The 72,089-nt window shown below is 32.1% G+C and overlaps 4 protein-coding genes across 4 annotated transcripts in view; 1 reads left to right on the top strand and 3 right to left on the bottom strand.

Moving 5' to 3' along the window:
- MS3_00003978 (uncharacterized protein) overlaps window positions 1–9,325 on the top strand; it is a gene marked incomplete at its 3' end in the record, with an annotated part of 14,749 nt that extends 5,424 nt beyond the window's left edge. The window contains exons 4-7 of the mRNA XM_051211859.1: window positions 8,118–8,329; window positions 8,770–8,827; window positions 8,872–8,995; window positions 9,032–9,325. Of these exons, the coding sequence (XP_051073291.1) occupies window positions 8,268–8,329; window positions 8,770–8,827; window positions 8,872–8,995; window positions 9,032–9,108 (321 nt within the window). The 5' untranslated portion in view covers window positions 8,118–8,267. The remainder of the gene's footprint in view (window positions 1–8,117; window positions 8,330–8,769; window positions 8,828–8,871; window positions 8,996–9,031) is intronic.
- MS3_00003989 (uncharacterized protein) lies at window positions 7,004–7,844 on the bottom strand (the record flags this gene model as incomplete). Its single annotated transcript, XM_035733219.2, has 4 exons — window positions 7,004–7,080; window positions 7,117–7,240; window positions 7,285–7,342; window positions 7,783–7,844. The coding sequence occupies 4 exons, from the start codon at window positions 7,842–7,844 to the stop codon at window positions 7,004–7,006; spliced, it is 321 nt and encodes a 106-aa protein (XP_035588396.1).
- A 16,317-nt stretch (window positions 9,326–25,642) lies between the features above and the next one.
- MS3_00003967 (uncharacterized protein) lies at window positions 25,643–27,615 on the bottom strand. The gene is made up of 4 exons (XM_051211844.1): window positions 27,388–27,615; window positions 26,334–26,424; window positions 26,162–26,285; window positions 25,643–26,127 (listed from the first exon to the last, which is right to left on the bottom strand). The coding sequence occupies exons 1-4, from the start codon at window positions 27,447–27,449 to the stop codon at window positions 26,051–26,053; spliced, it is 354 nt and encodes a 117-aa protein (XP_051073290.1). The 5' UTR covers window positions 27,450–27,615; the 3' UTR covers window positions 25,643–26,050.
- A 22,452-nt stretch (window positions 27,616–50,067) lies between these two features.
- On the bottom strand, window positions 50,068–59,989 carry MS3_00010067 (uncharacterized protein; the record flags this gene model as incomplete). Its single annotated transcript, XM_051218400.1, has 5 exons — window positions 50,068–50,283; window positions 51,378–51,516; window positions 51,589–51,625; window positions 53,938–54,070; window positions 59,854–59,989. 5 exons carry the CDS (start codon window positions 59,987–59,989, stop codon window positions 50,237–50,239), a joined length of 492 nt encoding a protein of 163 aa, XP_051073289.1. The 3' UTR covers window positions 50,068–50,236.
- Window positions 59,990–72,089: the final 12,100 nt, after the last annotated feature.

Genomic DNA, 72,089 nt, shown 5'->3' with positions numbered 1-72,089 from the left:
TCCAAGATTTATATCAGATTTCCATTTGCTTATCTAAATTCCCGTTTGGTAGTTTTTGTTTCAAATAAAGAATACTTTTCACGGTTATTTGTAAATCCAAACGATGTTACGATCCAATAGTATTTATATTTTGCTGACATTTGATTCCGTATCAACTTCGAATCATACTTATAAGACTTTGGTTGGGTGTTTTATTCGACTTCTTTAATCTTTTCATTTCTCTGAGGATTCGTGCAAAATAAAGAATTTGATTTTTTTAAAAAATCTTTTTTAACCTTTTCCTTGTTTCACATAAAATGTTACCTCGACAAGTAAGTAAAGTGTATTACTTATCAAATTCACCTGAAACTTGTATGGTTTAAGATGGGTTATTTCCTTACTTATTTTCACTTGAAAAGGTTCAGGCTCATTTCTCTTTAGACAATAACAAAAAGTGACTTGTTCAAAGATAGTTTTCTAAGCGACCATTTTAAAAATTAAAAAAAAATATACCCGAAGTTTTCTCATTCATATAAAAGTCTTTCTCACTAGTTTATGGTTTCTGAATTCATATGAGACTTAAGTTTATGATATTGATTCCCTGATTAAACATAATTACAGTAAATCATTAGATGTAGATTACTGTCTGGAATCGTCAAAGTAGAAATGACTAGTAATTTAGCATATTAATTATCCAATGTTATCAGTTAATATTCGTTTTCAGATAAGTTGACCTTGTTAGCTAAGATTGAATATTTAAATTAAGTCATTTGTGAGGAATCCATGATGAATCAACAAGTAACGAATATTCTGGGCATTCTGATTGCATGTGCAGCCAGAAGAGAGATATCTTCCTGAAATTCAATGAGAATGTCTACAGATGACTAGAATTTGTCGATAATCAGTATATGTTATTTAAAAGACACCGATATTCTGAAGTTCAAACTCTTGATTTTTAATTAATCTGTTCAAAGAGACTACAGTAATACGCACGTATCACATACACAGATGATTGAAACCGTGGACTGCAGGTTTATTGACAAACACCAGCCGGTCTAACTAATTAGCCTGAATTCGATAGTTCACATTCTCAACTTCAGTCATTTATTTCTGGCGAGTTTCATTCAACACTATCAGTGAGTTACCGTTTCCCCCTCAACTTGATTTGCTTCATTGATGACACGTTAACGATAGAAATTCGAGGGATCTGTTTTCAAGTTACGCAATAATAACTACGCCAACTTGTTACCAAAATGTACCAACAGAATATATTTTCGTGTATTGAACAGCCGTGACCAATTTTAATAAAAATGAGCTTGAAGTATTCAAATTATGTAATTATAAAATACTATATATTTGAATCTTTTATTAAATTTACAATCCTAGCCTAGGCAAAGTTATTATTTTGGAGCAGAATCAGCTAATCGAATTGATTCGGAAATTTAAGTTAGCATTGATTCGCTTTAACCATAGAGAACGTTTTGTTGATGAAAAGACTCAAGATAATCTATAACAATCATAGAAGGACTTAACAAATACGAATACCGCATTTTGATTAGGTGCACAGTGAAATCATTTTGTTTAGTAAGCATCAGGCCATTTATCTTTGCTTACAACATATTGTTAAAGATCTCAGATAGGTTAACTTGACTATAGCTAGGGTTTGAGTAAACTGATCTGAGTAAATGATCAATCTATCGAATAAAAATTTCTCAATCCTAATCCCCATTTTCAAGTATATGACGTGGGATTTCGGGGGACGTCATTTTTATTTTCATACTACTCTTGCAGCATTATGTGTAAAGAAACGGTGATCAACGTAGAATCATCCCCAGATAAAAGCAATCTTACTAGTCTGATGTCTCATACTAAGTGAATTTCACTTCATAGATAATGAAGAGTATTTGTAAATTAGTATTCACTCTGTCCAGTAAAAGCTACAATTTCACATTAAATAGTTTATTTACTTTAACTTTAAACAGAATGAGAGAATTACTTATCAAATGTATTTGTATTAGGTGATTAAATCTTAATTCAATCGACTAGTTCTCCTCACAGCTTTCGAATTCTAGCGGCTGTGTAGATATTTCAAAAATATACATAAAAACAGCCATAAGTGATATAATTAGAAATTGTTTTAGGGAAAAAGGAGGATTTATAATAAAACTTGAGGAAATGCAGCGTGAAATCAAATTTAGCACGTTATTTCAGAAAGTTAAGGAACCTAACTATTTTAATTTCCCAATATTGAACAAACAAGCCATTTGACTGGAATTTCCTTAAAAATTTAGCCATCAGATGATAGGTCTCAAACTTGAATTCTCATAACATTTGATTATTTTAAAGACTGCATCAGTTTAATTTTGATATTAAAGTCATTGATCACTATCTTCAGGTGAAACTAGCAAAAGTCTTTGATTAAAATATCCTGAATAAGTGTTTTAAATATGCAAAGATGACTAAATTTTATAATCAGAAACATTTTACTCGTAAATTGTTTGTTTGTTGGGGTCAACTTATATTTATGGCCAAGAGTTTTCATGTGTGTACTTCATTTCTAGTCCAAACTGAGATGTCAACTAACAGATGATAAACTAGATTCAGTGTTACATATTTGAACATACAAAACCGTATAAGGGAAACACTGCGCTGTTGCAATCATCTCATTGATTATCTGACATTGCTAACTGTTTATTACGTTAAATATGGTAGTTTTATTATTAAATAATTCATATCTGATGTAGTATCTGAACTCATGTAGTCCTTTGATAAAAAGGTTTCTCATCTGTCGAACAGATGATAAAATATAGTCACCATTCAAATTATTTTTATTTCAATCTTACTACATGTGATCATTTGATTACCTGATTCATTCTTCTAAGACGATCTGTTAAATGTTTCATTCCTCTGACTTCAAAGCGAACAGACACAAATGTTTTTAGTTAAAATATTCCATCAATCAAAAACATAAATTTCGTTATTACTGATAATTTCAACTTTAACGTTGATGAAAGTATGTTTTACGCTTAAACGACTGTTCTGAAAATTTAATCAGTTTCCCTGTCCAAATACTTTTCACTGTAAAGAATAATTACATAGCAGATAGAACAGAAGTCATAGCAATAGCTACCATTATAAAACAGTCTAATATCCCTACTCACACTCGGGTTTGTCAGGTAACTGACTACGAATTTTAATGATTATCATGGGGTGTGAAGAAATTTCGATGTAGTTGGTTGGCAAACTTGGACTCGGACTAACAACCTAGTTAAGATTTTGATATCGTCTATCATTGTGATACTGTTCACAAACAAGTGACTAAAACAAAAGAACACAACTGGGATCATTACTTTAAATTAAATATTTGTAGTTTCTTCGTCGAATCTATCAACAGGATGTCTATCCTTATTGGAATCTCAGATCCGTTACTAAGATAAACAATCGGAACCACCGACATAATCGTATGACGGATTGATAGCTTTCCTATCCTCAATTCAGGTATTAGGAATTTTTCCTGGTAATTCTGCTCTCCTGATTGGCTTGGAGAGAGATGGTCTCTGGTTGAAGCCTAGTTTGGTCAAATACAGTTCGGTAGTAATGTTCAGATTTTTTTCGACACAATTACTTCATTGTTCAGCTACAAAAAGCATCTGGATCGAATAGTACCATTACTATAGTTTTCATGGACAAAATATACACACATTCATACCAACTTTACACATTACTTAGATGATATGGTTTGCTTGATCGTTATAGAATGTTCATTGGAATCAATTCTTTTTTCGCTATTACACGAAAAGTCATCTGTTTCAAAAATGGACAGATGGATAGATAGAGAAAGACAAATTACCATCAATAAGAATTCATGATTATAGTAAAGGTTCGACTAAAGTATCTATAATGATACAATGCTCTTAATGTAGAATTTGAATTAAATGGTATGTCACACTTTCAAATTGGTATCATTACGATGAACCTATAGGATTTTTATTCTATTCAATAAATTTGTCAGAAACTTTAAAATATTAAATTCACCTATTGTCATCAGTAAGATGACATTCCTCACATAATACTTCTCTGAACTGTTTTCTAATCACAATAATGCAAACAAGGTTTAAACTTTGATAACAATCTTTGTCGAGTGTTATTTTATGGTATGCGGTAAAATAGGTAACTATTTATAAGTTCTACATTTTATGTCTAATTACTTTAAAACGAAACGTTTAAAACAAGCTGAAGATTTATTTTTGAAAACGATGATGGATTGACTTTTTCAACTTCAGTTCAAAAGCTACAACATCACTCTAATACAGGGTTATATGAGTAGACTTGTTATAAGATTAAAAGAGATAATAAAAAATGGTCTCAAGAAAACGTCTACACAAAACTGTTTATTAAGACTTCAAGCTTAATATTTATGTATATGCTGGGTACTAATCTAGCATAAACATCCACATAATCCTATATAAGAAAAGATGTCCATTATTCAATTCTAAAATATGTCATTAACATTTAGAAACTGTTTTCGTTACAGTCTATCACATAGAGAACTAACGAAATTCACAGAGAATTGAACAGATGTCTCATGCTAGTCGGGAATTTGTTAACGGTATATGGATGTTCAGTTCCAAAATGAGGTGTAATCAAGGATACTTGGAACAAATGCAATTATTTAAGTTCCTATGTTCAGGATGAATTTCAGTAAATAAACAGTACAATTGTGGATACAGGCTAACGTCTTGTAATCTCTAATCATAAGGTAAAAATTATGTGGTTTAGAATATCAGAGAAATACGTTAGACAATAGAATTTATGTCAGTGGGTTAGAAGACCTAATAATGAATCTGTGAATGTCATATGGTCTTAAATATCATATCGTTATATGACATAATCATCAGTTTGAAGAGAGAGTGCTAAAAAACAGTTGAAATATCATATTGCAGTATAAAAATTCGGACTCCCTTCCGCTTATACCCTAGAACATTTCATAATTCAATAAGCTGGATTATTTAGTAAAATGACACAACCGTTAGTCTTAACTTGTTACCTTCTTCTCATTACTAGGTTAAAACTCTATTTGCAAAGTTTATTCCTTTGCTGGGGTACTATCTCGAAATAAACCCATTTTGTTAATATTCTTTATATTAATATTGTATCATTTATGGCTGTTAAACTAGTTCTCTCCTTAAAGTGTCATCTATGTTACACACATTTATTATTGACAATGAAACAATGCTTGTATGCGCTGTTACTTTTTGATATCAAGTCGAACAGCCCAGTTTACTTACTTCATTAAGTTGAAAACCAAATTAGCCTAATATTTGAGAAGAAAGAACCATGAAAAACGTTTGAATTCGTAAATCACCTGGTATAGCCTATAAAACAATCGTAACCGATGTCTTTACATCACCAACCTGCATCAAAATTCTCTTAAGGTTCTTTGTGTCTCCGTAGTTTCCGAACATATACAATCTCCATATAAAGGACTGTATCTACTTACTAAGGATATGGAATATCCATGACCGTCAATCAGAATAGGAAGATGGGGAAAACTTTATTTTAGTTTATTTATTGAGATTTTTTCAACACTCAGCATGATAATGAAGCCTTATATCTAATCTCTAACCAACTATTTCTATAGTTAAATTGCACCACGCAACCTAACAGTTCGCATCGTCTCACCGTATATAAAAGTTGATTTTCATTAATTGAGCATCATATTTAACTGGTAATAAGAACGAGCATTCCGTGTTGTACTACATTTATTGTCACATATTCATTTTTACGGTAATTAGTTATAACAGACTAAAATGCATATAAAATGTTCTAAACGGTAGTGTAATATCATTTGATGTTAACTAAATCACTAAAAAATAATGTATGTTAGCGCTTCCACAGACTATTCTAAAGAACATTTGCGTGAAAGTCATTAAAATTCTGACCTGTAGATAATGTTTATAATTGTTTTCCTATGTATAATCTAAGTTATTTTAAAAGCAGTTACGACTGATGGTATTACACTTTGTTGACATGAACAGTAACGTATCTTGTACAAAATGTATTTCAACAGTAAACCATGATTTCAACTATTGAAATTACTAAAATCTCCACAAAAACCCCTTCTGATAATAATCATCTGCTCACTAGTGACTGACTTCAAGATGCATTTCCTGGAGTTCTAGTGAGAAGCAGTGACCACTGGAGTTCAACCAGGTCTGTTGTGAGATATTAGTTCACTGAAGACAATGGTGACGGTGGCGCAATTTCGTGGATTGGTTGAAGTTAGACATTAACACCATTGGATGCCGGCTCAGTGGTCTAATGGTTAAGCGCTCGCGCGCGAGACTGATAGGTCCTGTGTTCGAATGTCTCGGGAGGCGTGATCGTGGATGGGCACTGCTGATGAGTCCCATACTGGGACGAAACGGCCATCCAGTGCTTACAGGTTTCCCAAAGTGGTCTAGCTTTAATTGACTCATGATCTTAACTATTGGAATTACTAAAATCTCCACAAAACCCCTTTTGATAGTAAATCAATTCATTGATCTCATTACCACAAACACTTACCAATTTAGTAACAAATAAAGTACCATTCCACAAAATAATATATATGTTGAGAACTATTCGAAAATTAAGAGCATTATGCCTACATAACTGACTATCATAGACGTTATAAACACTTGAACTGTACAAAACTCGCACCAAGGTATAAAGTAGTCGTTACAATTTAGATATATAACGATTAATAACTTGTGATAATATCACCCTCGATTTAACAACATGTCATAATTTTATAACATTCAGAAAGATAATAAAACATTATCGTAAAAAGAAACAAACTCGGACGAAAACGACAACAAACATAAGACCACTTGATCCATAAGCATTCAATATAATAGTTGTTCATTAAAAAAACTAAGAATTCATAATATATTCACTTGGAAATTAAATCAGTAAATCACTAATGTACACAATAAAAATATGGGAAAGGTGACGCTTGAAGCATTAGAATAAATTAACATAGTTAACAGGTTGAATACATAAGTAAATATTCCAATTTCATTGCTAAATAATCAAATCGTTTCTCCATACGTCGACCAACTATGAAAATGCAATTAATAAATTATTACAACTTACTGATTTTGGCAACTTCAAGAAGTTTCTTATCTAAATCATCCTTTCTTGAGTAAGTATCATACGTTTTCAAAATTTTACCCATCCCATTCATCATTGCTTGTCGTAATGTACAGAGAACTGGTTTCTAAAACGACAGTGAATTATGAACATGGAAATCAAAGAGATTACCATCCCACGCTCCAATTCGTATTCATTTACCTTCTCTTCATGAGGTACCGCTGTATCACTGGAAATAAAGTGTTGAAAGTAAGCTTCTCGATTAAATTATTTCACCTATTAACATTCAGATACTAATACAATACATATGAAATACAATTGACGACACATAGGTTCAAATAAAATCTCATTACAAACCGACTATTTCTATTAAGAAATACCACAGAACACATCACAGAAGTACTTTGATTAAACTCATTACCTCCATGCTTAATGCTGAATGGTGGCCAGCTGTCTTCCTAAGTAGCAAATAGTCGTAACCAGCTCGTATTGTTGTGTGAGATTGAATCAACAACACGATGTGTTTAAATGAACAGGGAAATTGACAAATATATCTTTAGGGAAACTGGAAGCCAAACCGCACCATATGATAACTGCATCACTATGGATGGGTAAGACTCAATACAGAAGAGCGAATGAAACGGAAAGAACTAATAGTGGTCAACTCACTTAATGTTTGCTGCGGAGATAAAGATACAGTATACCCAGATCAACAAAATGGCCAATTTCATTTTGCTTTACGAGAACGCGAATGTGATACAATTGGAAACGAATCGAAGTCCGCATTAAATAGGGATTTCATGGTGACCTTCCGTGTCCTCAGATATGGTATGTATGCACTTTTCATCATAAGTAGTTTTATATTGGCGTTTGCTCACAATCTGTTTAATAATAAACAATGTGATGACCTCACACAACTAAACGTTAAACTAACGTAGTAAATCGTATTTTATATTCTGACTTTCGTAACGTCAGTAGTATTCATATGAATTACCCTTTTTCAGATTATGGACAAATGCCAATATAAAACTACTTATGATGAAAAGTGCATACATACCATATCTGAGGACACGGAAGGTCACCATGAAATCCCTATTTAATGCGGACTTCGATTCGTTTCCAATTGTATCACATTCGCGTTCTCGTAAAGCAAAATGAAATTGGCCATTTTGTTGATCTGGGTATACTGTATCTTTATCTCCGCAGCAAACATTAAGTGAGTTGACCACTATTAGTTCTTTCCGTTTCATTCGCTCTTCTGTATTGAGTCTTACCCATCCATAGTGATGCAGTTATCATATGGTGCGGTTTGGCTTCCAGTTTCCCTAAAGATATATTTGTCAATTTCCCTGTTCATTTAAACACATCGTGTTGTTGATTCAATCTCACACAACAATACGAGCTGGTTACGACTATTTGCTACTTAGGAAGACAGCTGGCCACCATTCAGCATTAAGCATGGAGGTAATGAGTTTAATCAAAGTACTTCTGTGATGTGTTCTGTGGTATTTCTTAATAGAAATAGTCGGTTTGTAATGAGATTTTATTTGAACCTATGTGTCGTCAATTGTATTTCATATGTATTGTATTAGTATCTGAATGTTAATAGGTGAAATAATTTAATCGAGAAGCTTACTTTCAACACTTTATTTCCAGTGATACAGCGGTACCTCATGAAGAGAAGGTAAATGAATACGAATTGGAGCGTGGGATGGTAATCTCTTTGATTTCCATGTTCATAATTCACTGTCGTTTTAGAAACCAGTTCTCTGTACATTACGACAAGCAATGATGAATGGGATGGGTAAAATTTTGAAAACGTATGATACTTACTCAAGAAAGGATGATTTAGATAAGAAACTTCTTGAAGTTGCCAAAATCAGTAAGTTGTAATAATTTATTAATTGCATTTTCATAGTTGGTCGACGTATGGAGAAACGATTTGATTATTTAGCAATGAAATTGAAAGAAATGTTGATATATGAGACTTCATAATCGTGTGATACTTTGTTCGTCTACTATTAGATTTTACATTTACCTTTTTTCATATGTAATGTGTGATTGTTTTCCACATTTCTTATATTCATCCTTTTTCATTTGTTAGTGAACTGTGTAATATTAGCATTGGATTTTATAGCGCTTTCTGTTGAATTTTCAATAAATCTTATTGAGATGGCTCATGATAAAAAAATACAAAAACATTATATTCAAGTCTCTTATTTTGTTACTGTTTTACTGAAACTGTTAAACGGTAATTGTTTCAGTGTATACAGAAGTGTCAATGAGAATTCAAATCGAAAAATTCTATACATATAAACTTAATGCTAATTATATATTGTTGTATGGTTTGGCGTGAATACTTTGGAAATGCTTGGATCTTCGCAAAGATTATTGCATTTCATTGATAAAGTAATTATTTCGAGTATCTGTCAATTACAGAATGCCAATATCTTTTTGTTTTGTACAGAAATAGCAACTATAATTGATGAATCATAAAAAATATCATATTTTGTAGATTTCTGTCTATATTTCGGACGGTTATCTTTGGACTCTTATTATTTTGGGGCAGATCAGTGATTGGGACTTATTGCTGACTAAGATTAGGTATATTACAGTTAAAGCATTAGTAACAATGATATACCACTAATAGCCAGATATAATAAAATATAAATACTTAACTCATCTATTAGAAAGTGAATATGATCCACAGTATTACAGAATTTATTTCATATTTCATACCGAAGTTAACTATTTGACATTTATAGTGATTGAGCTGATGATGAATAAGGGAACAGTATTGATTCATTATTATGAGTGTAATAATGAAAAGTGTTAACATGAGTTAGCTGATATCTAAAGATTAGTAATCTGAACTAAAAGTAGTTTCAGTTAGATATCAGTTTGCTTACACTCTGTAGACTAGTGTAAAATGAGATCACTTTGAAGGTCATAAGAATCATCGGATTAATATAGGTAGAAACATCTTGAACATGAAAAAATAAACGTATCCATGAAGAAGTGACATAATATGTATTAACGATGTTGATTTTTGTAGGAAGTTGAGTGTGTCATTTACATAATATTATAAGTCATAACATTCTACTTGTTAAGACATATAATAAATATATTCCACGTGTTACTATGTTCTCTTAGCTAGAATGAACATTAATAAACACTCGAAGTGAAGGAAGTAATGTAAATTTCTAATTATAACTAACGTATTTCGAACAATTACATGATAAAAATAATATATTTGCAATATCCCAATGAGTAGAAAATCCAATTTTCTACTCATTGGGATATTACAAATATGTTATTTTTATTTATAACAATCAACCCAATGCTCAATTTATTCGAAATTATCAAATCAAACCTTGGTAATGATACCTACAATTACAAGATGATTTATCTTTTAAATCTGTTGACGTTTACATTCGTTGAACATTGAATTTATAAAATTACTGCTTATGTGAATGGTTTAGAGCACAGGGAATCAAGTGGATATGTGAAATACTAGACTAGTTGTTGTTCTTGTTTTAAAAATCCTTTCCTTTACGTTACAAATCACTTTATAATTTATTCTTTATCAATTACAGTTGAATGACTTCACTGACCATATTATTTACTATTTGAAATTCTGTATAGATACTTAATATCTTAATGAAAATTGGTAACCAACATGTAGATTGTCTATAATTCACATAGTAAAATGAAAAATCGACTATATTGACAATATCATAAGTAATGCTGATCTATAGAAGTTCTGTTGATTAGTTTATTGAGAATTAGAAATCCTAGCCTGTTTTGAAAACATTTATTCTCCTTTTATGTGTTCAGTATACGAAAACTAGCAAAATTCATAAGGTTTAACCAGATTTTATTAATCACTTTCTCTAGAATGCGTAATATAATATTCACTTGATTGATGAATATGTCTACCAAAATGAGAAATATGCAGTTAGTTAGCTTAATTCTATAAAATGTTATTTAATGTAAAATTAATCTACAGTTAATGCATAATGAATATAGATAATCTTAGCCGCTTATGACTGAATCATCATTTAGGTATTGCTAATAAAATGTTTCATAAAACAATAAACGATATGTATTGCAGGTTCAACTAGGTTAAAACTCTGTTGATATGAAAGAAACTTTTATCTTTGCATCTATAAGATTCTTAGAAATAACTTCATGGAATTAAATGGGCGAGACTCTAATTTATGGACGACCTTTGAACGAATCTTAAGCGACCTTCAGAAATATTAACCAGTAAGCAAACAGTCAGTACAGAGTAAAAATATGTTATACAAAACCATGGAAATAAAGTAGATAAACTTCTTATACGTAGTTCAAAAACTTGTCAACTCTAGAAAAATGTTCAGAGGTTCTAAAATCGTAATGCATGCGGTAGAAGAAATCATCAATACGGCTACAGAATAGTCGGCCTCTGGAGTCATGGTAAAGTCTCAAAAACTCTTTCAGCCTCGACTACATAGCTTCAATATTGTTTGTCTACACTCCGGTTGTTGAGTGCACAAAATGCTACTTGTGGATAACGACACGATGCACATAACCAAGCCCGTGTAGGAGTCTGTACGCTCTCCAATAATCCGTATATATTGTAGTACCTGGCTGCAGCCAGTGTTACTGGTGCTTTTGTTATCCAGTTCGCAATAATTGTCATAATCTGCCTCAGTTAGGAATTATACATAGGGTTTTCATCACGAACTGAAGTCAGCTATAATGCCAGAAATTTACTTAGCCAAATGGATGAAAGGCTTTCGCGTTAAAATCTGAGATCTGTTATCATATACCTCATTGATTCGTCCACAAATTATAGTCCCTCTGTTTTATTTGTTATAGCCGCTCAATTATCACGTTTTGTACAAAATTTCCTGTGAACCGATTGTACGTTAGCATTAAGCACTGAAGTTGACGCCATGACCTTGAAATCCCTAAAACGCCTCTGATTGTCTCGTCCATAAATTAGAGTCTCGCCATTAAGTGAATAGCACTATAAATCTGATATATAGAACATATACAAACGTCTGTTTATTCTGCAGCGGTGACGTATCATTCTTTTATAATTCATAAGTATTAAAATCTTTAAATGGTTTTCTTTTTGAGTTTTTAATTTAAAATAAATCGCTAAAACTTGTTAAAATTGGCTTATCTAACTGTTCATTGTGTTTTCAGTTCTTTGTTGACTGGAATAACAACAGATGTATTAGTTCTCATTTCCATTCCGAAAAATGGTATATCGTCTCGAAGGATGAGTTAGAGATAAGTTTTAGTATTGGTATTAATAGTAGTATCAGTATTTGGTAAAATATGAAAACTATACATTAAATAATTGATTTGCAAACCATTCATCAATTATCTCAAACTTGATCAGTCATTCATTGCTATTACAATTACTCTCTGTTCCCGTTCTCTTCAATTCAACCTTCTCAACCTTCTGCTGCCAGACATTTCACTTCTGATTGATGTTATGTACTACTTGTATCCGTCGACATAAGCAGCATACACCACAGTAGTAGTGCTTTTGAATACTTATGAGCCTAATCCACACATGTTACCGTCAATATCAATATAAACAGCACTCGAGTTCACCTCAAACTATTTTTAGTAAAAAATCAATTAATTTGAGGTTGTAAAAGTTTAATCTTTATTATTTTGTTTTTGTTACTTATGAAAGAGAAAGATTCATTTTGAAAGCGATTTATTTAAGCATCAGTATTTATACTTCTCAATGTTTGTTTTCTAAACAATTAGTTTATTTGTGATTTGTTAAGTTTGTTAGTCAGATGCTTTCGTATGATTTATAAACTGTTGTCATCTCTTTTCCCATTCTCAAATTACTAAAAATGTATCATAAGCCTAATATTCTGACTTGTATCCTAAATGCGCTAACTTGGCATATATTGTAATTTCTTATTTATCAGACGTTGTAGTCCTGTGATTCACGAATCTAATCATATGAATTTTTGGATCAATTATACAGAAGTTAGATCAACCGTTTCATTCTTGTCTTATGATTGCGGTTTTGGACAAGAAATCTGTCAGATCATTTATTTGAGGGATTAGGATTATTGATTCAAGTATGGCAAACCACAAGGTCATATCAAATTATTAGTATCTTTTTATTGAATTAATAATATTTTTCACTATTAACTTGATAATTAAAAAGGACTTCCGCTTTTGAGTAAGTTCATAACTCCAAGAAGAGGAATTCAGTTAGCGATGGACACTTTTTGTGAAAAGACTCATTGCATTTATATTTAGATATATTTACAATTGACTATTCATTATGTAGTGACCAATGTCATGTTTGTCATTTTAATCTTAGTATCGATCGAATTCTATTGATCATGCAGCAGTCAGACCACTAGTTTTAGTGACTCGACATTATAATTGATCCAGCTTCACAATCAGAAACACGGAATCCCATCTACCAGGGAGAATCCGTTACACCTAGATTGCAGAAACATCTTACTGACGAGTGCCGAAAAGCGCGAAACTGAGATCCAGGTTTTCCTGTCGACTACTTTTAACCATCAGCTTACAAGTTTAGTTATATTACAAAATGAAGCAAGATATAATTGCGAAGCTAAAATATAGTTTCATCATTAAACCTAGATGATATTTTTACAACTTTCACTTACTGATTTGGAATACAATTAATGCCTACTTATTCTAACTACTTGGTGCTCAATTTCTTTATGATACCACTCACATAAATCATGGTGATTGTTTGTAAAAAAAAGACAACCCATAACTATTTTAATATTTTATTATCCAAACTTAAGTTATTTGATCTCGGTTAATTACTTAAGATGAATAAGTGACATTGCATTCATAAAACGATAATTAGTAAATTAGTTAAAAATTCATGATACTGATTTAGTTTCCATAATTCATTTATGCAATCATTAATGCATTCCGTCAATTAGCTGAGTCAATGTAATTGACTTAATATTTGATTAACATGTCATTTTTAAATTTAGTAACTAATAAGAATTTATAAACTTAAGTTTAACAATTGACTTGGACTATAACAGTAATCAACGTTTACTATGGTCATTACGAAGGTTCAACTTGATAATTCCACATAAATTAAGTATTGGATAGATTGCTTACAATAAATATTATGATGTATTCATAATATCCTAAAGGTTAGAAAATAAAATATCTGATATGTCATGATTTAGTGTAAGCCACTTTTTATGATCAATGTAAATAACAATTTAGTATCTAATTGAAATCATGAACCGATTGACGTTAGACCACCATTATAACTCTGGAAGCACTGGACGGCTGTTTCGTCCTATTGTGGGACTCCTCAGCAATGTGCATCTATGATTCTGCTCGCGGGATTCAAACCTAGGGTCTTCGGCCTTGCACGTGAACGCTTAACCTCTAGGCCATTGACTAGATTCGTGAGGGAATTCTCGGAGTTCTAGTGAGAAGCCGTGACCAGTGGAGCTAATCCGTGTCATGTAGAGATAGGTATCTACCTCAGTACAATGGAAGATGGTCACGCAATTTCGTGGATTGGTTGAGGTTAGACATTAACACCAATGGATTCCGGCTCAGTGGTCCAATAGGTTAATTGTTCGCGCACGAGACTGAAGGCCCTGGGTTCGAGTTCCGCGAGCAGAATCATGGATGCACATTGTTGAGGAGTTCCAAAATGGGACGAAGTGGCCGTCCAGTGCTTCCAGGTTTGTAATGGTGGTGTAACATCAATCGGTTCATGATCGCAATCAAAAGCGTAAAAATTTCCACTATCTCATACTGATAATAATTTAGTACTTTATAGAATTTAGTTTGCAGTGCCATTCTACAAGCAATAAGAAACAATTTATTTTTAAATAGACTGAAATGATAAAAATGGACTTATTTAACTAAAATTATCCATTTTATCATTACTTCGTAAAGATTCGGCATCATTAGTTTCAAATATATTAAAATAACGTGTTTAGTTAATTTCATTTCAAATTTCAGAGGAGTGGACTAATCGGTAACCATTCTGCAATCTTCCTGATTTAAAGGTAATTATCAGTAGTCTTTCTTTACTTACATACGATCTTCTGTACTACATCATTTGTGCTGTGATGTTCAGAGCTATGTCATAACGACAGCACGATCATTTATGAAAATCCATTTTGTTCCACTCACTCATCGATTTTCCGTTTCTCATAAAACCAGCACAAGTATAATCACAATATTTTCTTACTGGACTGAGTTTTGGTCAGGCCTTGTTGACATATTTACAGCGACTAATGTTGACAACGGGTTGATTCATATCTCTACTACTAGTGATATAAACATTAGAAATGCCGAAAAAGTTAGTGGTAATTCAGATGAAAACCTGTTGAAAGTTTTAAACGTAAGTTAATGAGTTATAGTCTTGATATGAATATTACACTTGAACGAAGGCTCATCCACAAAACACGTCCCAAATTGGACGAAGCATCCATCCTGGATTTCATTTCTATTCATAGTCTATTTGTTCTAAATAACTAGTGACATATTTGTATTTTCACGGTGATCCTCACTGGAAACATACATCCCAACCACGATTGGTCGAAATTCAGTCCCCAATACTAGCAAGAGGATAAATCAGACCCTTCTAATAAAAATCACTGTTCTTGGACAATTAAACTAAAATAAACTAGAGTATGTGAATTTTGATGTTATTTTTATACGTTTTCTTCAACATATTCAGAAAAAAAGTTTTGAAAATATACAAACTGGTGTTATGCACATAGTTTCTATAATCAAAGAGCTTTTTTGTTTTGAGCCTATTTCACTTAAGCAATAAATGTTTATTTTCCTTATGAATTTGAATCATTTTAATTCGAATGAAGAAATTTACGTTTACACTGAGACAGTTGTAATGTTCACAAGTTTCAGTTTTTTAAAATGACTAATTGAGATCTGGATGCTAATCAAACCGAAACAGAAATACACTATTTCCCTATTGATTTTCAGAATGGATTTTTAACATTTGCTAAAATGAAATACCTTGGAAAAACCTGGACCACACTGCTGTACGAAACGTTGGATTTAGTTAACGTTCAGTCGTTGAGATTAAAAAAAATGAAATTATCCGCTTTCATGTTTTACAATAAGTTGGTGCCCAACTACTATGATACGATAAATTGGTTAGCTATGTGATAATGAGACAAGGAATGTGTAACATTGCATTAACAGTGTTACTACTAACTTCAAAAACTGTCTGATGATATTTTAAAAACAGGAATGGATTATAGCTGGTGGTGGAATCCAGGATGAGCATCTCTTTGTATTAGGGAGTCCAAAATGCAGGTACATCCAGATGATGCGTCCCAAACAACACGAAGTGTGCGTCTTGGATTCCACTAAAAGCTACCATCCGTCTCTGCCTTAAATGCTTGTAATCTGCTAGCAATATCAAGACAATCCTCACACGTGCACATATCACAAAACAGATTGATCAATTGCAGTCCTAAACATCAATGGGAAGATACAAACAACCAATATATTTGAATTAATATCTGATAATACTTCGAATGTATGAATGTGTAACTTTCACAATTTAGGAGACAATATATACATTTAATTGATTACTGCTACTAACGTTCGCATCGTGCAGTAAACAAAGCAACAATTTTGAGTATGTAGATTCATCAGTAAAAGGTAGTTTTAATTGGTTCACTGAACCATCAATTCTATTCAGAATATAAACTTTCACTGAACTTAGTTTCTGCTAACTCATCATATTCATGTCTGTTTTAGGTGAAATCTACTCTCTCTCTCTCGCTCGCTCGCTCGCTCTCTCTTCGTCTCATTTAAGATAGTTCGGAGAGGCTAACTGATAAATCAATGTGAATTTGAGAGATATGATCAAAGGAACCAGTAGTATTCTACTGAATTCTTCAGAATCCAAACATAGAACATTGAGGATGTTTGGTGATAATGAATACGAGAATTTAGAATACTCGTTTCGGTTTTTGTATCATTAGTTGACTAAATGTACTGCCATCGGTGCTACATCCCTTCACATTTTGAAATACTCGACATTGTGAATGTATTAGCGTTATAATTGTCTGATATTAATTGATAGTGACAAGTTAACACTGGAGTTGATGACGTTGAGAAATTTGAAGTTGGCGGTTGATGAATTTCTATCCCATTTATAACATCACTATGGATATAAATCTGTGTATTTGATAAGTTACATATAAGATAACTTTTATACCTTACCATATTTTTCCCAGAATATCCGAAATTACATGCATAAATGTTTATATTCTTTTTTGTGTCCTTTTGTACATAAAAGCGTACATTTTTTAAAATACACTCACTAATGAAGTTAATGCATTAGTTTAAACAAAAATAAATAATAATAGTGATGAAATGTGAACAGTCAAACAGTTCGGATGTGATAAGGTCATATCTTCAAATAATAATTTGAAATTCCACAACTCTACCGTAGTTACAGATAAATGTACCAGAACTATGATTATTTGTGGACAAGTATTAGTAAATTAATTCGAAAAAAAATGAATGAAATAAAGGACAACATTATTTTGTAGCCACTATATAATACAACATTTTAATGATATTTAAGCCATATTACAATTTCATTCTCTCTAGTTAAGATGAAGTTTATTATGTTACTATGCGTAATTTTTGTGTTATTGACTTATTCAACATTCATAAGGTGAGTTAATAATTATCGATTTTGCGTCAATAATGTAATGAATATAGTAATAATAACGGACATATCGGTTATTCATTTACTCTGATGAAGTAGCCTAAATTAAGTCACAAAACGTTAGAGCTACAATTTTTCTACTGACTGGAATATAAAAAAAGTATATTTATTATTAACTCTTTACTCAATGCTCAATTTATTTAAAACTATAAAGTCTAACCTTGATATTGATACGTATTAAAAATAATTTAATTGTTGTTATGGTAGGTATTCAATATAATGCTTAAACTTCGTATACAGTTCGTCCTGATAATGGTCACTAGATAACACCCCAACGGTGTATTAATCAGAAGGCGAATACGAAGCGTTGATCACGTTTATTATTACCCCACGAACAGATCATCAAAATTACTGATGCTCTAAGCAAGAATGAAAGTGTAGTACCGAAAAGCAATCGGACAAGCGAGTGAGCGAGTGAGTCGAATTAGCGAGAGTGAACAAGATTAAAATGTACATATATATACATGGTGGGATAAATGAATCATCGAATCAATTAAGCGACTAATAGTAAGGCTGTCAGAATGAATATATGCGTAGGTACTAAGTAATGGTCAAGCATACATATTCATACAAGTTCAACAATAAGAAATGTACAATGGTATAGATAAGTTGTTATTGTACGAATAACTCTGTCCGATAAATAAATTGACAAAAGGGTTAAGCCAAATTAAATGTGAACAAACTCAATTGTACATAAGCTACTATATTATCACTGATAATATTATTTATGTGTGACTTCTTTCATACACTGATGACGATTTCAGTAAAATATTTTATAACAAAGCTGAATTCAAAAACATTCTTCATTATATTGAAAATCGGTAATTATACACAATACTTTTATGAACTGTCAGTAAATAGATTAACGAAAGCAATATTTACATAACTGGTATTACCAAACTTACGAAACAGTTCTAGTGAGAAGTAGTGTCCAGTGGAGTTCAACCAGGTCTGTTGTGAGATAGTAACTCACTGAAGACAATGATGGATTTGTCGCTCAATTTCGTGGATTAGTTGAAGTTAGATATTAACACCACTGGATGTCGGCTCAGTGGTCTAGTGGTCAAGAGCTCGCTCGCGAAACCAGTAGGTTCTGGGTTCGAATCTCGCAGGGGGCGGGGTCGTGGATGCTCACTGCTGAGGAGTCCCACGGTGGGACGAAACGGCCGTCCACTGCTTCCAGGTTTTCCATGGTTATCTAGCTTCAACTGACTCATGATCTTAACCATTAAAACAGTAACTATCAATTAAAAAATGTACTTACTGTAATGTTTGTTCCATTATTATGTTCTTTTACTTATATTCAATACCATTCATTTTTATCTTTTCACTTTCTTATAAAATTTTGTATCCATAACAATGACTAGCTCAAAATCATTGTCATAGTGTGTGTTTAATTGAAAAGAAAGTAAACATACAACAAACAATTGGTACACTATCGTGTTTAACAACAATAAATGGATAGAATTTTTCAAAGAACTTACTATTAAAATCATGTAAATTATAAATTAACAATTTCATTATCAGAAGAGATCTTGTAGATATTATAATAATTTTAATAGTTAAGGTGATGAGTCAATTAAAGCTAGACCACCATGGAAAATCTGGAAGCATTGAGAAGTCCCACAATATAATGAAACAGCCGTTCAATGCTTTCAGGTTTTCCATAGTGGTCTAGCTTCAATTGAATCATCATCTCAAATATTTAATTTAATAATTCTATATATATACATATAATTGAAACTTTATTTTACATGTAGTTATCGAATACTCGTGTTTATCTAATTACCTGCTTGTATGTAACAAATATGAATGTATTCTGAATGAAGATGAAATTATGTACAGAATTTTCATTGACTCTTTTAAGATTGAAAACAATATATGTGTGTATTATGACCTATTCACAATCAAAAAGATTTCATTGTATTTTTTAGTAAAGCACACCATACTGAAGAAGAGGACGATGAAGACATGGATCACTCAAAAAACAAGGAAGAAGATAAAGATGAAAACGAAAATGAGCATGAAGATGAAACTGAAGAGAAGAACGGGAAGCATGATAAAACCAAAGAAAAGAATGAAGAAAAACATGAAAATGTAGGGGAAAAGCACAAAGTCAAGGAGGAAAAGAAAAACAAGGATAACAATAAAATGGAAAGTGATAGTGAAGATGAGAATAAGAATGATGAAAATGTCGACTCAAAACATGGAATGGTAGGGGAAAAGTACAAAGTCAAAGGAAAAAAGGAGGATAAGGACAAAAATAAAATAAAAAATGAGAATGCAGGTGAGAATGTGAATGATGAAAATGTCGACTCAAAACATGGAATGGTAACTACTTTCTTCTACATAAATATAATTAATAATTCAATGTTACATTTAAGAAAGCAATATATAAAGTTCTAAAGAAATCCTTTAAAAATGGACATATGAAAATGTACAAAACATTCGATACTTATTTGAGAAAAGATGATTTAGACAAGAAAATGCTTGAAGTCGCTAAAATCCGTAAGTTATGGTTCATATATAAAATAAATATGATCAATTCATGTATTTTTTTTAGTTAGCGGACGTATTGAAAAACGAGCGGATTATCTAGCACAGAAATTGAAAGAAATGTTAGCATATGAAACATCATAGCAACATAAAGTTTCATTGTCTTATTAAGGGAGTACATATATATCTATATCTTTGCATTCAACAATCTGAAAGCATTACAGGATACATAAATGTTTTATTGATCTTACAAATATATCATCATTACTACTATTACTACTACTACAACTAATAATAACAATTGTAATTTATAAACTGATTGATAGATATTCTTATTTAACAGATGGATTGAGAATCATTCTAATTCATGATTGTTATTGATGTAATGTTATTAAAGATTATTTTCATTATATATTATTTTATCTAAAAGATAGTTCTTGATTACTCAATTAACTATATCCACATAAGATAAATGATTGAAATAAGCCTATACATGACAAATTAAATATAACTGTAATGCAATATTAGATATGATTCTTTATGTAAATGAATAAAGAAGTTTAAAAATATAGTTTAGTATAATTTCTGTAAAGATGAAAGTGAAATACTATCGATATTGTAATTTTATCTCATATGTGAATTGGGATTTATAACTGTAAAAATGTGCAGTTATATTAATCGTTTGAGGGCAATTAGGTGTTTACACCTCTTTATACATAATTTTCAATTCTCTACCACAAAGCTTACAAAGTAACCTGTTTGTTATCCAAGATTTGTAAAACTTTTCACTGCAAATTTGTTATACAGGGGACAACATGGAACGTAATCAAATTGAAATGTATTGAACATACCTAGCACGTTTTGTTAAACTAAACCCCGTATCATTATTTAAGACAAATACAACTTCAAAAGTACTTCTTGCATGTTTGAAAGCATACTGATTTAAATCAATATTGTCATGTAATACAAGCTAAATTAGTGGTTTAACTATCGTTTTAAGGCAAGATTGTTATGGGTTGAAATTGTACTTAATATCACTAGACACATTTTTCGGTATTCAAATTAGTTTATTTTTATCGCAAACTCCTGATATAAAATTCATGTTGAAGGATTCATTAAAGGTATTCGTTAATATACACGATAAAATATCGGTACACTTTTTGAAATGATTAAAGATTGGATGACATTAGATACGAAAAATTGAGAGGAATTCAATGATTTGAAATATTTTAAAACGTGATTTTCACTTTAAATAAAGCTTATCGTTGAACAGAATGAAACGGAAATATTAATATCGGAAACTCAATAACTAGTTTAGGGAACATGTGTTTGGATGGATTCGGTTTGGGCACCCGGGCAGTATCCCAACACTCACACAAATCGAATGATTTATGTGGGGCATATCTGTTTAGTGCCTCCCTGTACCAATGTTTATGTGTTTAAATAAATACAATAAACATCGCTAGTATTATTCTTTCCATTATTTTTTGCAATTAATTTCTATATATTTTTAAGAATAGTCGTAAAATAAAAGTATTCACACATATTCTACATACACATGTCGCGAAAAGCGGACTACTACTCAGAGAAAATAACAAAACATTTAGTGAACATACTAGTTAAAACGAATTATACAAATGATGTAAAATCAAGAGTTTTGTAAACTTATGTAAACATATATGAAGTTAGGTTCAACTTTCCACATAATATCATACTACTTAACATGTGAACCATATACTAGAAAGTTGGTTTTGTTAGTATGAAAGCACTAGCATGTTTGTAACATTTTCACCGCTTATATATTATATGTGGTACATTTTATCGGCTTTTACATTTACACACCTATCCTTGATTCTCCTAGTGATATACCAATCAGTTTTATCATTAATCAATAAAGAACTTCGGAACATCATGTACGCTGTTGACTCAAAATAAGAAGAGAAACTATTCATTTAAATAACATGTCCAATCGAACTGATAAATAACAACCTCGAATAATATCACCGTTTGGTATTAATTCAGGAAAATGGGATTTTCTCACTTATTTGTTTTTCGAAGAAATATTCAAGCACATTAATCAAATTTTAAATAATATTTTCAGTTATTTGGTGTTGTTATATATTTGTTTAATGTTCTCTAGAACCTCTTCAATTGTAAAACTATATTCACGTATTTTATTGTTGACTTTACAAATCAAATACTCATGTTTAATGATTAATTTAGGGAAATAATTACTGAAAGAACAATCTGTAGGATCAGTCTCTTAACTATGACCATAGTTTGTGGTTTTATTTAGTTTATTTATTTGTTTCCTCTTTTTATCATTTCCTCCACCCTAACTGTGTTTATAAAACTATCCTAAATTACTGTGATTTCCTATTCCTATTATTATTCTTACAACAAAGATTAATTCTAGTCACGTTTTCTTGATTACCATTATCACTTTTTCATTCCCATTTAACTACATAACTTTTGTTAGGGACGTTAGATCCCCAGAATGCATTTGGGAAAGGACCTCATTTTGTAATTTTATTTAGAAAATTTGAAGTTCTTCGTTTTCGCACCAAAGGCGCTCTTGTCACCTTCATGTCGTATTTCCCACTGGGGAATATCTTAAATGTTATTGGTCCGTTGCGTCTTTTCAGTATGCTATTTGATAACTCTCCCCAACGACGGTTTTGTACTGTATATATACGTTTTGAATTGTGTTTGTTGTTATCGCTCGTTTCTGACTGTTTTGCACAATACACTTCCCCATTCCAAGTTTGGACTTTTCCCTCTAGTTAGCGAGGCTGGGACGCATCAATAGCTGGCTTACTGGTCTTTGGTCACCGAGTCTTGTTTCTCGTTCGCAGACTAAGTGAACTCGTGATAGCTTCAACCCTAGCAACTTTTCACCTATTTGTTGTACATTTTCCATGTTTCGTAAACTTACTACTTCAATTACTATTTGTTTATTTTAAATGGTGTGGTGAAATTTCATGTAACAACTCATAGAATTCTAATGGACAATTTCGTGGATTGTTTGAAGTTAGACATTAACACCGCTGGATGGTGGCTCAGTGGTACGAAGGTTAAGCGCTCGTGCGTGAGACCGGTAGGTCCTGGGTTCGAACCCCGCGTGGTGGGGTCGTGGGTATGCGCCACTGGGGAGTTCCATAATAGGACGGAATAGTCGTCCAGTGTTCCCCATGTTTTCTATGAAAATTGACTCATGAATTCAACTATTAAATCTATTTACAAGCATTATAAGCAAAGATGGATAGTGGCTAGCAGTGGAATCCAGGACGCGCGTTTCGTCCTGTTTGGGACTCGTCAGCTGGATGTACCTGGGACTCGAACTCAGTGCCGTCCGCTTCAACCGCCATCGCGTAATCCACTTAGCTACTGAGTCCTGATAGCCACTTGCTAGTGCAATGGCGTGAAGTTTATAATGCTTGTAAATTAAAGCAATATCGAGGCATACGCACAGTATGCACATATGCCAATAAGAGACTGATCAATTTCAGTCCTAAAACATCAATGGGAAGATTCAAGTAAAACAATATCAAGTGTATTAAATCTATTTGTTTATTGAATCATAATTTATTTCGCATATAAGTGATTGTGCAACTTTGAAAATGAACTTGGTAAAAAATTGTTTTATGACTACGTTGATGTTCACTCAGGGACTCGAACTCAGTACCGTCCGCTTCAAACGCCATCGCGTTATTGACTTCGCTAATGTGTCCTGATAGCCCCAAATGGGACGAAACGCGCGTCCCAGCTTCCACTACTAGCCACCAGCCATCTAACCTAGTGTCTAGTTTGATGGACAATGCATTGAAAAGTCATTTAATTCATTTTTCAAGTCAGGAATGAAATGAATGAATGCATCAACTTACAGATATTGTCAACTTCCAACATTTTCACTTTTAAATCTCCTTTTCTGACATATTTATCAAGAAATTTATACTAGTTCTTTTATTGGTCGGATAAATTGGAAAATTCATTTTTTACGAAATCTGAGATAATATTTGTTTCGAGTTTCATATTTTCAGGAGTTGATGAGCAATACTCTGTATGGAAACAGAGACTATAAAAATACTAGACAAAATGTTACCTATTAATAGTCAGAACTATCTAGACAAACCAGAGAATATATAATAATAGGGGATTTAAACTTAAAAGGTAATTATTATTGAAAGTTAGAGAATGTTTAGGACTTCTTCGTATGCACAAAGCGTAATCAATGATCACTAAACTAGTGGCTCGAAAATGATACAAACGGAACGTTTAAGACTGATATATCGGAACTGTGAGGGTCATAGTGAAGACGCTGTCACCATCAGGGTCAAGTGGCACGATTTTCATCATGAACTTAACAGTTATCTCTGAAAATTTCACAAGTAGTTTTAAATTTTCATCCTAGATTCTCCCGAAACATTTTTATCCGATGTTGTGCTCAATAAACCTGAGTAAACTTCTAGTTTTTCCCGTCTCTGTACTATGAGAAAGATTTTTCGATTCTCTAAACATGGTGATTCAAACAGTCTAAATGGTTGATTAAGTAGAAGTTTATAAATTTCCCTATTGACAGTAGTTTCCTATCCACTGACATTTGGGTGGAATTTATCAAACACTTCATTTGCAACGTCAGCATATTTTTTTCCAATATTTTCATGCAGCTCTATACTTTGATTCATTTAATCCTAATTAAATACTATTGAATTCGATCAGGTTTTTGCTTAGAACAGAATATTCTTTTCTTCTAAATTATCATTCTACATATCAAAAATAGGCTATTCGCTAACTTAAACTTATTGCGACTAAGTATATAAATGTTTTGATTAAATTGTCAAACTTACTGCTTCTTTCCTTGAAAAATTTGTATCTGGGGGAAAATTCCTAGTTTGCTATCTATACATCACGAGGCGTAACAGGCGGAGATAAGTAGGTACGCATTGAGCAACGGTCCTTACATTCGATCAAGACCATTCTTACCATTTAAACAACAAAAGCTTCTTATTGGATCCGATATGTGTATATGACTATGGATAAATATACTAAATATGTCCAACTTGGTTATAAACTATTCTCTTTGCTGAGACGCAACAACATAAACCACTTTGATTAAATCTACGAAGCCACGATATCGATAATCTAGACGTTTAAAATGTTTCTCTGTTCCCCAAAACGTTTTAGACAGTTGCAGTCTGGTCTGGTAGATCTGGTATAACTCAAAGTTCTTAGTTTTATTAACTTAATGTCACTTTCCTATTATTTTCAGGTCTCTACGTGTTTATAAACTCTTTTTCTTTTCCCTAATTGATACGGAGACACACTTGTAATACACGGACCATACAAGAAGCATGTAAATTAAAGTTGTAAAACAATCTACATTTTTCTACGTATTTGATACCTCTGTAAACCTCGTTCCTCATGAAAGTATCCGACTGGGAACAATGAAAGTTTGTGGGGCTAATAATCTGATGTACTGCATTTCCTATTTTGTATTCAATGTTATCTTTATCAATAGTCTCTGTGTTTTACCGCAAGTGCACATAACACAAAATAAAGCGTTTTCATTAATCTTTATTATTTGCTCAAATTCGTTAAGAAAGTGGTAAACAAAAAGCAGAGAAAAACAATGTCTGAAATCCACAACATTACTAACCATCGTGTTATGAAATATGCCTAAGATGATTCATAGTCCATCATCTCATCCAGTTTCATCGATATGTATTTCATACGTTTTTCAATGCGTTTTCCAACTAAGGAAGATAATGAATATGTACGTGAACTTACGGATTTTGGCAACTTCTAACATTTTTAAGCCTAAATCATCCTTCCTTATATATTTATCAATAACTTTATATATGTGGTGTCGCCCTTTTTGGAAGGATTTTTTTAGTTCGTTGCATATTGATCTCTTTAGTGATATAATAGATATCAAACATTATGAAATCAGAATAAGTACCAGTCCACCTTCTTTTTGATATTCTTCATCAATATACACTAATTCCATGTCTTTTTCACTCGGGTGAGGTACATGCTCTAACGTTGTAGCTCTAAAAGAGATTAGAAAACAGTTGATTATGAAGAAGGAGGCAATCCATACTTATTTCTTATTAGGTTATTTTAAGAAACATTGAAAGTAAATTACGTTGAAAAGCGATCTCTAGTCAAAAAACAACCTTCTGGTGGGACTGCTGATGGACATGTTTGTCAATCATCCCAAATATTCTGGATGATTAACTTCTCTAACAAAACTGACCAATCTAATGGATTTTTTTTACAGATATTATGTGCAATTTTTGCATTTATACCCGGACGTCCTTTAACTACGTATCAGTTAATTACAACGTCTTGAACGAATATGTCAGTATCAAGTTAACCATTTCTCTGAAGATTCAGAACCTAAGGAGATTTAAATCAAAACTTTTCATTCAATCACTTCAATATAAGAAATCTCACCAGCTTAATTTATTTAAAATAGAGACAACTTCTGTAAAAACCTGCATAAGAACCAATTCAAATTATAACTACGTTTTGCAAAGTTTCAGCTATTCATATAAAACAGTCTTTTGACCGTATCTGAACAATTAAAAATCAAGAGATTTTAAGAGTAAAACATTTGGAAAATATATATTATCCTGCTTACTCTAGGAGATAAGACATAAAAACATTTCGATAAAAAAACGTCACCAACCTAATATACATCTAAAATCCCGCCAAAATACGAAAACATATCTACATGTGAAGTTGCTTTGAAGCCTTTCCTAATTCAATAGTATGGATGTTGAAACAAACATACTAATTAGATGATGATCTCTGTTGATTGGTGTACAACAATTACTTAGAATTTAGTAAGTGATTACATATCTTTAAATTATGACAGATGGTGTTATGCATTAATTATTCAACAAGCCAATATATTAGTAAAATAAAGAAAAATTGAATTTTTAACTTATAATTCACATTAACATTCAACACTACATTTGTTAAAATAGACTTTCAAAACAAATCCTTACTTGATCAATGTCGTAGCACCCACAATACAAAATACAGTGAAGATAATTGGCGTCACTTTCATTTTAATGTAAGATATTCAATTTCAATTATAATAATTCACATATTCATGCATTGTTTTATATAGTGATTCAAGAATAGTATATTGTGTCAATGACCCCATTATTTAGACCTATCCAACGTTAAATATTTCATCATTCTACATAATTTGATATATGTCTATAAGTGTAATAAGAATTTGTTTACTTCAAAGTGCTGAATGTTCAGTATAACATAAACGTTTTTTGGCGGAGGGGGGATTTATATTATTCAATAGATGAATTTAATAGTCGGTTACTTTGTAATATGACCTCATTAATGTTACATCGGTTAAATTGTTTATTAAAAATAGAGTTTAAACTAATTTTTACTTCACATAATCAAAGTTTATTAATAAGAATAACTTAATAATATGTAAACAGATATGTAAAGAACCATTGCGAAAACTCAATATAGATATAAACTAATTAGCTGGTTCCATTTTGAGGATTCGAAAAAGCAATCACAATAATATTGGTACAGACGTTATTCAATTAATCCATAAAGCTTCTTTTTAATGAATAATATATAAAACCTAATTCAATACATTAAAACGAATGATTAAGCCAAATGAAATGGCATAATTCGTCAATTCGTTTATACCATCTGTATGTTATGATGTATGTAAGTGAGTTCCAAAAGTTATCATGATCTAGTCATCGGAAACATATACTCCACAAACAATAATGATTTTAGTTAGTACAGGAATTTACTTAAAAACTAGGAGACTAAATCTGTTATTCTAAATTATTATAGTACTTAACTATAAGTAGCCGTTTTAGTTACTGATGTAGAATTGGCTCAAATTCGGTAGAGAAACATAGAAAAAACCAGTAGACAACTTATCAGTCTTTGATGTAACAAATGTTTAATGAAAGTGTTCAATGACAATAATTTGTCAATTACTGTTGTAATATGTACAAATATGAGCGACAGAGATATTCAGTATGTATAATTAATGATTCTAAAGACATATGAACTCATTTCATCAGTTATCTAGTCGATAATCCCTTCAAATTTCGTCATGGTATCTTACTATTCTCAACACCAAAGCTTTCATCCCTAAAATAATAGACTTCAGTCGATATAAACTTTATGTAGAAAGACTTTGAATTCATTAAGATTTAAGCCAATACTTCTTACTTTGTTTAAAGTATAGTGTAAAGGAAATTGTGCGAATGAATTTGTAATGTAATAGCTTCATTTAAAAACATGCAAAACTATATGTGATCAAAATATTCTTAAACAAAGTTTCCTCTTATCAATATCAGTATCATGGATTCATCATGTTGTTTTAGATTGCTATTAAGTCCATGTAATCTAATTCATCTAAATATCAAAATTACATATGGCATTTAACAATATTTACAACTTTGAAGTTGATCATCTGTTATTAAAACCATATATCAGTATAGTCTAATAGAAATTTATAGCATAGAAATCAATTCGAGAATGTTCAATAAGAAGAAACAATTTCGGTAGCCTTTGTAAAAATAATTTCTAGAACAAAAAAACAGGATTTTGATCTAAGATTATTATTATTATTACTAATGACTTTATTCAATACTATATTTTTTGGTACAATATAGAATTCTCAGCACAAAGTATTTTAACAAGTTTACTTTCCTTATTTCTTCATCTATCCTGATAATAAATATTGAGTGATCACCAATTAAATGTTAGCAGTTCAGGAATTGACATTTGAATAATAGTCATTCTTTTCAATGCACAATCCTAGCCATCACGATAGCTCCAATTTTAAATTTTTGTAACTTGTACAGCAGAAGGTCGTAAACTTTTCATAAACACGCCTAAATAGGTTTTATGTAATTTATAGATAAAATGATGTGTTACAACAAATAAAATACAGGTAACTTGTTGAGATGTGTTGATATCAGGAACAGGTAGCTCAATATTCAAACAGGCCGCCATCATGACGTAATCGGTTAGGCATTTAATTACTGGATTAATTTTCTTGATTGATCACATATATTTTGCTGTTCAGTTAAGTAATAGCTGTAAACTAAACACGTAATTTGTAGGTATCATTGTAGTGAAGGAGAACACAGGTGAGAACAACCGAATTATATTTAGCATGAAACTACAGTTACTTGGTAAAATAGAAAAACCATACTATAGTACTTAATTTGCAAAATGTTCAATAATTGTCTCGAACTTCGTTGTTCTTGCATTTCCATACTAATTGCTTTCTATTCCCGCTCTTCCTTTCTTGATCTTCCACATCTTCTTCTGCCAGACATTACATTCCCGACTCGCGTCATATACTACTTATATCAATATAAGTAGCACGTACCACATCATTACCAAGGTTAGACTTGATAATTTCGAATAAATTGAGCATTGGGTAGATTGTTATAATTAAATAAAATATTTGTAATATCTTAATGAGTAGAAAAATTAGATTTATTTATTCTCTGAAGAAGTGGCTTACACTAAGTCAATGAACGTCAGGAAATGTAATTTTTCTACTCATTGGGATATTACAAATATATTATTTATTTATAAACATGTAATTCATCGAGTTCCAGGATTTCTCAATAAACAACAAACCGATTACTTTTTTACTGTTAAGGTAAAATTAATTGACATGTACAAAAGATACGTTTCATGGTTTTCAATGGTTATTTATTTATTTATTTGAACACATAAATATTGGTACAAAGGGGCACCGAATATGTAGGCGTCAAACAAGTCACTTGATTGGTGTGTGGACTATGATACTGCAAGGGTGCCCAAACCGAAGCAGGTGGTCTTCTTAGGGGGCTACATCTGTAGCCATCGACCTACATGTCCAATCCACACGGCAGAGGAGCATCGTCAGGAGATGCAGTCCCATGATAGCCTGTGACCAACAACTGGTTCATACGCCATTCGTGCCTTCAGGATCCTGAAGCCCATGTGCATCGTTAGTTTGGAATCAGGATTTTTCAACTCCCCCTAGGTGGATCCTCCATATCCACCAACCAACCCGGTTAAAGCGCCGAATATTTGTTTTTTGTCCTCTCAATTTCGTAAATAACATCTTCGCAGTAAGTAGAACTTCCCCGGTAGTGGCTGTATGCGCGTGGATATGTGAAAGCATTTCGAGTGGGAGAGCTGACTCTTCCCATCCTCGGCCGTACCAGGAAATTTGGAGGTAATTTAACATCAATCGGTTCACGATCTGAATAAAAAAATTAACGACCTCCACAACTCCTCACTGATAATAATCATCATGTGCTCACTGGTGACTGATTCCAATGTAATTTCCTGATATTCTAGTGAGGAACCGTGACCAGTGAATTTCAATCCGTGTAGGGTAGAGACAGGTATCTACCTCAGACAATGGATGAATGATTGGGCAGCCATTCATGCATCGACGGAAGTTAAACGTCCACACCGTTGAATGTCGGCTCAGTGTCCTAGAGTTTAGGCGCTCGCGTGCGGGACTGAAGGTCTTGGGTTTGAATCATGCGTGCAGAATTTTAGTTTCGTTGACGAATACTACTAAGGTAACATTCTATTTTTAATTAATTAAGCTGAATAAAAAAATAATCTGTTTTTGTTCACTAAGCAACTATTGAATGAAGATGAAGAATTATTTCTCATATACAATGAAATTTAACCCTCTAATTGAATTATCATCTGATCTATATTTTAATAAACATTCATATGAATTTCAAAACCACTTTTGTGTCGATTTTGTTGAAAATGTTGTAAAACGTCCTTACAAAATAATGTTTGTAATGAATTCCAAGTTTTCAAGCTTCCAAATTGTAGTAATGATATAATGGAACCGTTGTTCTTTCTCACCTTGACCATCAGAGCAAATAAAAACTATTTAAAACATGGCTTTGTTTGAACACACGTTTTCTAGATATTTCTGGATTTCTTTCACTCTCCTATTTAAACAAAATCTTAGTGATTGTAATACTCATATGGTTGTCCTTACGCAGTTTCCACTAAATTCACTTAATGTTAAAATATTTTGCTGATCCTACTGTACATTACCTCGTCCTGCTTAGTGCAATTGATTAGTTAGTTTCGAGCAATTGTTTTTATTTTCACTAGTAAAATTATAATACTATCATGTAGCAGTTCTACGCAATTAGTATCACTCAATTATTATGACAAATGATAAATATAATATTAGTGTAGAACCTTCAAGAAAAGTTTCTTAGCTCTGTTCACACTTTTGGGAAATGTCTGAATGGGAACTTCCATGTGAATAAAACAAGACAGGTAGTTCTTCAGTTAGTATTCATTAGTGATAGAAACTATGTTTAAACCGAACAAGCCATCGAAAACCACACTGCTGAATAATGAACAGCATTCTCCATTTAGAGAACATCGATAGACTGTTTAACAATAAACTAAACTAATTTAATCATTAGATATTTCATAAACTATTTTCAAGTTAATGCTTGGAAACTATTTGTTTAAAGTTTCTAATTGTCCTGAATAGATATGTTACGACTGTACACTGCACAATAGGACGAAACTGTTGTCCATTGCTTCCAAATTTCCAGTGGTGGTCTAACAATAATCGGTTCATGATCTCAATCAAAAATTTAATAATCTCTACAACCCCATACTGATACGACTGATTTATTTAGATCTGATTCTAAAAATGGTTGTTTTTTTCGATGTATTGTGAATCATTTATTTATCATGTAATAACGATCCCTTAAAGTATTACTTTTTCCTTGTCAGATTTAAAAATAAATCTCTTTTCTCAATTGGAGGTGCGACGTTTAAAGTGATTGTGTTGAAATTCATTTAGGGCTTATTTATTGTAAAAAAACACACATCCCCCAATCACAACTTATTCAATCCCCCTTTTTAAATAGAACCATTTATAACTAAACCAATGTAACTAAAACTTTTATTAATAATCATCATAAATGAAAATCATTTTTTTATTTTTTACAAATCAAAAAAGAAAATCAGTTTTTTCCCAAAGTTCAAATTAGTTTATCTATTCATGACTTATGCAGACAATAAAAGAAAAATATTATCTGCCTGCCAGATTTTGCATCATCATGGGGAATTCGGTCCATTTATTTGGTTATCAATAATACCAATAACTGGAAAATATACAAAAACAAATATATTTTCTTTCAATAAATAACCAAATCAAAATTAATTCAAGTTTAAATAGTACAACGGAACAATAAGAATATTATGTGCGATCAATCGTCATTTATTCTCTGAATAAGTGGCTTACAATGAGTCACGAAACGTCAGAAGATCTAATTTCTTCTACTTATTGGGATATTACAAATATATTAAATTATTTATAACAATCTAACCAATGCTCAATTTATTCGAAATTATCAAATCAAACCTTGGTAATGATACCTATTAAAAATTATTATTATTATTATTATTATTATTACTGCACCCCTCGTTTACTTATGTCTCATATTCTCATTATTTTATTCATAAGTGCTCATCATATCACTTTATTTATTTTCTACACTTCTATGATCTTTAATGACCTTTAATTATTGTAACAACAACATTTTAGTCATCTTATTACATGCGCGTTATAATTCGTTACTAACGTACTAAGTCTATTGTTATTATTCGTATCACGTAATCTAGTATTACAATCTTTCTATTACGTTATCTTGGATATTCGTGCTCACATTTCCTCACGGAATTAATACTTTGACAAATATATATATATATATTCAATTTTACAGCTTGATATCAAATTCATTGAAAAGAGGGCCCTTCGCTGAACGGTTGGGAAAGCTCCCGAGAACTACGACAAGGCCTCCAGAGGCCCTAGAAGAGTCGAAAAATTCCATCGAATCAGAACGTAGTGGAGCTTTCTGGAATATCAACGTGCTACTATTGGGCAATAGCATAATATACCTCCTTGCGGATGGGTTGAATGATAATGTTGATTTAACAAATGTTAATATCTATAATTACTCATGATTTTCTATACATTTAGATTATTGTCAAATAAGCACTTTCTTCAGTCTTCTCCTGCTTTTTTCATTTGCGACTTGGGAGGGTTCTAGAGTTCGATTGCTCAAGTTATACTCGTTATATTAAGAATCTAAGCTCTAGACATAACAAACGTCGTGTTTTGTTCTGTTTTTTTTAAATTTTTTAATATATTTTCATTTAATATTATTTCTTATAAACAACCATAGAAAAGTAATCTTCGCATTCACTTCCGCAAGTTTGACAGAAAAACGCAGAAACTCATTAAGTTCCTTTACTGTCGAATGGTCCTTGGAATTTTTTAATAAACGGAATACACCCATTATGACATTAAATAAGAAAGAAAGATTAGTTCAGCGAAGAGTTCTCTTTTCGGCGAATTTATTTTCAAAGCTGCACAATCGCAAATATATATACTTATTTTTACAGGGTGATAATAATACTGATAATATACTTATGTTATACATGGTGACGGTGAGGTTAAATAAACAAAGGTATTAGAAAAATTTTTTTTAAAACAAGGAAAGTTTGATAGTTAATGGCCTAGATATTCATCGAGTAAGGGTAGCTCAGCATGATAAAATAACATAAAATGTTGAAACAGAGATGAAATGTAATCGGAATGATCGTGGAAATAAAAACAAACCGGTTGGGGGTACAAGATTTGAAGGGAGGATGGAAGGTGAAGCAGGTGGCTGTAAAAGAACAAGAGTATGAAGAAAGAGAAAAATTTTATTAATACCTTAAGACCATGGTAAAAGAAGAGGTTGTACCAGTCTCTTTTGTACACATAAGAAGAGGAGGCAGCGGCTCAATAAGAAGTTCTATAATCGAACACCTTGTGAACACAGGTCACTCAAGACAGACTCTGCGTTCAAAGTCATCTACAAGGTAAGTAGAAGCCTTCCTAAGACAATTAGACTGCATCTTCTTTGCATCGCCGAGGCAATAGCCATACATTTTGAAAAACCGGAATTATGTGTACAAAAGAGACTGGTACAACCTCTTCTTTTACCATGGTCTTAAGGTATTAATAAAATTTTTCTCTTTCTTCATACTCTTGTTCTTTTACAGCCACCTGCTTCACCTTCCATCCTCCCTTCAAATCTTGTACCCCCAACCGGTTTGTTTTTATTTCCACGATCATTCCGATTACATTTCATCTCTGTTTCAACATTTTATGTTATTTTATCATGCTGAGCTACCCTTACTCGATGAATATCTAGGCCATTAACTATCAAACTTTCCTTGTTTTAAAAAAAATTTTTCTAATACCTTTGTTTATTTAACCTCACCGTCACCATGTATAACATAAGTATATTATCAGTATTATTATCACCCTGTAAAAATAAGTATATATATTTGCGATTGTGCAGCTTTGAAAATAAATTCGCCGAAAAGAGAACTCTTCGCTGAACTAATCTTTCTTTCTTATTTAAACCATAGAAAACTAGAAAGTAAAAGGTAAAACCAAGTTAAGTAACCTACCTGTAGCTATAAGCAAATGTAATTTTTGTTCTAAGTTATCTGTTTCTAATATTGACCCAGTGATAGTTTGATTTTGTCCAGAAGACTGAATAATTACTTGTTGTATTCTCTTTATCGTCTTCATTACACAATCCATATTCTATTTCGTTTTTTAATAAAAAAAGAGAAAAGAATTAAATTATGTGTAGAATTTAATTTTCCTTGTAGATTACCTCATGAGACTGATCACGTAATTGAGCTGGAATTTGTCTAAAATAAAAAGAAAAAAGAAAAATTATTATAGTGATCACGAGAATATGAGTTGAAGAATGGTAAACGCATTTACATATATACTGTTGATTCTCAATGTAATCATATAATAATTAGGTATATAATTTCAATGGTTGAGATCATGAGTCAATTGAAGCTAAACCACCATGGAAAACGTGGGAACACTGAACGGCCGTCGTAGATGTGCACTGCTCAGGCGTCCCACAATAGGACGGAACGGTCGTCCAGTGCTTCCAGGTTTCCGATGGTGGTCTAGCTTCAACTGATTCATGATTTGAACCATTAAAGTTAGAATGTTGTTGGATAAAATATGAAAGAACAGCAAAGGTTTTAGTCCAGGTGAATGTTGAAATTGACGAATTTATTGAAAGCTCGTATAGCATCGTCAAAACCAAAAACTTGGTAGTCAAAATGGTAATCTATACAAAACGTTTTAGTCCTATCAATGGACTAGCTTAATTATAAGCTAATACGTGATGGCTGCAGATCAGCTGAAGACCAATTTTTAGCGTGTAAACTAATTGAGGATAGTTGAACAGTAAAAATTGTAATCTATATGCTCTAAACAGAATTCAAATTTCAGTAGGGAAATCATAATCACTTACATTTCGATCCATACCACAGAAGTATAGTGATTTAACGAAGTATAATTTTGAACGCAGGGAATGCAATTTTTATATTTTTTTATTTCGCATCAGAGTATTTGATTGATTATGAAAAGGGGTGCTACTTCTATTCACTGAGTTTCTCTTTTCTTCAAACATATTTTCAGGCTTGATATAGTGAATAGGCTTGCACTGTTATTATTCAGTGTGATAAAATGCTAAATGGAGCTATACTAGTTTAAACAATCGTTTCTCAAGGTCCTGCCATGTCAGACAGGTTGGTTGAGGAGCGGTAAGTCTAAAAGCAACAAACCCAGGGTTCGAGGGAGAAGTCGTACTGCCGACTGTTCAAAGGTGTGACGACAATAAATTGTTTCCTTCAGACGATCAGCATAATAGTGATGCTGCCTTCACACAGGGAAGGGTGGAGTTAAAAATGGTCTGCCGTAAAAATGCACACCTCGACTCAACAAGTACGGAGCGATTACGAAGATAACTCATATAAATGTTGTATGTGACCGACTTCAATCAGTTGTCCCTTGGGCACTGCGATCACGCTCTCATGTCACTATGATCACCTTTAATCCAATTTTCTCTTCAGGTACCTCTAGAACTACCCTCCCACGGTGTGAGCAACCGGGAAGTGATAACCGCCCTCATACCTCTAACAGCACTCAAGACCACTGTATTCATAATCAACCTCCGTCTCCACTTCCTATCATTCCTCTTACATCGACTTTCAACTCCAAACTTCCTCTTTTGACTTCCTCCTCAAGTGTCACCATAGTCAACGATTCTAGTGCTCGAAAAACTGCCCGCGTCTACTGAAACGTCACCCCAAACTACACATTGGAGCCTTCAACGAACATAACCTATCCCAAATCAACAAGCAGGTCTCCTTGGCTAAAACCGTATAATCTCGTACCATTGATGCTACTTTGCATTTTTTACCGGTCAATTTTAAATGTTATAACTCAATGGTTCCACTACGAGTAGCTGTAAACGTTCATCAACAGTTTAAAATAATACCGAAAATTACATAACAAGAATCATTTTTACGTGTTCAATCAAAGTTTGTTTGTTTGTTTGTTTTTAGAAAAAGAAACAACTAAACAAGTTATAAGATTGAACCATTTCAATGAAAAGTAAAAAAACAATGCCCAGCTCACTTTGATAAATCGATATTCAAAAGGATCAGTAAAACTAATAACAGAATCAACTTCATTTTGTTGTTGTCGATTTTATTAGCTCTTCTCAAAACAAAACAAAAATTGTTTTCCTCAGATTGAAATGATGTGAAATCTTTTGAACATATAGTAATTAATAAGTGAGTGCAACACTATCAGTTTTTGAATGGTATCCAATTGAAAAATGATTATGGTTAGTGAATCGTATAGAATAAATAAAAAAAAGTACAAAACACATACAGGTGGATAGAAAAAACAAACTTCATGTTTTCATTTGTAACAATTTTATTATTATTATTATTATTATTATTATTACTGTTAAATACTGTCAGAATATTACTAACCCCTATTAACAATCTGTATTTACTAATACTATAACGAACGAGAACATACAAGTGCAGGATAATCGAATGTATTTGAACACAAAATTACTGGACATCTTAGTTAAAATCTGAGATCCATACAATAAAAATACTTCATTTGAAAAATGTCAATCAATTGTCTAAGGCTTTATTGTTCTTTCATTTCCAAATCAATTGTACTCTGTCCTCGTTCACTCTTTTTCGATTTTCTTAACTTTCTACCTCCACGTATTTCACTTTCGATTGATGATAAATACTACTTCTATTTGTCGATATCAGTAGCACACATCACAATACTATTACTTACGGAAGCTACTGAATAAAATAAATCTACGTGTTGGAATTAGATCAGTTTCATCAGTCAGTTAGTCAGCTACAACGTAGGACCACGCAAATATATGCATCGGTCCAAGTTGTTATACATCATTAACACAACAAGATGAACACCAGATTTATAGAAGTAGTTTCATACAAACTGATGAGATGACTTGAAATGTTTTTTTCTACTTAGACAAACGCTTTATGTCTATGTTTGTTATATAGGAAGATCGAAACCATAGTTCACTTATTTGTTATTTTGTGTAATTGTGATCGTGAATGTATTGTGTAAAAATGAATCATACGCTTTTTAATACTTATTTATTATAAAAGACAATTAAGATGGATCGTTATTATAATAATTTATCGTTTTGGTTTTCTTTATAAAACGATTGATTATGATTTAAATGCTGCCTTCCGGTTTATTAGTTGTCTTTGTTGAATTTAATGAATTGAAAGCAACATTTAAAGACAAATGTTAAATCTTAAGATTTAATTCGAAATTAACATCATGCAAAAATGAAAGAAGCGTAAAAGCTAAGTATTTTCTGTAAGTGTTAGCACTATGCAGTAACTAATAAATAATGATAGTCTTTTTCAATGAATTATCATTACTGTCTGGAGAAAAAGTGAACACTAATTTGTTCAATTGCTTACATAGTGAATAGAATAATGATAAATTGTATTCGTAAAGTATATCATAATAAAAACCTTCAGAGTTATTTCTGAAGATCAACGAATAATCGTTGACTTACTCTAAGTAAATTCGGTTGTGAGATAGTAACTCACTGAAGACAATGGTGAATGTGTCGCTCAATTTCGTGGATTAGTTGGAGTTAGATGTAGTGTCAGTTATTATGTTATGCCCATATACCTTATTTCAGCTTTCGAACAGGCCAATCTATTCATTCTACTTGAGTTATATTTTGACATTGTTAATTATTGGCTTATCAATCTTGACTGTTTTTATATGAGCGCATATGGGTGTACACTTCTTATCCTATTCATCACATGTCTGTAGCCTATTATTGTATGATTATAAATATTGATTAACGCTCGGTTAAATGGAGTTAGCTTACCCGCCATCTCCACTGCGTGTCGTTTCGCCTCGCTTTATTCCATTCACTTCATATACAAAATATAAGTAGTCAAAATTTCATTCTCGTTATTTGACCTATTTAATTACGTTATTGACTAACGCGACTTAAGTCGATGATTATATACGAAGATAGGTGACATATACATTTCGACAGCAATCATTCAATAACAATCATTCATACGATCTACTTCGAGTCAGATCTCGGGCCACTCAAGTGGACAGCCCGTCGACAACATTGTCTGATCTAAATGACGACAAGACAAAGGACCCCAGTAGATAGACATTAACACCATTGGATGTCGGCTCAGTGATCTAGAGGTTAGGCGCTCGCGCACCTCATCGAATATCTTGGGTTTGAATCATGCGTGCGGAATAGTGGATGCACATTGCTAAGGTGTCCCATACTAGGACGAGACGGCCGTCCAGTGCTTCCAGGTTTTCAATGGTAGTCTCACATCATTCCATTCATGATCTCAATCAAAAACTTAGCAATCTCCACAACTCCATAGTGATAATTAACATAGTCCTATGTTTTCGCAGTACTTCAGATTATTTATTGATTTGTGCTTATGTTTATTACTAAATCATGTATCTTATATAGATATGAGTTTCGTTGACGAATGCTACTAAGGTGACTTTCTATTTTGAATTAATTAAGCTGAATAAAAAAATAATCTGTTTTTGTTCACTAAGCAACTATTGAATGAAGATGAAGAATTATTTCTCATATAAAATGAAATTTAACCCTCTAATTGAATTATCATCTGATCTATATTTTAATAAACTTTCATATGAATTTCAAAACCACTTTTGTGTCGATTTTGTTGAAAATGTTGTAAAACGGGCTCACAACAAATAATGTTTGTAATGAACTCAAAGTTTTCAAGCTTCCAAATTGTAATACTGGTATAATGGAACCGGTGTTTTTTCTCATTTTTGTGTTTCATTCACTCAATTGTTCACAGAATATTCTCATTGGTAACATAAGTAGAAATGATAAAATCTGCATAAAATTAGAATTCTAATGATTTCTCTTCCTGTGAAACTCAATTTTATGTTTTAATAATGGGGCTGCTGAAACAATTTGTTCGAGATTAACAAAATATATTTTGAAGTTAATGCTCCAAATTTTCTTATTCACTGAAGGATTTGGGGTAAAATTGGGTAAACTGATTTCATTCAGTATTTGATGAATGTTCTTGGAAGAAGTTATTCCAGTTTATCTGGATACAAAATTGACAATCAACAACTTAGATTCTTTTATTAAGTCGATTTTAACTTTCATACATTGTGTTGATAAGCGACATACCTTTAAACACGAAGTTGTACAATTTATTATAAATCATTACAATTTTCGTCTATCCACATACAAAATTAATAGACCTACAACATCTCAGAGCAACTGAATTTTTAAAATGTTGATGACTTTATTACAAGGTTATAGTGTATTGATATTGTACTCAACACATAACTAGAAGGTCCCAGGTTCGATCCTATTTACCATTGTTGATTTACATAACTAGTGAAATACAAACTAAAACGAATGGATTATTAAACATTTTTCTCGTATCTTTTATTTACACAAGATGTAATGTTGGTTCATTTAAAAAATTTCGAGTTTTACACCAAATTTAATTGAATTCACTGCACATCTTTCAGACTCATCTGCATACTGCTGAAGCAATTGCAGTTCACTTTTATAAACATAACCTTCATACTCAAAAGAAATTTGTACAACTCATCTATCTATCTTGACCATCAGAACAAATAAAAACTATTTAAAACATGGCTTTGTTTGAACACACGTTTTCTAGATATTTCTGGATTTCTTTCACTCTCCTATTTAAACAAAATCTTAGTGATTGTAATACTCATATGGTTGTCCTTACGCAGTTTCCACTAAATTCACTTAATGTTAAAATATTTTGCTGATCCTACTGTACATTACCTCGTCCTGCTTAGTGCAATTGATTAGTTAGTTTCGAGCAATTGTTTTTATTTTCACTAGTAAAATTATAATACTATCATGTAGCAGTTCTACGCAATTAGTATCACTCAATTATTATGACAAATGATAAATATAATATTAGTGTAGAACCTTCAAGAAAAGTTTCTTAGCTCTGTTCACACTTTTGGGAAATGTCTGAATGGGAACTTCCATGTGAATAAAACAAGACAGGTAGTTCTTCAGTTAGTATTCATTAGTGATAGAAACTATGTTTAAACCGAACAAGCCATCGAAAACCACACTGCTGAATAATGAACAGCATTCTCCATTTAGAGAACATCGATAGACTGTTTAACAATAAACTAAACTAATTTAATCATTAGATATTTCATAAACTATTTTCAAGTTAATGCTTGGAAACTATTTGTTTAAAGTTTCTAATTGTCCTGAATAGATATGTTACGACTGTACACTGCACAATAGGACGAAACTGTTGTCCATTGCTTCCAAATTTCCAGTGGTGGTCTAACAATAATCGGTTCATGATCTCAATCAAAAATTTAATAATCTCTACAACCCCATACTGATACGACTGATTTATTTAGATCTGATTCTAAAAATGGTTGTTTTTTTTTCGATGTATTGTGAATCATTTATTTATCATGTAATAACGATCCCTTAAAGTATTACTTTTTCCTTGTCAGATTTAAAAATAAATCTCTTTTCTCAATTGGAGGTGCGACGTTTAAAGTGATTGTGTTGAAATTCATTTAGGGCTTATTTATTGTAAAAAAACACACATCCCCCAATCACAACTTATTCAATCCCCTTTTTAAATAGAACCATTTATAACTAAACCAATGTAACTAAAACTTTTATTAATAATCATCATAAATGAAAATCATTTTTTTATTTTTTACAAATCAAAAAAGAAAATCAGTTTTTTCCCAAAGTTCAAATTAGTTTATCTATTCATGACTTATGCAGACAATAAAAGAAAAATATTATCTGCCTGCCAGATTTTGCATCATCATGGGGAATTCGGTCCATTTATTTGGTTATCAATAATACCAATAACTGGAAAATATACAAAAACAAATATATTTTCTTTCAATAAATAACCAAATCAAAATTAATTCAAGTTTAAATAGTACAACGGAACAATAAGAATATTATGTGCGATCAATCGTCATTTATTCTCTGAATAAGTGGCTTACAATGAGTCACGAAACGTCAGAAGATCTAATTTCTTCTACTTATTGGGATATTACAAATATATTAAATTATTTATAACAATCTAACCAATGCTCAATTTATTCGAAATTATCAAATCAAACCTTGGTAATGATACCTATTAAAAATTATTATTATTATTATTATTACTGCACCCCTCGTTTACTTATGTCTCATATTCTCATTATTTTATTCATAAGTGCTCATCATATCACCTTATTTATTTTCTACACTTCTATGATCTTTAATGACCTTTAATTATTGTAACAACAACATTTTAGTCATCTTATTACATGCGCGTTATAATTCGTTACTAACGTACTAAGTCTATTGTTATTATTCGTATCACGTAATCTAGTATTACAATCTTTCTATTACGTTATCTTGGATGTTCGTGTTCACATTTCCTCACGGAATTAATACTTTGACAAATATATATATATATATTCAATTTTACAGCTTGATAACAAATTCATTGAAAAGAGGGCCCTTCGCTGAACGGTTGGGAAAGCTCCCGAGAACTACGACAAGGCCTCCAGAGGCCCTAGAAGAGTCGAAAAATTCCATCGAATCAGAACGTAGTGGAGCTTTCTGGAATATCAACGTGCTACTATTGGGCAATAGCATAATATACCTCCTTGCGGACGGGTTGAATGATAATGTTGATTTAACAAATGTTAATATCTATAATTACTCATGATTTTCTATACATTTAGATTATTGTCAAATAAGCACTTTCTTCAGTCTTCTCCTGCTTTTTTCATTTGCGACTTGGGAGGGTTCTAGAGTTCGATTGCTCAAGTTATACTCGTTATATTAAGAATCTAAGCTCTAGACATAACAAATTTCGTGTTTTGTTCTGTTTTTTTTTAATTTTTTAATATATTTTCATTTAACATTATTTCTTATAAACAACCATAGAAAACTAGGGAAAAAAGATAAAATCAAGTTAAGTAACCTACCTGTAGCTATAAGTAAATGAAATTTTCGTTCTAATTTATCTGTTTCTAATATTGACCCAGTGATAGTTTGATTTTGTCCAGAAGACTGAATAATTACTTGTTGTGTTCCCTTCATCATTTTCATTTCATAATCCATATTCTATTTCGTTTTTTAATAAAAAAGAGAAAAGAATTAAATTATGTGTAGAATTTAATTTTCCTTGTAGATTACCTCATGAGACTGATCACGTAATTGAGCTGGAATTTGTCTAAAATAAAAAGAAAAAGAAAAATTATTATAGTGATCACGAGAATATGAGTTGAAGAATGGTAAACGCATTTACATATATACTGTTGATTCTCAATGTAATCATATAATAATTAGGTATATAATTTCAATGGTTGAGATCATGAGTCAATTGAAGCTAAACCACCATGGAAAACGTGGGAACACTGAACGGCCGTCGTAGATGTGCACTGCTCAGGCGTCCCACAATAGGACGGAACGGTCGTCCAGTGCTTCCAGGTTTCCGATGGTGGTCTAGCTTCAACTGATTCATGATTTGAACCATTAAAGTTAGAATGTTGTTGGATAAAATATGAAAGAACAGCAAAGGTTTTAGTCCAGGTGAATGTTGAAATTGACGAATTTATTGAAAGCTCGTATAGCATCGTCAAAACCAAAAACTTGGTAGTCAAAATGGTAATCTATACAAAACGTTTTAGTCCTATCAATGGACTAGCTTAATTATAAGCTAATACGTGATGGCTGCAGATCAGCTGAAGACCAATTTTTAGCGTGTAAACTAATTGAGGATAGTTGAACAGTAAAAAATTGTAATCTATATGCTCTAAACAGAATTCAAATTTCAGTAGGGAAATCATAATCACTTACATTTCGATCCATACCACAGAAGTATAGTGATTTAACGAAGTATAATTTTGAACGCAAGGAATGCAATTTTTATATTTTTTTATTTCGCATCAGAGCATTTGATTGATTATGAAAAGGGTGCTACTTCTATTCACTGAGTTTCTCTTTTCTTCAAACATATTTTCAGGCTTGATATAGTGAATAGGCTTGCACTGTTATTATTCAGTGTGATAAAATGCTAAATGGAGCTATACTAGTTTAAACAATCGTTTCTCAAGGTCCTGCCATGTCAGACAGGTTGGTTGAGGAGCGGTAAGTCTAAAAGCAACAAACCCAGGGTTCGAGGGAGAAGTCGTACTGCCGACTGTTCAAAGGTGTGACGACAATAAATTGTTTCCTTCAGACGATCAGCATAATAGTGATGCTGCCTTCACACAGGGAAGGGTGGAGTTAAAAATGGTCTGCCGTAAAAATGCACACCTCGACTCAACAAGTACGGAGCGATTACGAAGATAACTCATATAAATGTTGTGTGTGACCTCAATCAGTTGTGCCTTGGGCACCGTGATCACGCTCTCATGTCGCTAAGGTCACCTCTAATCTAATTTCCTCTTCAGGTACCTCTAGAACAACCCTCCCACGGTGTGGGCAACCGGCAGTGATAACCGCCCTCATAACTCTTACAGGACAAACTATCACTATATTCATATTCATAGTACTCGTAGCAGGTGATTTTAATACCCACGTAGTTAGCTCAAACCAAACAGAAAGACATTTATAAGAGTATTACAGAATCTCGGCTCAGAGAACAGATAATGGTGATCGCCTGCTGCAACTGTGCTCAGACAATCATTCATTATTAGCAAGCATCGATTTTAAGCATAAGGAGAGACATCATTTAACATGGCGACCGCCTGCACCAAACCAACGATAGACTCAAATAGACCATATTGCCATCAGTCATCGTTGGAGAGACTCGATAGAAGACTGTCGCTCATTCCGGAGTACATGTTTAGACTATGATCATTCTCTAATACGAGCACACATTTGCTTGCGCCTCACTGAATGCAGAAAAGCCACTCTAAGAATACCCATTAGAATTGAAGTAAGTGACGAGAAAGCCAAAAGTAGATTCTAGGAACAACTGCGTTCACACATAGGTAGTTCTGAAAACGAGGCTGACCTAAATGTTGCTTGCAAATTAATTAAATTGTACGGTAAAATTCTGGTTACAAGTAGTATACAATTCAAACGAATAAGTCTGAATTTATGAATTATATCGCCCATTCATTCCATTTCTAAATCTTCTATTTATAAATTATGATTTGGTCGACAAATGTTACTGTTCAACTTGATACATTAAAAGATCCTATTTTTGACCGAGTATAGGATCGAATTCTTGCAGCTCATATTATAGTGAGCTAATTCTTCATTCCAAACTGATATTCATTGGTTCTTCAGTTAAAAACGTTACTTTGCATTTTTTTCTGTCAATTTTAAATGTTATAACTCAATGGTTCCACTACGAGTAGCTGTAAACGTTCATCAACAGTTTAAAATAATACCGAAAATTACATAACAAGAATCATTTTTACGTGTTCAATCAAAGTTTGTTTGTTTGTTTGTTTTTAGAAAAAGAAACAACTAAACAAGTTATAAGATTGAACCATTTCAATGAAAAGTAAAAAAACAATGCCCAGCTCACTTTGATAAATCGATATTCAAAAGGATCAGTAAAACTAATAACAGAATCAACTTCATTTTGTTGTTGTCGATTTTATTAGCTCTTCTCAAAACAAAACAAAAATTGTTTTCCTCAGATTGAAATGATGTGAAATCTTTTGAACATATAGTAATTAATAAGTGAGTGCAACACTATCAGTTTTTGAATGGTATCCAATTGAAAAATGATTATGGTTAGTGAATCGTATAGAATAAATAAAAAAAGTACAAAACACATACAGGTGGATAGAAAAAACAAACTTCATGTTTTCATTTGTAACAATTTGATTATTATTATTATTATTATTATTATTATTATTATTACTGTTAAATACTGTCAGAATATTACTAACCCCTATTAACAATCTGTATTTACTAATACTATAACGAACGAGAACATACAAGTGCAGGATAATCGAATGTATTTGAACACAAAATTACTGGACATCTTAGTTAAAATCTGAGATCCATACAATAAAAATACTTCATTTGAAAAATGTCAATCAATTGTCTAAGGCTTTATTGTTCTTTCATTTCCAAATCAATTGTACTCTGTCCTCGTTCACTCTTTTTCGATTTTCTTAACTTTCTACCTCCACGTATTTCACTTTCGATTGATGATAAATACTACTTCTATTTGTCGATATCAGTAGCACACATCACAATACTATTACTTACGGAAGCTACTGAATAAAATAAATCTACGTGTTGGAATTAGATCAGTTTCATCAGTCAGTTAGTCAGCTACAACGTAGGACCACGCAAATATATGCATCGGTCCAAGTTGTTATACATCATTAACACAACAAGATGAACACCAGATTTATAGAAGTAGTTTCATACAAACTGATGAGATGACTTGAAATGTTTTTTTCTACTTAGACAAACGCTTTATGTCTATGTTTGTTATATAGGAAGATCGAAACCATAGTTCACTTATTTGTTATTTTGTGTAATTGTGATCGTGAATGTATTGTGTAAAAATGAATCATACGCTTTTTAATACTTATTTATTATAAAAGACAATTAAGATGGATCGTTATTATAATAATTTATCGTTTTGGTTTTCTTTATAAAACGATTGATTATGATTTAAATGCTGCCTTCCGGTTTATTAGTTGTCTTTGTTGAATTTAATGAATTGAAAGCAACATTTAAAGACAAATGTTAAATCTTAAGATTTAATTCGAAATTAACATCATGCAAAAATGAAAGAAGCGTAAAAGCTAAGTATTTTCTGTAAGTGTTAGCACTATGCAGTAACTAATAAATAATGATAGTCTTTTTCAATGAATTATCATTACTGTCTGGAGAAAAAGTGAACACTAATTTGTTCAATTGCTTACATAGTGAATAGAATAATGATAAATTGTATTCGTAAAGTATATCATAATAAAAACCTTCAGAGTTATTTCTGAAGATCAACGAATAATCGTTGACTTACTCTAAGTAAATTCGGTTGTGAGATAGTAACTCACTGAAGACAATGGTGAATGTGTCGCTCAATTTCGTGGATTAGTTGGAGTTAGATGTAGTGTCAGTTATTATGTTATGCCCATATACCTTATTTCAGCTTTCGAACAGGCCAATCTATTCATTCTACTTGAGTTATATTTTGACATTGTTAATTATTGGCTTATCAATCTTGACTGTTTTTATATGAGCGCATATGGGTGTACACTTCTTATCCTATTCATCACATGTCTGTAGCCTATTATTGTATGATTATAAATATTGATTAACGCTCGGTTAAATGGAGTTAGCTTACCCGCCATCTCCACTGCGTGTCGTTTCGCCTCGCTTTATTCCATTCACTTCATATACAAAATATAAGTAGTCAAAATTTCATTCTCGTTATTTGACCTATTTAATTACGTTATTGACTAACGCGACTTAAGTCGATGATTATATACGAAGATAGGTGACATATACATTTCGACAGCAATCATTCAATAACAATCATTCATACGATCTACTTCGAGTCAGATCTCGGGCCACTCAAGTGGACAGCCCGTCGACAACATTGTCTGATCTAAATGACGACAAGACAAAGGACCCCAGTAGATAGACATTAACACCATTGGATGTCGGCTCAGTGATCTAGAGGTTAGGCGCTCGCGCACCTCATCGAATATCTTGGGTTTGAATCATGCGTGCGGAATAGTGGATGCACATTGCTAAGGTGTCCCATACTAGGACGAGACGGCCGTCCAGTGCTTCCAGGTTTTCAATGGTAGTCTCACATCATTCCATTCATGATCTCAATCAAAAACTTAGCAATCTCCACAACTCCATAGTGATAATTAACATAGTCCTATGTTTTCGCAGTACTTCAGATTATTTATTGATTTGTGCTTATGTTTATTACTAAATCATGTATCTTATATAGATATGAGTTTCGTTGACGAATGCTACTAAGGTGACTTTCTATTTTGAATTAATTAAGCTGAATAAAAAAATAATCTGTTTTTGTTCACTAAGCAACTATTGAATGAAGATGAAGAATTATTTCTCATATAAAATGAAATTTAACCCTCTAATTGAATTATCATCTGATCTATATTTTAATAAACTTTCATATGAATTTCAAAACCACTTTTGTGTCGATTTTGTTGAAAATGTTGTAAAACGGGCTCACAACAAATAATGTTTGTAATGAACTCAAAGTTTTCAAGCTTCCAAATTGTAATACTGGTATAATGGAACCGGTGTTTTTTCTCATTTTTGTGTTTCATTCACTCAATTGTTCACAGAATATTCTCATTGGTAACATAAGTAGAAATGATAAAATCTGCATAAAATTAGAATTCTAATGATTTCTCTTCCTGTGAAACTCAATTTTATGTTTTAATAATGGGGCTGCTGAAACAATTTGTTCGAGATTAACAAAATATATTTTGAAGTTAATGCTCCAAATTTTCTTATTCACTGAAGGATTTGGGGTAAAATTGGGTAAACTGATTTCATTCAGTATTTGATGAATGTTCTTGGAAGAAGTTATTCCAGTTTATCTGGATACAAAATTGACAATCAACAACTTAGATTCTTTTATTAAGTCGATTTTAACTTTCATACATTGTGTTGATAAGCGACATACCTTTAAACACGAAGTTGTACAATTTATTATAAATCATTACAATTTTCGTCTATCCACATACAAAATTAATAGACCTACAACATCTCAGAGCAACTGAATTTTTAAAATGTTGATGACTTTATTACAAGGTTATAGTGTATTGATATTGTACTCAACACATAACTAGAAGGTCCCAGGTTCGATCCTATTTACCATTGTTGATTTACATAACTAGTGAAATACAAACTAAAACGAATGGATTATTAAACATTTTTCTCGTATCTTTTATTTACACAAGATGTAATGTTGGTTCATTTAAAAAATTTCGAGTTTTACACCAAATTTAATTGAATTCACTGCACATCTTTCAGACTCATCTGCATACTGCTGAAGCAATTGCAGTTCACTTTTATAAACATAACCTTCATACTCAAAAGAAATTTGTACAACTCATCTATCTATCTTGACCATCAGAACAAATAAAAACTATTTAAAACATGGCTTTGTTTGAACACACGTTTTCTAGATATTTCTGGATTTCTTTCACTCTCCTATTTAAACAAAATCTTAGTGATTGTAATACTCATATGGTTGTCCTTACGCAGTTTCCACTAAATTCACTTAATGTTAAAATATTTTGCTGATCCTACTGTACATTACCTCGTCCTGCTTAGTGCAATTGATTAGTTAGTTTCGAGCAATTGTTTTTATTTTCACTAGTAAAATTATAATACTATCATGTAGCAGTTCTACGCAATTAGTATCACTCAATTATTATGACAAATGATAAATATAATATTAGTGTAGAACCTTCAAGAAAAGTTTCTTAGCTCTGTTCACACTTTTGGGAAATGTCTGAATGGGAACTTCCATGTGAATAAAACAAGACAGGTAGTTCTTCAGTTAGTATTCATTAGTGATAGAAACTATGTTTAAACCGAACAAGCCATCGAAAACCACACTGCTGAATAATGAACAGCATTCTCCATTTAGAGAACATCGATAGACTGTTTAACAATAAACTAAACTAATTTAATCATTAGATATTTCATAAACTATTTTCAAGTTAATGCTTGGAAACTATTTGTTTAAAGTTTCTAATTGTCCTGAATAGATATGTTACGACTGTACACTGCACAATAGGACGAAACTGTTGTCCATTGCTTCCAAATTTCCAGTGGTGGTCTAACAATAATCGGTTCATGATCTCAATCAAAAATTTAATAATCTCTACAACCCCATACTGATACGACTGATTTATTTAGATCTGATTCTAAAAATGGTTGTTTTTTTTTCGATGTATTGTGAATCATTTATTTATCATGTAATAACGATCCCTTAAAGTATTACTTTTTCCTTGTCAGATTTAAAAATAAATCTCTTTTCTCAATTGGAGGTGCGACGTTTAAAGTGATTGTGTTGAAATTCATTTAGGGCTTATTTATTGTAAAAAAACACACATCCCCCAATCACAACTTATTCAATCCCCTTTTAAATAGAACCATTTATAACTAAACCAATGTAACTAAAACTTTTATTAATAATCATCATAAATGAAAATCATTTTTTTATTTTTTACAAATCAAAAAAGAAAATCAGTTTTTTCCCAAAGTTCAAATTAGTTTATCTATTCATGACTTATGCAGACAATAAAAGAAAAATATTATCTGCCTGCCAGATTTTGCATCATCATGGGGAATTCGGTCCATTTATTTGGTTATCAATAATACCAATAACTGGAAAATATACAAAAACAAATATATTTTCTTTCAATAAATAACCAAATCAAAATTAATTCAAGTTTAAATAGTACAACGGAACAATAAGAATATTATGTGCGATCAATCGTCATTTATTCTCTGAATAAGTGGCTTACAATGAGTCACGAAACGTCAGAAGATCTAATTTCTTCTACTTATTGGGATATTACAAATATATTAAATTATTTATAACAATCTAACCAATGCTCAATTTATTCGAAATTATCAAATCAAACCTTGGTAATGATACCTATTAAAAATTATTATTATTATTATTATTACTGCACCCCTCGTTTACTTATGTCTCATATTCTCATTATTTTATTCATAAGTGCTCATCATATCACCTTATTTATTTTCTACACTTCTATGATCTTTAATGACCTTTAATTATTGTAACAACAACATTTTAGTCATCTTATTACATGCGCGTTATAATTCGTTACTAACGTACTAAGTCTATTGTTATTATTCGTATCACGTAATCTAGTATTACAATCTTTCTATTACTTTATCTTGGATGTTCGTGTTCACATTTCCTCACGGAATTAATACTTTGACAAATATATATATATATATTCAATTTTACAGCTTGATAACAAATTCATTGAAAAGAGGGCCCTTCGCTGAACGGTTGGGAAAGCTCCCGAGAACTACGACAAGGCCTCCAGAGGCCCTAGAAGAGTCGAAAAATTCCATCGAATCAGAACGTAGTGGAGCTTTCTGGAATATCAACGTGCTACTATTGGGCAATAGCATAATATACCTCCTTGCGGATGGGTTGAATGATAATGTTGATTTAACAAATAATTTTCTATACATTTAGATTATTGTCAAATAAGCACTTTCTTCAGTCTTCTCCTGCTTTTTTCATTTGCGACTTGGGAGGGTTCTAGAGTTCGATTGCTCAAGTTATACTCGTTATATTAAGAATCTAAGCTCTAGACATAACAAACGTCGTGTTTTGTTCTGTTTTTTTAATTTTTTAATATATTTTCATTTAACATTATTTCTTATAAACAACCATAGAAAACTAGGGAAAAAAGATAAAATCAAGTTAAGTAACCTACCTGTAGCTATAAGTAAATGAAATTTTCGTTCTAATTTATCTGTTTCTAATATTGACCCAGTGATAGTTTGATTTTGTCCAGAAGACTGAATAATTACTTGTTGTGTTCCCTTCATCATTTTCATTTCATAATCCATATTCTATTTCGTTTTTTAATAAAAAAGAGAAAAGAATTAAATTATGTGTAGAATTTAATTTTCCTTGTAGATTACCTCATGAGACTGATCACGTAATTGAGCTGGAATTTGTCTAAAATAAAAAGAAAAAGAAAAATTATTATAGTGATCACGAGAATATGAGTTGAAGAATGGTAAACGCATTTACATATATACTGTTGATTCTCAATGTAATCATATAATAATTAGGTATATAATTTCAATGGTTGAGATCATGAGTCAATTGAAGCTAAACCACCATGGAAAACGTGGGAACACTGAACGGCCGTCGTAGATGTGCACTGCTCAGGCGTCCCACAATAGGACGGAACGGTCGTCCAGTGCTTCCAGGTTTCCGATGGTGGTCTAGCTTCAACTGATTCATGATTTGAACCATTAAAGTTAGAATGTTGTTGGATAAAATATGAAAGAACAGCAAAGGTTTTAGTCCAGGTGAATGTTGAAATTGACGAATTTATTGAAAGCTCGTATAGCATCGTCAAAACCAAAAACTTGGTAGTCAAAATGGTAATCTATACAAAACGTTTTAGTCCTATCAATGGACTAGCTTAATTATAAGCTAATACGTGATGGCTGCAGATCAGCTGAAGACCAATTTTTAGCGTGTAAACTAATTGAGGATAGTTGAACAGTAAAAAATTGTAATCTATATGCTCTAAACAGAATTCAAATTTCAGTAGGGAAATCATAATCACTTACATTTCGATCCATACCACAGAAGTATAGTGATTTAACGAAGTATAATTTTGAACGCAAGGAATGCAATTTTTATATTTTTTTATTTCGCATCAGAGCATTTGATTGATTATGAAAAGGGGTGCTACTTCTATTCACTGAGTTTCTCTTTTCTTCAAACATATTTTCAGGCTTGATATAGTGAATAGGCTTGCACTGTTATTATTCAGTGTGATAAAATGCTAAATGGAGCTATACTAGTTTAAACAATCGTTTCTCAAGGTCCTGCCATGTCAGACAGGTTGGTTGAGGAGCGGTAAGTCTAAAAGCAACAAACCCAGGGTTCGAGGGAGAAGTCGTACTGCCGACTGTTCAAAGGTGTGACGACAATAAATTGTTTCCTTCAGACGATCAGCATAATAGTGATGCTGCCTTCACACAGGGAAGGGTGGAGTTAAAAATGGTCTGCCGTAAAAATGCACACCTCGACTCAACAAGTACGGAGCGATTACGAAGATAACTCATATAAATGTTGTGTGTGACCTCAATCAGTTGTGCCTTGGGCACCGTGATCACGCTCTCATGTCGCTAAGGTCACCTCTAATCTAATTTCCTCTTCAGGTACCTCTAGAACAACCCTCCCACGGTGTGGGCAACCGGCAGTGATAACCGCCCTCATAACTCTTACAGGACAAACTATCACTATATTCATATTCATAGTACTCGTAGCAGGTGATTTTAATACCCACGTAGTTAGCTCAAACCAAACAGAAAGACATTTATAAGAGTATTACAGAATCTCGGCTCAGAGAACAGATAATGGTGATCGCCTGCTGCAACTGTGCTCAGACAATCATTCATTATTAGCAAGCATCGATTTTAAGCATAAGGAGAGACATCATTTAACATGGCGACCGCCTGCACCAAACCAACGATAGACTCAAATAGACCATATTGCCATCAGTCATCGTTGGAGAGACTCGATAGAAGACTGTCGCTCATTCCGGAGTACATGTTTAGACTATGATCATTCTCTAATACGAGCACACATTTGCTTGCGCCTCACTGAATGCAGAAAAGCCACTCTAAGAATACCCATTAGAATTGAAGTAAGTGACGAGAAAGCCAAAAGTAGATTCTAGGAACAACTGCGTTCACACATAGGTAGTTCTGAAAACGAGGCTGACCTAAATGTTGCTTGCAAATTAATTAAATTGTACGGTAAAATTCTGGTTACAAGTAGTATACAATTCAAACGAATAAGTCTGAATTTATGAATTATATCGCCCATTCATTCCATTTCTAAATCTTCTATTTATAAATTATGATTTGGTCGACAAATGTTACTGTTCAACTTGATACATTAAAAGATCCTATTTTTGACCGAGTATAGGATCGAATTCTTGCAGCTCATATTATAGTGAGCTAATTCTTCATTCCAAACTGATATTCATTGGTTCTTCAGTTAAAAACGTTACTTTGCATTTTTTTCTGTCAATTTTAAATGTTATAACTCAATGGTTCCACTACGAGTAGCTGTAAACGTTCATCAACAGTTTAAAATAATACCGAAAATTACATAACAAGAATCATTTTTACGTGTTCAATCAAAGTTTGTTTGTTTGTTTGTTTTTAGAAAAAGAAACAACTAAACAAGTTATAAGATTGAACCATTTCAATGAAAAGTAAAAAAAACAATGCCCAGCTCACTTTGATAAATCGATATTCAAAAGGATCAGTAAAACTAATAACAGAATCAACTTCATTTTGTTGTTGTCGATTTTATTAGCTCTTCTCAAAACAAAACAAAAATTGTTTTCCTCAGATTGAAATGATGTGAAATCTTTTGAACATATAGTAATTAATAAGTGAGTGCAACACTATCAGTTTTTGAATGGTATCCAATTGAAAAATGATTATGGTTAGTGAATCGTATAGAATAAATAAAAAAAGTACAAAACACATACAGGTGGATAGAAAAAACAAACTTCATGTTTTCATTTGTAACAATTTGATTATTATTATTATTATTATTATTACTGTTAAATACTGTCAGAATATTACTGACCCCTATTAACAATCTGTATTTACTAATACTATAACGAACGAGAACATACAAGTGCAGGATAATCGAATGTATTTGAACACAAAATTACTGGACATCTTAGTTAAAATCTGAGATCCATACAATAAAAATACTTCATTTGAAAAATGTCAATCAATTGTCTAAGGCTTTATTGTTCTTTCATTTCCAAATCAATTGTACTCTGTCCTCGTTCACTCTTTTTCGATTTTCTTAACTTTCTACCTCCACGTATTTCACTTTCGATTGATGATAAATACTACTTCTATTTGTCGATATCAGTAGCACACATCACAATACTATTACTTACGGAAGCTACTGAATAAAATAAATCTACGTGTTGGAATTAGATCAGTTTCATCAGTCAGTTAGTCAGCTACAACGTAGGACCACGCAAATATATGCATCGGTCCAAGTTGTTATACATCATTAACACAACAAGATGAACACCAGATTTATAGAAGTAGTTTCATACAAACTGATGAGATGACTTGAAATGTTTTTTTCTACTTAGACAAACGCTTTATGTCTATGTTTGTTATATAGGAAGATCGAAACCATAGTTCACTTATTTGTTATTTTGTGTAATTGTGATCGTGAATGTATTGTGTAAAAATGAATCATACGCTTTTTAATACTTATTTATTATAAAAGACAATTAAGATGGATCGTTATTATAATAATTTATCGTTTTGGTTTTCTTTATAAAACGATTGATTATGATTTAAATGCTGCCTTCCGGTTTATTACTTGTCTTTGTTGAATTTAATGAATTGAAAGCAACATTTAAAGACAAATGTTAAATCTTAAGATTTAATTCGAAATTAACATCATGCAAAAATGAAAGAAGCGTAAAAGCTAAGTATTTTCTGTAAGTGTTAGCACTATGCAGTAACTAATAAATAATGATAGTCTTTTTCAATGAATTATCATTACTGTCTGGAGAAAAAGTGAACACTAATTTGTTCAATTGCTTACATAGTGAATAGAATAATGATAAATTGTATTCGTAAAGTATATCATAATAAAAACCTTCAGAGTTATTTCTGAAGATCAACGAATAATCGTTGACTTACTCTAAGTAAATTCGGTTGTGAGATAGTAACTCACTGAAGACAATGGTGAATGTGTCGCTCAATTTCGTGGATTAGTTGGAGTTAGATGTAGTGTCAGTTATTATGTTATGCCCATATACCTTATTTCAGCTTTCGAACAGGCCAATCTATTCATTCTACTTGAGTTATATTTTGACATTGTTAATTATTGGCTTATCAATCTTGACTGTTTTTATATGAGCGCATATGGGTGTACACTTCTTATCCTATTCATCACATGTCTGTAGCCTATTATTGTATGATTATAAATATTGATTAACGCTCGGTTAAATGGAGTTAGCTTACCCGCCATCTCCACTGCGTGTCGTTTCGCCTCGCTTTATTCCATTCACTTCATATACAAAATATAAGTAGTCAAAATTTCATTCTCGTTATTTGACCTATTTAATTACGTTATTGACTAACGCGACTTAAGTCGATGATTATATACGAAGATAGGTGACATATACATTTCGACAGCAATCATTCAATAACAATCATTCATACGATCTACTTCGAGTCAGATCTCGGGCCACTCAAGTGGACAGCCCGTCGACAACATTGTCTGATCTAAATGACGACAAGACAAAGGACCCCAGTAGATAGACATTAACACCATTGGATGTCGGCTCAGTGATCTAGAGGTTAGGCGCTCGCGCACCTCATCGAATATCTTGGGTTTGAATCATGCGTGCGGAATAGTGGATGCACATTGCTAAGGTGTCCCATACTAGGACGAGACGGCCGTCCAGTGCTTCCAGGTTTTCAATGGTAGTCTCACATCATTCCATTCATGATCTCAATCAAAAACTTAGCAATCTCCACAACTCCATAGTGATAATTAACATAGTCCTATGTTTTCGCAGTACTTCAGATTATTTATTGATTTGTGCTTATGTTTATTACTAAATCATGTATCTTATATAGATATGAGTTTCGTTGACGAATGCTACTAAGGTGACTTTCTATTTTGAATTAATTAAGCTGAATAAAAAAATAATCTGTTTTTGTTCACCAAGCAACTATTGAATGAAGATGAAGAATTATTTCTCATATAAAATGAAATTTAACCCTCTAATTGAATTATCATCTGATCTATATTTTAATAAACTTTCATATGAATTTCAAAACCACTTTTGTGTCGATTTTGTTGAAAATGTTGTAAAACGGGCTCACAACAAATAATGTTTGTAATGAACTCAAAGTTTTCAAGCTTCCAAATTGTAATACTGGTATAATGGAACCGGTGTTTTTTCTCATTTTTGTGTTTCATTCACTCAATTGTTCACAGAATATTCTCATTGGTAACATAAGTAGAAATGATAAAATCTGCATAAAATTAGAATTCTAATGATTTCTCTTCCTGTGAAACTCAATTTTATGTTTTAATAATGGGGCTGCTGAAACAATTTGTTCGAGATTAACAAAATATATTTTGAAGTTAATGCTCCAAATTTTCTTATTCACTGAAGGATTTGGGGTAAAATTGGGTAAACTGATTTCATTCAGTATTTGATGAATGTTCTTGGAAGAAGTTATTCCAGTTTATCTGGATACAAAATTGACAATCAACAACTTAGATTCTTTTATTAAGTCGATTTTAACTTTCATACATTGTGTTGATAAGCGACATACCTTTAAACACGAAGTTGTACAATTTATTATAAATCATTACAATTTTCGTCTATCCACATACAAAATTAATAGACCTACAACATCTCAGAGCAACTGAATTTTTAAAATGTTGATGACTTTATTACAAGGTTATAGTGTATTGATATTGTACTCAACACATAACTAGAAGGTCCCAGGTTCGATCCTATTTACCATTGTTGATTTACATAACTAGTGAAATACAAACTAAAACGAATGGATTATTAAACATTTTTCTCGTATCTTTTATTTACACAAGATGTAATGTTGGTTCATTTAAAAAATTTCGAGTTTTACACCAAATTTAATTGAATTCACTGCACATCTTTCAGACTCATCTGCATACTGCTGAAGCAATTGCAGTTCACTTTTATAAACATAACCTTCATACTCAAAAGAAATTTGTACAACTCATCTATCTATCTTGACCATCAGAACAAATAAAAACTATTTAAAACATGGCTTTGTTTGAACACACGTTTTCTAGATATTTCTGGATTTCTTTCACTCTCCTATTTAAACAAAATCTTAGTGATTGTAATACTCATATGGTTGTCCTTACGCAGTTTCCACTAAATTCACTTAATGTTAAAATATTTTGCTGATCCTACTGTACATTACCTCGTCCTGCTTAGTGCAATTGATTAGTTAGTTTCGAGCAATTGTTTTTATTTTCACTAGTAAAATTATAATACTATCATGTAGCAGTTCTACGCAATTAGTATCACTCAATTATTATGACAAATGATAAATATAATATTAGTGTAGAACCTTCAAGAAAAGTTTCTTAGCTCTGTTCACACTTTTGGGAAATGTCTGAATGGGAACTTCCATGTGAATAAAACAAGACAGGTAGTTCTTCAGTTAGTATTCATTAGTGATAGAAACTATGTTTAAACCGAACAAGCCATCGAAAACCACACTGCTGAATAATGAACAGCATTCTCCATTTAGAGAACATCGATAGACTGTTTAACAATAAACTAAACTAATTTAATCATTAGATATTTCATAAACTATTTTCAAGTTAATGCTTGGAAACTATTTGTTTAAAGTTTCTAATTGTCCTGAATAGATATGTTACGACTGTACACTGCACAATAGGACGAAACTGTTGTCCATTGCTTCCAAATTTCCAGTGGTGGTCTAACAATAATCGGTTCATGATCTCAATCAAAAATTTAATAATCTCTACAACCCCATACTGATACGACTGATTTATTTAGATCTGATTCTAAAAATGGTTGTTTTTTTTTCGATGTATTGTGAATCATTTATTTATCATGTAATAACGATCCCTTAAAGTATTACTTTTTCCTTGTCAGATTTAAAAATAAATCTCTTTTCTCAATTGGAGGTGCGACGTTTAAAGTGATTGTGTTGAAATTCATTTAGGGCTTATTTATTGTAAAAAAACACACATCCCCCAATCACAACTTATTCAATCCCCTTTTTAAATAGAACCATTTATAACTAAACCAATGTAACTAAAACTTTTATTAATAATCATCATAAATGAAAATCATTTTTTTATTTTTTACAAATCAAAAAAGAAAATCAGTTTTTTTCCCAAAGTTCAAATTAGTTTATCTATTCATGACTTATGCAGACAATAAAAGAAAAATATTATCTGCCTGCCAGATTTTGCATCATCATGGGGAATTCGGTCCATTTATTTGGTTATCAATAATACCAATAACTGGAAAATATACAAAAACAAATATATTTTCTTTCAATAAATAACCAAATCAAAATTAATTCAAGTTTAAATAGTACAACGGAACAATAAGAATATTATGTGCGATCAATCGTCATTTATTCTCTGAATAAGTGGCTTACAATGAGTCACGAAACGTCAGAAGATCTAATTTCTTCTACTTATTGGGATATTACAAATATATTAAATTATTTATAACAATCTAACCAATGCTCAATTTATTCGAAATTATCAAATCAAACCTTGGTAATGATACCTATTAAAAATTATTATTATTATTATTATTACTGCACCCCTCGTTTACTTATGTCTCATATTCTCATTATTTTATTCATAAGTGCTCATCATATCACCTTATTTATTTTCTACACTTCTATGATCTTTAATGACCTTTAATTATTGTAACAACAACATTTTAGTCATCTTATTACATGCGCGTTATAATTCGTTACTAACGTACTAAGTCTATTGTTATTATTCGTATCACGTAATCTAGTATTACAATCTTTCTATTACGTTATCTTGGATGTTCGTGTTCACATTTCCTCACGGAATTAATACTTTGACAAATATATATATATATATTCAATTTTACAGCTTGATAACAAATTCATTGAAAAGAGGGCCCTTCGCTGAACGGTTGGGAAAGCTCCCGAGAACTACGACAAGGCCTCCAGAGGCCCTAGAAGAGTCGAAAAATTCCATCGAATCAGAACGTAGTGGAGCTTTCTGGAATATCAACGTGCTACTATTGGGCAATAGCATAATATACCTCCTTGCGGATGGGTTGAATGATAATGTTGATTTAACAAATAATTTTCTATACATTTAGATTATTGTCAAATAAGCACTTTCTTCAGTCTTCTCCTGCTTTTTTCATTTGCGACTTGGGAGGGTTCTAGAGTTCGATTGCTCAAGTTATACTCGTTATATTAAGAATCTAAGCTCTAGACATAACAAATTTCGTGTTTTGTTCTGTTTTTTTTTTAATTTTTTAATATATTTTCATTTAACATTATTTCTTATAAACAACCATAGAAAACTAGGGAAAAAAGATAAAATCAAGTTAAGTAACCTACCTGTAGCTATAAGTAAATGAAATTTTCGTTCTAATTTATCTGTTTCTAATATTGACCCAGTGATAGTTTGATTTTGTCCAGAAGACTGAATAATTACTTGTTGTGTTCCCTTCATCATTTTCATTTCATAATCCATATTCTATTTCGTTTTTTAATAAAAAAAGAGAAAAGAATTAAATTATGTGTAGAATTTAATTTTCCTTGTAGATTACCTCATGAGACTGATCACGTAATTGAGCTGGAATTTGTCTAAAATAAAAAGAAAAAAGAAAAATTATTATAGTGATCACGAGAATATGAGTTGAAGAATGGTAAACGCATTTACATATATACTGTTGATTCTCAATGTAATCATATAATAATTAGGTTGAGATCATGAGTCAATCGAAACTAAACCACCATGGAAAACGTGGGAACACTGAACGGCCGTCGTGGATGTGCACTGCTCAGGCGTCCCACAATAGGACGGAATGATCGTCCAGTGCCTGCAGTTTTCCGATGGTGGTCTAGCTTCAACTGATTCATGATTTGAACCATTAAAGTTAGAATGTTGTTGGATAAAATATGAAAGAACAGCAAAGGTTTTAGTCCAGGTGAATGTTGAAATTGACGAATTTATTGAAAGCTCGTATAGCATCGTCAAAACCAAAAACTTGGTAGTCAAAATGGTAATCTATACAAAACGTTTTAGTCCTATCAATGGACTAGCTTAATTATAAGCTAATACGTGATGGCTGCAGATCAGCTGAAGACCAATTTTTAGCGTGTAAACTAATTGAGGATAGTTGAACAGTAAAAAATTGTAATCTATATGCTCTAAACAGAATTCAAATTTCAGTAGGGAAATCATAATCACTTACATTTCGATCCATACCACAGAAGTATAGTGATTTAACGAAGTATAATTTTGAACGCAAGGAATGCAATTTTTATATTTTTTTATTTCGCATCAGAGCATTTGATTGATTATGAAAAGGGGTGCTACTTCTATTCACTGAGTTTCTCTTTTCTTCAAACATATTTTCAGGCTTGATATAGTGAATAGGCTTGCACTGTTATTATTCAGTGTGATAAAATGCTAAATGGAGCTATACTAGTTTAAACAATCGTTTCTCAAGGTCCTGCCATGTCAGACAGGTTGGTTGAGGAGCGGTAAGTCTAAAAGCAACAAACCCAGGGTTCGAGGGAGAAGTCGTACTGCCGACTGTTCAAAGGTGTGACGACAATAAATTGTTTCCTTCAGACGATCAGCATAATAGTGATGCTGCCTTCACACAGGGAAGGGTGGAGTTAAAAATGGTCTGCCGTAAAAATGCACACCTCGACTCAACAAGTACGGAGCGATTACGAAGATAACTCATATAAATGTTGTGTGTGACCTCAATCAGTTGTGCCTTGGGCACCGTGATCACGCTCTCATGTCGCTAAGGTCACCTCTAATCTAATTTCCTCTTCAGGTACCTCTAGAACAACCCTCCCACGGTGTGGGCAACCGGCGAGTGATAACCGCCCTCATAACTCTTACAGGACAAACTATCACTATATTCATATTCATAGTACTCGTAGCAGGTGATTTTAATACCCACGTAGTTAGCTCAAACCAAACAGAAAGACATTTATAAGAGTATTACAGAATCTCGGCTCAGAGAACAGATAATGGTGATCGCCTGCTGCAACTGTGCTCAGACAATCATTCATTATTAGCAAGCATCGATTTTAAGCATAAGGAGAGACATCATTTAACATGGCGACCGCCTGCACCAAACCAACGATAGACTCAAATAGACCATATTGCCATCAGTCATCGTTGGAGAGACTCGATAGAAGACTGTCGCTCATTCCGGAGTACATGTTTAGACTATGATCATTCTCTAATACGAGCACACATTTGCTTGCGCCTCACTGAATGCAGAAAAGCCACTCTAAGAATACCCATTAGAATTGAAGTAAGTGACGAGAAAGCCAAAAGTAGATTCTAGGAACAACTGCGTTCACACATAGGTAGTTCTGAAAACGAGGCTGACCTAAATGTTGCTTGCAAATTAATTAAATTGTACGGTAAAATTCTGGTTACAAGTAGTATACAATTCAAACGAATAAGTCTGAATTTATGAATTATATCGCCCATTCATTCCATTTCTAAATCTTCTATTTATAAATTATGATTTGGTCGACAAATGTTACTGTTCAACTTGATACATTAAAAGATCCTATTTTTGACCGAGTATAGGATCGAATTCTTGCAGCTCATATTATAGTGAGCTAATTCTTCATTCCAAACTGATATTCATTGGTTCTTCAGTTAAAAACGTTACTTTGCATTTTTTTCTGTCAATTTTAAATGTTATAACTCAATGGTTCCACTACGAGTAGCTGTAAACGTTCATCAACAGTTTAAAATAATACCGAAAATTACATAACAAGAATCATTTTTACGTGTTCAATCAAAGTTTGTTTGTTTGTTTGTTTTTAGAAAAAGAAACAACTAAACAAGTTATAAGATTGAACCATTTCAATGAAAAGTAAAAAAACAATGCCCAGCTCACTTTGATAAATCGATATTCAAAAGGATCAGTAAAACTAATAACAGAATCAACTTCATTTTGTTGTTGTCGATTTTATTAGCTCTTCTCAAAACAAAACAAAAATTGTTTTCCTCAGATTGAAATGATGTGAAATCTTTTGAACATATAGTAATTAATAAGTGAGTGCAACACTATCAGTTTTTGAATGGTATCCAATTGAAAAATGATTATGGTTAGTGAATCGTATAGAATAAATAAAAAAAGTACAAAACACATACAGGTGGATAGAAAAAACAAACTTCATGTTTTCATTTGTAACAATTTGATTATTATTATTATTATTATTATTATTATTATTATTACTGTTAAATACTGTCAGAATATTACTGACCCCTATTAACAATCTGTATTTACTAATACTATAACGAACGAGAACATACAAGTGCAGGATAATCGAATGTATTTGAACACAAAATTACTGGACATCTTAGTTAAAATCTGAGATCCATACAATAAAAATACTTCATTTGAAAAATGTCAATCAATTGTCTAAGGCTTTATTGTTCTTTCATTTCCAAATCAATTGTACTCTGTCCTCGTTCACTCTTTTTCGATTTTCTTAACTTTCTACCTCCACGTATTTCACTTTCGATTGATGATAAATACTACTTCTATTTGTCGATATCAGTAGCACACATCACAATACTATTACTTACGGAAGCTACTGAATAAAATAAATCTACGTGTTGGAATTAGATCAGTTTCATCAGTCAGTTAGTCAGCTACAACGTAGGACCACGCAAATATATGCATCGGTCCAAGTTGTTATACATCATTAACACAACAAGATGAACACCAGATTTATAGAAGTAGTTTCATACAAACTGATGAGATGACTTGAAATGTTTTTTTCTACTTAGACAAACGCTTTATGTCTATGTTTGTTATATAGGAAGATCGAAACCATAGTTCACTTATTTGTTATTTTGTGTAATTGTGATCGTGAATGTATTGTGTAAAAATGAATCATACGCTTTTTAATACTTATTTATTATAAAAGACAATTAAGATGGATCGTTATTATAATAATTTATCGTTTTGGTTTTCTTTATAAAACGATTGATTATGATTTAAATGCTGCCTTCCGGTTTATTAGTTGTCTTTGTTGAATTTAATGAATTGAAAGCAACATTTAAAGACAAATGTTAAATCTTAAGATTTAATTCGAAATTAACATCATGCAAAAATGAAAGAAGCGTAAAAGCTAAGTATTTTCTGTAAGTGTTAGCACTATGCAGTAACTAATAAATAATGATAGTCTTTTTCAATGAATTATCATTACTGTCTGGAGAAAAAGTGAACACTAATTTGTTCACTTGCTTACATAGTGAATAGAATAATGATAAATTGTATTCGTAAAGTATATCATAATAAAAACCTTCAGAGTTATTTCTGAAGATCAACGAATAATCGTTGACTTACTCTAAGTAAATTCGGTTGTGAGATAGTAACTCACTGAAGACAATGGTGAATGTGTCGCTCAATTTCGTGGATTAGTTGGAGTTAGATGTAGTGTCAGTTATTATGTTATGCCCATATACCTTATTTCAGCTTTCGAACAGGCCAATCTATTCATTCTACTTGAGTTATATTTTGACATTGTTAATTATTGGCTTATCAATCTTGACTGTTTTTATATGAGCGCATATGGGTGTACACTTCTTATCCTATTCATCACATGTCTGTAGCCTATTATTGTATGATTATAAATATTGATTAACGCTCGGTTAAATGGAGTTAGCTTACCCGCCATCTCCACTGCGTGTCGTTTCGCCTCGCTTTATTCCATTCACTTCATATACAAAATATAAGTAGTCAAAATTTCATTCTCGTTATTTGACCTATTTAATTACGTTATTGACTAACGCGACTTAAGTCGATGATTATATACGAAGATAGGTGACATATACATTTCGACAGCAATCATTCAATAACAATCATTCATACGATCTACTTCGAGTCAGATCTCGGGCCACTCAAGTGGACAGCCCGTCGACAACATTGTCTGATCTAAATGACGACAAGACAAAGGACCCCAGTAGATAGACATTAACACCATTGGATGTCGGCTCAGTGATCTAGAGGTTAGGCGTTCGCGTGCAGGACCAATAGTTCCTGCGTTCGAATCTCACCACGCGGGATCATGGATGAGCACTGATGAGTAGTCCTGTAGTGGGACGAAGCGGCCGTTCGGGTTTTCCCTGGTGGTCCAGTTTCAATTGAATCATGATCTGAACTGTTGAAATATATATTTTTAAAAAAACTATCATGTACCTGAAGTTTATTTTATTGCAAATATTCCAAAATCCTAGTCAACTCTGGTCTCAAGAAAATACTTTCTGAACCCTGATTATTTCAATAATTTCACATTCGGTTCGTTTAACTCTCATGGTTTACATGATACTTGGAATTTTCATTCATAAATTGACTCAAAAATAATTTTCTAGATACCCGAATATAACTAAACCCATTTTTGTTATGCTATGTTAATTATTTAATTTTATAATCAGAGAGTGGTTTTACGGATATTATAGTAGTTTAATAAATAAATTCATGAGTCAGTTAAAGCTAGATCACCACAGTAAATCTGCAAGCACTGGACGGCCGTTTCGTCCTATCGTGGGACTCATCAGCAGTACCTATCCACGATCCCGGCTCGCGAGATTTGAAATTAAAACATGTCGGGCTCATGCGCTAACGCTTCACCTCTAGACCAATTATTCGGCATCCAAAGGTGTTAATGTCTAACTTCAACCAATCCACGAAATTGCGCCATCATCCACCATTGCATTCAGTGTTATCCAGGTTTTCCATGATGGTCAGCTTCAAATGACTCATTAATTTCAACTATTAAATTTAATTTTATGTACAAATTCACTTATTTTAAGAAAGCTATTCACAGTCGATCCAGTGGTTACAGATATTCATTATTAGGAAATTAAATGAACATCAGTTTTGGCTTATATTATTTGTTTCAAATAATCTAATATGTATTTTTGTAAAGAATTTCTTGATTTCAAAACGGTAACTTCGATTTATTAATCAGTTGAAGAAAGAAGATACTCAATAAAATGAATCAGGGAGACTATAATTTATGGACGAACCAATCAAGTATAAGATGACAGGTCTTGGATTTTGGCGCGAATTTCATTCATTCATTCGGATAGAGTTTTGGCATTATAGCTGATATCAGTTCGTGATGAAAATCCCTAATCTAATTTCCAACCTTAACCATCAACTGTAAATCATAATTCTAATTTTTCACACTGGTTTATAACCCTCATTTGATCCTGGTTATTAGGTGAACACTCTCAAGGTTACTTCGGTGTCGCTCAAAGGTCGTCCATAAATTATGGTTTCACTAATGGATCATAATAAAATAAAAAAATGTCGTATGACAGTTAATGTATTTCTTAATGAATTAAGATGTGGATAATGATTTTAATTGAATCTAAGCTGTTCTATTTTGATAGTTGAATTCATGAGTCAATTAAAGCTAGATCATCATTGAAAACCTGGAAGCAATTGACGGCCATTTCTTCTTATTGTGGGACTCCTCAGCAGTGCGCATCCACGGTCCCGCACGCAGGACTCGGACTCAGGGTCTTAGGTTTCGCATGCGAACGCTTGACCTCTAGACCACTGAGCCAGCATCCATTTGTGTTAATGTCTAACTTCAGCTGATTCACGAAACTGAGTGACATATCCACGATTGTATTTACTGAGTTACTATCTCACAACAGACCCAATTGAACTCCACTGGTCACTACTTCTCACTAGAACTCCAAGAAATACCTCTTGAAGCCAGTCACTAGTGAGCATATGTTGATTAGTAACAGAAGGGATTTTATGGACATTATGGTCATTTTAATAGTTGAGATCATGAGTCAACTGAAGCAAAACCACCGTGAAAAACCTAGAGGTGAATTAGAGGTGCATATTTATTTATTTGAAGCGTAGGAGTCTCACAATAGGACGAAACAGCCGTCCGGTGCTTGCAGATTTCCCAAGATTGTCTAGCTTCAATTGACTTATGATCTTAACTATTAAAATCACTATAATATCCATAAAACCCCTTCTGATATTTAGAATACAGTTACGCTTTTTTATGTTACTCGTTTCTCTGATCATAGATAATCCCAATAAATTAATTAAGTAGCAAATTTTAGAAAAATCCTGATCATATATATTCATTTTCTGTATATCCTATTATTAACATTGTTTGTTTTAGCACAATAAGTTTCTAAATATAACAACAACTTCACATTGAATCAAACTTAAAACCTTCTAGTCTTTAGACAAATACTTCACTATCACTATCGGAGAGCCTTAAGTTAAAACAAGACATATATTCAGTTATCCTCTTATTTTAGATTTGGTTACTGCGGTAGATATCAGTCTGTTAAAAAAATACCATCTTCAAATTGAACAGTTCAAAATAGACTATCTGAATAGATCAATATATTTCTTCTTATCTGTTTTAGAGCTTATTGTTGATAATGTTTCTTTAGGTAAATAATCCAGCAACAAGTGGAATCTAGAACACATGTTTCATTTTAAAACCTTGCGACTAAAAAGTAATATACGGGAAATCTGCTCAAGATGTACATATACCAAAAGTGGCTGGTCAGTTACAATTCTTCGCAAGTAAATATAAAACTTTACAAATATTTGAAAAGCTACTTTTAAACCATTTTAATAAATTACCGAATAGATTTACTGTTTATCAATGTTTGATGGAATCACTGAAGCAGAAACAATTTATTCAACATCCTGTATTGTCGATATAGGCGACGATTGAAATACTCCATGAAACTGATTAATGTCAAAATAAAAAAATTGTCAAGACTAGATATTTTGTAAAAGATTATTTCAGTTATACTTTTCAGGTGGAAGTATACAAAAAACTATAGCTGTTGATGACATATCTTTCAATAGCACCTTATTAGCCACATACAGTACAATATTAAATGAAGCAAAGAAAATAAATTCACTTGATATTATTTGCTTGTATTTTCCAATTGTCGTTTAGAACTGCAGCTGATCAGTCTCTTGTTGGTATAGGTGCATCGTATGTGGACTGCTTCAATATTGCCTTAAGTCTCAAGTTTTATAAACAGGGATGGATGCTGACTAGCAGTGGAATCCAGAACGCTAGTTTCATCCTATTTGGGACTCGTTAGCTGGATGTACCTGCATTCCAGAGTTGATGTTCACTTCATTGTACAAGCAAGTGTGTCTGAGGAATCAATAACTAAGTGGATAACGTAATGGCGTTTGAATTAAACGGTACTAGGTTTGAGTCCCTGAGTGAACATTAACTTTGTGATACAACCACATTTGACTGACGAGTCCCAAATAGGACGAAATGCGCATCTTAGATTCCACTACTAATCACCATCCATAAAATGATTGAGAATTTATTACTTAGGTATAAACAATTTAATACTCATTTTGATCACTTCAAAATACAATAATTACACAAATTGTTATGTAATTATTAAATTGGTATCCAAATTTCATAATTTTTTATTATAATACAATTTGAATTAAGTGAATATGATATTCACAACTGAATAATGAACTTTCATTTATTCATACATTTAAAATTCGTTCTAAAATATTTAAATCATTTTTAATAATAATAATAATAAAATAAAATAAATATCAATGTCATAATGATTCAATTAAACAAACTATTTAAATACAAATATGGATGATGAAGAATTAGATTTTGTTTTTAGAAAATTAGAATCGTTTTATGTAAACAAAACATTCTTGTCATTCGTGAGACAAAATTACAGGAATTACTGTCATTATTATTATTACTACTACTACTATTATTATCATTATTATTATTATTACTATCATTATTCGATAAAATGTTAGTAGGATTGTTTACATGGAGATTATTTTTAAGTATGTGATTTTATGTTATAAATTAAAATGTGACATATGAAATGGAATCTTTATCATTTTTATTAGTAATCTATATAGTATACGGTATATATATACATGATATAAATAATGTAAACAATGGATTAATAAAATTAAAATACCATTTTATCATATAACAGTTTCGTTTTGACCTGATAACTTTCAATTATCCAAGTTGATATAATTGTTTGTTACCATAAGAATATACACACATGTATAATAATAATGAGTTAGAATGATTATTTATTTCATTCAATTATTTTAAATTATCAGTTTAGGGGTTGTGGAGATTGTTAGGTTTTTTTATTGAGATGATGAACCGATTGATACCAGACCACCTTTGCAAACCTGGAAGCAATGGACGGCCGTTTCGTCTTATTGTGGGACTCCTCAGCAGTGTGCATCTACGATCCCGCTCGCAGAATTCGAACCCAGGGCCTTCGGTCTCGCGCGCGAGCACTTAAGCACTAGACCACTGAGCAGGCATCCATTTGTGTTGATGTCCAACTTCAACTTATCCACGAAATCGTGCGACCAAATTCCGTTGTACTGAGGTAGATACCTGTCTCTACCCTACACGGATTAGCTCCACTGGTCACGGCTTCTCACCAGAACTTCGACTATCTTCTCACGAAGCTAGTCACTAGTGAGCACATGGTAAATTGGACAATATACATTTGTACTTGGATATTTTTTTATTTATAAATCAACTAGTTTCATTAATATGTATTAGAGTAATTAATAACTGTATAATGAAATGATTTGTAAACAGTAATGATATGGTCGTTACTGTCTAACTTTCAAGTAGTTTTTTTGATTGTTCAATGACAATTTATAATTAGTTAAAATTGACTTATTTAGAAGTGATACATTTACACCTTGATAATATTATGTCGTGAACTAACTGATTGAAGTTAGAGAACAAAGGTCATTGATTTTAATAAAGTTATTAAGAACTTATACTTACCTCGAGATCTAGGTATCTTCGGATTAGATCCCATATTTGGCAAGCTGGTGTATTCTACTGAGGTATTCCATGTAACACAAAGCATCTTAAATAATACTTTACTTCATTATTTCATTGTAAACCAATGATGGAGGCGAAATTTGGGAAATAGTTTTGATTTCATCTTGATTCTCTCTTCAAATACCAATCATTTGTGAGTAACCAATGTTGCGTATATCAGTGCCTTCTCTGTGGTGGTCTAATTTTATTGATTAATTGAGTTAGACTAGTGGCCACTTTGTGATTTGATATATGAAGTTTGTTCAATACTAAGGGTTACTTCACATGCATAACGCTGGTCATTACTCAGTAACCAATCAATAGTAAATTTATGCTATGAAATTTCACTACAGAATTATTCAACAAATATGTTTTGCCATTGGATAAAATATATATTTTTAGAAGCAGGCTTTTTTGAAATAAACTACTTAAAACCTTAATCTTCATTAAGATCTCAACTCAAGTCGTATTACAATCTATTCCTTGCATAACAACATTGTAGATGCTTTAAAATACTACATTTTCTTATGTAGATTATCTCTCATTATAACTGTGTATTAAATTATCGATGATTACGCGGAACCACCTAACATCTCGATCAATATTCACACATACTGGAGAGTATGATGATTCAGAAATAATATTTTCAAAATATTATGAAAGCATTTTGACTGAGATATAAGATCTGTTGTGAAAACGTTTTAATAAAGGCTAAGGATATAAAAATCAAGTTTTCATACAGTTTGACTAAACTGATATGGGTAAAATCTCATGTTTAATAAATTAACTTCCAATGCCTTTAGTCATACCACCCAGATATCTGAATAAATGATAATTTTATGAAATAAAAACAGTCATGTAAGGCTAGTTACCTCCTTTATACTTCAACATTTTCCAAAATGTTCCAGGAATATCCACATGGAAAATTATGGCTGAGAGTTGACAAGGTATATGAATTTTAAAACTAACCCTTTTTTATCTCTACGATTAGGGAAATAACACATGGCAAATAATCGGATTGCTGATGACCATCCTATAAATATTCATAACTACAGGTGCGACAAATTGTCAGATAATCTGACTAATTTTGTCCTAAACTTTGTTTTGTTCAATACTATCATAACTTTTCTCAGACAGTTATTCACTGGCATTAATAATTTCACAATAATTGATATTCATCATTTTTGTAAAATAGATATACTCCTGAGGAAACAAACGATTTACTCAAACGTCTTATCCAGTTTTCTTAAAGAAATATGGCCGAAGAACTACACCAACGAACCTTATAAACATAGTTCTTATTTCACTTCAAATCAATAAGGTATAACATCAAACGTGTCTTTGAGTGAGCCGACTTCTGACAACTGTTGTTTGTTGTAGGCATGTACTAACTACTGATGCACTACTAGTAGTATGTTTTCTGAACTAGTGGCTCCTAACAGTTAGTACTCACTGTAGGGAATTCCAATCTCCTATCTCATTTTAAATTCCTAGTGGAACTGATATCTTGATTTAGGTAGAATATCGAATGCTGAGTATTGTTGTTTGCATCGTTACTGTTATATGATAAGAGTTAACTTATCAAAGCAACATAACAATAGAAAGAAATTACAGGAGACTTTTGTCTAAGTTATTAACATATCATTAATCGGTTGACCATTCGAGGATTAAAATTCGAAAGTAATATTCAAAACATATTGTGTCACATTTTCTTCCAACAAAACTCTTTTATAATAAAGAAAACTTGATCGCTCCTCTGCTACCTATGTGTTTCACATACATATTAGTTTTGCTTTCTTTACTATTATGATTAGATAGATAGTTATCAACTCTTTTATTGTCAGTAAGCAGTAGTTAAATATACTTGATAACGCCTGATATTCCTTGTGAAGGAACATCCGTTATCCACCAGCATTCTTCATCCAACTCTGCCTTGGGCAATCCTTTCTAGCTGTTTCCAGTTGCTATTCTATCGTTTGATTTCTGTTTACGATTCCCGGCTCCATGTATTCATTGGTCTTTCTCTTTTTTTCCCCTTCAGGATACTAAGTCAGCACTTTCCTTGGGATGCAGTTTAATGATTTCCGTAATGTATCTCCTATCCACTTTCAAAGTTTTCTAATTTCCTCTTCAACTAGAAGCTGTTTCGTTTTCTTCCATACCAGGTTGTTGCTGATAGTATCCGACCAACGGACATTCAGTATCTTGCATAGACAATTGTTTGTAAATTCCTGTACTTTTTTCAGTACAGCTGAAGTGGTTATCCAAGTTTTATCACCGTACATAGAACTGTCTTGACGTTCGTATTGAAGATTCTGACTTTGGTATTGGCTGACAGTTGTTTTGAGTTCCATATGTTATTCAACTGTAGGAATGAAGCCCTTGCTTTGCCAATCCTTGCCTTTACGTTCTTATCGGATCCTCCTCGTTCATCGATGATGCTGTCCACGCACGTGAAAGTTTCCACCTCTTCCAGAGTTCCTCCATCAAGTGTGTCTGAGTTGGTGCTCTCTGCGTTTTATTTCAGGATCTTGCTTTGTCCTTTGTGTATTTTGAGGCCTATTGTTTCCGAGGTTGCTGCTTCACTGGATGTCTTCGTCTGTATTTGTTGGTGTGTATGGGATAGAAGAGCTGGGTTATCTGCAAGGTCCGAATCATCTAGTTGCATCCAACCTGTCTATTGTATTCCGTGCTTCCATAATCCATTC

Source organism: Schistosoma haematobium, chromosome 1 (assembly GCF_000699445.3).
Source record: "Schistosoma haematobium chromosome 1, whole genome shotgun sequence".
NCBI lineage: Eukaryota > Metazoa > Platyhelminthes > Trematoda > Strigeidida > Schistosomatidae > Schistosoma > Schistosoma haematobium.
This window is presented reverse-complemented; position numbering and strand designations above follow the sequence as displayed.

Excerpts from the sequence above, each read along its gene's own strand:
- MS3_00003967 (XM_051211844.1), bottom strand. The coding sequence starts at position 27,449 with ATGAAAGTGACGCCAATTATCTTCACTGTATTTTGTATTGTGGGTGCT. Across the intron at positions 26,425-27,387 it reads GGTGCTACGACATTGATCAA|AGCTACAACGTTAGAGCATG; the intron begins GTAAGGATTTGT and ends AATCTCTTTTAG. Across the intron at positions 26,286-26,333 it reads ATCAAAAAGAAGGTGGACTG|AGATCAATATGCAACGAACT; the intron begins GTACTTATTCTG and ends ATATCACTAAAG.